This window comes from Sturnus vulgaris, chromosome 6, assembly GCF_052056855.1.
Source record: "Sturnus vulgaris isolate bStuVul1 chromosome 6, bStuVul1.hap1, whole genome shotgun sequence".
Classification (NCBI taxonomy): Eukaryota; Metazoa; Chordata; class Aves; order Passeriformes; family Sturnidae; genus Sturnus; species Sturnus vulgaris.
In genome coordinates this window covers 48,136,926-48,206,128 of record NC_142248.1, presented here as the reverse complement: position 1 = coordinate 48,206,128, position 69,203 = coordinate 48,136,926, and the positions used below count along the sequence as shown (strand labels likewise).

General features: G+C 54.6%; 1 protein-coding gene across 5 annotated transcripts; it reads left to right on the top strand.

Moving 5' to 3' along the window:
• Positions 1 to 18,100: 18,100 nt before the first annotated feature.
• LRFN5 (leucine rich repeat and fibronectin type III domain containing 5) lies at positions 18,101 to 61,256 on the top strand. 5 transcript variants are annotated; one of them, XR_015804307.1, is made up of 4 exons: positions 18,101 to 18,240; positions 49,563 to 50,970; positions 51,943 to 53,010; positions 60,835 to 61,256. XR_015804307.1 is itself a non-coding variant. In XM_014893013.2 (4 exons), the coding sequence occupies exons 2-4, from the start codon at positions 49,583 to 49,585 to the stop codon at positions 60,942 to 60,944; spliced, it is 2,202 nt and encodes a 733-aa protein (XP_014748499.1). In that variant the 5' UTR covers positions 18,101 to 18,240; positions 49,563 to 49,582; the 3' UTR covers positions 60,945 to 61,256. The 5 variants fall into 5 exon arrangements, 4 of the variants coding, with proteins under 4 accessions (XP_014748499.1, XP_014748497.1, XP_088022602.1 ...); XM_014893013.2 differs by having other exon boundaries at positions 51,943 to 52,646; XM_014893012.2 differs by lacking the exon at positions 18,101 to 18,240 and adding an exon at positions 18,523 to 18,597 and having other exon boundaries at positions 51,943 to 52,646.
• The last annotated feature ends 7,947 nt before the right edge of the window (positions 61,257 to 69,203 follow it).

The window sequence follows — 69,203 nt, the reverse complement described above, 5'->3', positions numbered from 1 at the left end:
CCCAAAATGTTCTCACAGAAATGTGCTGGGCTCCCTCAAAAGTGTTGGTGACAGTGGCTGACCATGCCCAGTACCAGTGGCACACACTGGGGACCCTTCCAGCAGCACTCAGCCAAACTGCAGGGACACAATCCAGGAACAAACGTTCTCTCCTTACCATCTGTTAATGATCACCGTGTCACTACTGTGCTCCAGGGCAAGATTTGATTTTGGGGATGAGCACAATATAGGGCAATAATTAATGCCAATATTATACAAACACTGAGACCCTGTTGGTGTCCACAGCTCCCTGACAGGAGGCTGCAGGCAGGGGAGGTGTGGCTCTGCTCCCAGGTAAGAGGAGAGGAAATGTCCCCCAGGGCTGCCACCTCTCCCTGTGCCACTGCAGGGATGGAGCAGACACACAGGGACAGCCCTGGGCAGCACTGACACCCCAGAACAGCAATGGGAGGGTGAGGAACACCAGGATGGACTGCCCTAGGCTGTCTCTGATTTCTTTGTTTCATAATCTGAGTTTGGGTGTGACCACAAAAGTTAGAAGCCAGAAATAACTGAATGTAGTGATAAATGAAAGGCTGTGATAGAAAATTTGCTTGAAAGTGAGGAAAATGCCCCTAATTCCTTGGACAAGGATGGAATCCAACATGCTCATGGTATTACTGATATTTTTTAAAGAATTAGGATAAAAATTTGGATGGATGAGGATAAAGGTAAAGAAAATTGTCTGGTGAAAAAGTTCAGTATTTCAAACTCATTTTGGCTTGGAATAGGAGGAAGAAATTGCTTTTCACATCCTTTTCCAACAGATCTAGTTTACTAAATTTCCATCATGAGTCTACCTCATCTTTGTTTTTGAATAATTCCAGTGGTGATGTGGAGAACTGCAAACCTGATCTCATATAAAACCTGCCGAGGTGATAAAACTTGGGCTGAAAATGGAAGTCATTGTGCAAATACAAGGCTTCTCTGAGCTTTGCTGAACATGTGGAGCTGGCTGCAAATGACAACCCCTACAGGTTACACAGAACAGCTTAGTTAGCTCACCAGTGGGAGTCTCAAATATTTTGTAAAATATCAGGCTTTTCCAAACATCACTGTAAATTTCCCACTTAATTTTATAACATCAAACCTGCCCTCATTTTCCCCTCCTCAGTCTTCCATTTGCTTATGAGATCATGGAGCCCCTGCTGAGAGCAAGCTGTGATAAATTAAGTTTATCACTTAAGAAAAAATATATTTGAGTTTTAAACATTAACTCCAGCTGAAATAATTCTATGGATTCTCCTGAATGCAAAGAAATTCAGTTAGGACATCAGAGCTCCATGACTATGTGATTTATATGTGTAAATATGAAAGGCATCAGTTAATTGGAGAATTGAAACTGTCAGGAGCTCTGGGTGAGGCTGTGTGGCAGCACCCAGCACTCCCTGTCCCGTGAGCGTGGGAAGGTGGGATCTGCCCTCGGGATGAGCAGCCCTGAGGAGCAGTGCACAGGGCAGGCTGCATTTCCCGACTGGCACAGTGGGGTCAGGACAGCCTTTCCCTTCGGTGTAGGTTGTTCCAGGAGGCTCTGATGGTGTTACAGAAATATCCTGGATTTGTTGGTGGCAAATTGCTCCATACAAGGTCGTGGCCAGGTGGCACAAAGCTTGGAGCAGCCTGGTCTGGTAGAAGGTGTCCCTGTCCATGGCAGGGGTGGGACAAGAGGAGTTCCAAGGTCCTTTCCAGAACAAACCACTGCTGATGCTGTGATCCATGGCTTCATGTTCCTCTTGGTGACGGCCCCTGATGCCAGTACACCCTGTGCCCCCCCGGGGCAGCCCCCAGTGTGGGGCTGGGAACTGCTGTCACCTGGAGCAAACCCCTGGCCCTGGGCTCAGAGCCCTCCTGCAAGCCTGAAGCGAGAAAAGAAAATCCTTGAGGCAGAAAAACCTGGAGTCACCAACCTGAGCTCTGTGTGGCTGTCACAGGTTTGGGATGACACATCCCTGGCGAGAGCAGCATGGCTCTTGCAGGAGCTCGAGAACCAGGTGCTGCTGCTGTTGATGCTAAAGGGTCACTTGAACCAAAACTGACTGAATAAATTTATCACAGAAAGAACAATCCTGGCTTTTCATTTTAAGCGAAACCATTTCAGCCACTAATCACTGGAAACTGGGAGAATATTGTAGGATTGCAGGCTTTGATCTCTTTCCAGTTAAGTGCTGTCAGCCAGCGTGCAAGTCTGTCATCTTTGCTTTTAGGTCTGTCTCATTCCTGCACAATGTATTTCACATTAATTTTGGCACATTTTCTGCCAGACTGCCAAATTTTCTGGCTACAGGATTTTATCTGCAAAGTCAGCCTGTGTTCTCCAGACCTGGTCTGTTATTCCCAGCATGAGGCTGCAGTTCATGCCATAGCAACTGATTTGCACAGAGCTGTAGGATCTGGGATTTGGAAGCACACTCCTTTCTGGCACGCTCGTTTGGACTTTTGGTTGGACCTAGTGGCTGTTTGTGTCTTCTGCTGTGTCTCTCACAGTGGGAAACAGGCTTATCTTTCATCCTGCAGAAATAATACACTTATAGTCCTTGATTATCTGTATATTTAAGGTAAAACGTGTAGATGGAGGGTTGTATTTTTAGTAGAACCTCTGGTATGGTAGGTGAAGTTTCAGATGTGAAGTGCTCTTGTTTTTGAATTATTGTGTGTTTTCCTCCAGCTGTATCAGGTGTTGAGGTGAAGACTCATTTTCTCTGCCATGAATCTCCCTTGCTCACCCCCTCAGTGCCTCGTGGCTGCAGCAGCCCCCCACCCTGTGTGAGATGAGTGACATTTCTGTCCTTTGAGGGAAAACACGGCAGGCTTGGAGTCCCCCCAGGCACTAGTTTTAAAAATAGCCTCACTAAGCTGCTTATGCAAAAGATAATTTGATAAAAAATCCCCTATAAAATGGAAACTTCCCTTAGATTTCCACAGCAAAGGATCAGGAAGGAGCTGCTTTCACTCCTGGTGCTGCACTGAGCTGTGGGTGATGCAGGTCAGCCAGACACATAGGAAGGATTATTCTGGCTACCTACGTGCTTCAAGCTGCTTTTAATTGCAAACAAGGATAAAACGATAAAACAGTAAAACATCATAAATATAAAATATAAATATAAAATATTTCAAGTATTTTTAAAACATTTGCTCCTCCATCTGCCTCTAGAGCAAGACTCCATTCCTGCTAGGAGACCTCAGTAGTCACAGGAATGGGAGTGCTGGGCACAGCCTCGCCTGCAGAGCTGCAGGGTTTGGGGTTCCTGGGTTCACACAGCCTGCAGAGCTGCAGGGTTTGGGGTTCCTGGGTTCACACAGCCTGCAGAGCTGCAGGGTTTGGGGTTCCTGGGTTCACACAGCCTGCAGAGCTGCAGGGTTTGCTGTTCCAACAGCCCAGCCTGGGTTCACACAGCCTGCCCTGGGGGCACCACAGCCACAGCTGGGCACGGGAACTGGGAGCAGCAGCAGCTGGAGCCTCTGGGGGTCTGCAGGGACAGGGGAGTTCCTGGGCCAGGCCACATCGCTGGGGCCATGAGCATCACTGGCAGAGAATGCTGGGCACAGATAATGGCTGGGACAGTGCCTGTGTCACATCCCCGTGTCACATCCCCGTGTCACATCCCCGTGTCACAGCCCCGTGTCACAGCCCCGTGTCACATTCCCGTGTCACATCCCCGTGTCACATCCCCGTGTCACATCCCTGTGTCACAGCCCCGTGTCACAGCCCCGTGTCACAGTCCCGTGTCACAGCCCCGTGTCACATCCCCGTGTCACAGCCCCGTGTCACAGCCCCGTGTCACATCCCCGTGTCACAGCCCCGTGTCACAGCCCCGTGGCACAGGCTGTCCCTGCCCTCCTCCTGGGCTGTGGGACAGGGCTGCCGGGCTCTGCAGTGGTGCCTGGCCAGGAATTCCTGGAGAGAAGGCTCAGAGTGGAGGAAAGCCTGTGGCACCAGTGGCACCTGTGCCAGCCCTGAGCCCTGGCAGGACCATTCTCCTGGCACTGCCCAGGTCCAGGTACTGCAGAAGGAAACCCCTTGCAGGCCTTGTGGGGCCCCTCACCTTCCAGAAACCACCCTTTGTCACTCACAAACACAATTTCAGTTTCTGACTAATGAGTGACATAATTAATGGCACACAGAGTGAACCATGTATCACATGCTGCCTCACACATCTGATACGTTGTCAGAGAAACCATTCCTCATTGCAAACCCATCCTCTGCATTTTTGAACCTCACAGCCTGGTTTACAAGCCCCAATTCTGTGGGGTTTGGCTTGTTCAGGTGTCTCCTTCAGGTTTAATTTTTCTCTTTCCTGGGTTTTATGCATTTATTCAGTCTGTGCTAAATAGTGGTCATTATTCAGCACTGGAGCACCTGGCAGAGAGCTCTGCCTGGAGTTTGGCTCTCTGGAGGTGCCTCATTTGTCTTGTGTTTGCCTTGAACATAAGTCATAAGCCACCAGGGCTGCTTGGAAATGCACCATTTTTCTGAAAGAAAAATCACTCTGCAAACCAAATACAAATAAAGTGTAAATTGTATGGGGTTTTCATGGCCAGGTTTTGGGACTGGGGGGACTTACAAGGCTGGTTCCTGTGAAAAGATGCCAGAAGTTTCCCCTTTTCTGATGGATCCAGTGCAGTGGCTCCGAGAGGGATTCACCTGCAGCTGACATCCACCCAGCTTCCTCACCCCATCCTGCTGCTCCCCTCCTGTCGGTGCTAATGGATGCATTCCCAAGCTCGTCACTGAACAGGGTAACAAGCAACTTTTAGGGAGGAAATTGCCATCTGATGTGTGAAACAATGAGGGCAGAAAGCAAACAGGAGAGACGGGAGAAGAGAGAGAGAGAGAGAAGTACAGCTTCAGGGCTGGATTTCTTTTCTTTGTTAGTACTAGGTTTTGGGAAAGTGGAATTGGAAAAAAATCCCTTAATTTAAATTTCATTCGATGTTAACCTTCTCGCCATCAAAGAACAGTAACAATACTGGTGGGCTGTTTAAACAAACCACAAAATGCCCACAAGCCTGCTCTGAGGAGCTAATAGGGAATCTGAGGGTTCCAAGGCATCACTTGAGAAAAATATAAAGCCAGACTGTAATGGTATTTGGAGTATTCTTCAGAAACGTTGCCTTATTTGCTTCCACAAGATTCTCTTAGATATGTTTCCATCCTCATCATCGCAGCCACGGGACTGAACTGAAATTTCCCCAGTCATGAGAAGGTGCCAGGCATTGAGTTTGACTTGGAGACTGAAATGCTGCCGCTGTTCAGCGCGAAGTCAGCGAGTGGCAGGCCAGTGCACAGATTGGTTTTTGTAATGCAAACGAGATCCTCGTAAACGCTCCAAATGGGAGCCCTCCAGTCTCCTTACACAAGTCTTAAATTCATTATTAACAGTGTAGCACTGCTAATTGTACAATTGTAATGGAGCATTTGATAATTGCTCCCTATACAAACACTGTGAAGGCCTTAGAGAATTCATCTAATTATGGGCTGTTGACACAGAGCAGGAGGGAAATCAGTCCAGGGCTGCTGAAGTGGGCGGCTCAGCCTCCTCATCCTCACTGAGCACTGGCAGATGGAGTTACCAGCCAAGTGGATCCACTCGACAGCAGCCACCAAAAAGGGAAACTTTCTTCATCCCCTCCTTCCACATCCTGCTTCCCCTTCTGGCTGCGCTGTCCAGCTTCTGTAGCAAAGGACTGAAAGGAGTGACAGGAGGAATCTGTTGGTGCAATTTTCTGGCCGTAGTGGGAGTGTTAACTTCAAAATTAATCCAAGAATGGACCTTGGCTTCTACTGATCCCATGGGAGCAGTGTTGAGCATTTTGAAGTGGCTGTATGTGAGTTACTTGTGCTGATTTCTTGCTGGGATAAAGTTGATTTTCTTCCAGCAGCTGGTCTGGGGTTCTTTGGGATCTGTGCTGGAACCAGTGTGCACCCCCTGGGATGGGTCAGACCCTGCTGGGCAGCACCTGTACAATGCCAGGGGCTGCTCTGTCCTCACCCACCCCAGGGGCTGGGGGCAGGGCTGGGACAGCTGATCCCGACTTTCCCAAGGGATGTCCCAGCCCACGGGACACTGTTCAGCACATGGAGCTGGGGGAGAGGGACGGGGGCACCTTTGGGGTGATGGGGTTTGCATTCCCAAGGCAGTGTCATGTGTGCTGGAGGCTGGCTGTCTCAGGGATGGCTGAGCACCTGGCTGCTATGGGAAGCAGGGAATGAATTCCTTGCTTTGCTGTGTTTGTATGCACTGCTTCTCCTTCACCTCTTTAACTGACCTTACCTCTACCCAGCAATTCTCCTGCTTTTGCTCTCCCGGTTCTCTGCCCACCCCACAGAGTGCAGCAGGGGCAGGGTGAGCTGAGCTGCTGCCTGGGCTGAGACCAGGGCACCTGAGGGGCCAGGGCTGCTGGAGCTGCTGTGGCTGCTCAGGGACCTGCTCCTGCCCCGAGCCCCAGCCCCTGCACCTGCCCCTGGCACAACCACGGCTGGCACAGCCCTGGGGGCCCTGTGCCCAGCAGAGCCCCTGTGCCCAACAGAGCCCCTGTGCCCAACAGAGCCCCTGTGCCAGCAGAGTCCCCTGTGCCCAAGGGTGTCCCCAGTGCCAGCAGCACAGCCCAGAGCCCTGGAGGTCAGAGAGGGGCTGGGGCTGCTGCCCCCACACAGGGCAGGGCACAGCTCTGCCTGGCCAGCAGTGTAGTTTCACACATCTTTCATTGAACCCCTGTCAAACACGGGGAAAACTGCAAAAATGAGCCTTGGTATTTAATGTGTGAGCTCTTTCATACATTTTGATGTTTCTCATGTTTGGAGATAAAAAAAGGAACGAAAAAGCTCTCTTCTGCCTTTCTGCTGGAAATGTATTGAGGTTTTCTGAACTGATAGGATAAATTTGCTTTAAAAAACTAGTCTAAAATCAGATGAAATGAACAGAATCTCTAGAAATGCTTTTCCAGTCAGATGGACAAGGCAAAAGGTTATTTCTTTTTACTTCTGTTTTTTGAGAAAAAAAGTTAATTCACTGTTGTTGTTTCAGAACCAGAGCTCTCCTTGCAGTGCTGCTCTCAGATGTGACCAGCAATGCAATCCTACCCCGAACTGTGCCAGGGGCTCCATGACCTGTCTCAGATGTGACAAGTGGTCATACATGAAGCAGATTTTTGGGTTTACTGAGAATGTCTTATCCATGAGTATCTGTAGTTTTCCAGAAGGCAAAAAGCTTTTCTGGAAGCAGCTCCTTATGCTGTGCAGTTGAAAACCAGAGAAGGGAATGATGAGAGAAAAAGCTAAATGGATACAACAGCGCTTATCTCTTCATTGTGTATGAGGTCTTTCCATTGGAATGAACAAAGATAAAAATCTACTTCAATATAAAAAAAGCCTCTCTGAAACAGAGCTGTGCCCAGCTTTATTTAAGATTCCTCTGCACAGAAACCAGGTCCTTATCCCAAGGTGCTGTTGTGACAGACCAGAAGCTGAGATTTTAATGACTGCCAAATTGGGAATGGTGTCATGGGTGGGGAAAAGAGGTATGTTTGTTCCTCTAGTTTAAGTAAAGGTTGAAATGAGACAGGAAAACAGGAATGTTGAGGTTAGTCCTCAGCTGTATGCAAAGTCACAGGAAAAACTGGGATGAAATCAGCTGGAGACAAGTGGATGTGGGTAACTTAGGAGTCAAACACGTCAGGTTTCAAGGAGGCAAATTGCAGCCAAGTTCCTCAGGCAGAAATCTTTTCCTATTGCCAGACTCCCAGGCAGGATTACCATGGACTGCCCACCCAGGCTGTGTGAGGCTGGCCAGGCTGGGCTGCACAGAAATTCCTGCACTGAGTGCTCGTGTTCCTGCCCCAGCATCCTGAGCCAGCCAGAGAGCAGGAGAGCAGATCCCAGGCAGAGCCCAAACAGATCCCAGGCAGATCCCAGGCAGATCCCAAATAGATCCCAGGCAGATCTCAGAGAGATCCCAAACAGATCCCACAGAGATCCCAGGCAGATCTCAGACAGATCCCACAGCAGCTCCTGTGGGCTCAGCAGCAGGACGAGTGTGGCTGGGAGCTGCAGTGGCAGGAGGTGCTGACAGTGACACACGTGCCATGGTGGCACAGGGATGTCACTGGAATGTGGCAGGAGGTGCTGACAGTGACACACGTGCCATGGTGGCACAGGGATGTCACTGGACTGTGGCAGGAGGTGCTGACAGTGACACACGTGCCATGGTGGCACAGGGATGTCACTGGAATGTGGGGCTCAGCAAGTGCAGAGCCTGAGGTAGGGACCCCACAGCAGTGGGGGCAGTGGCAGTGGCATTTCTGAGGGGTGCTGTCCCCAGTGCAGAGGGGAACATTCCCAGAACTACCTCTGGCTTGGTGCCCAGGGACAACCTCTGCTCCACACAGCTCCCTGAAGTGCTTGGTCATTGCCATGCAAAAGATATTTTCTGGACATACAGTTCCCATTTCTTGGATGTTTTCATGTGTCTATGCACACTGAATTCCCATTCCATATTCATAACTCTGTGACCTCCCATGGGCACTGCCTCTTTGCAATCTCACCTCCTGAGGCTGTAAAATAGCTATGGTGAAGGTTTTGGGTGGTTTTTTTAGAAGTCAGAGGATCAGATTAACTGTTTGATATTCACACACCTCCTGGAGAGTAGGGCTGGACAGGCAGGGTAGGACTGGGAGCAGAGGAAGGTGATGCTCAGACAGGAGGGTGGTGGCAGCTCCAGAGCTCTGTGGGAGCTGGGCTTGGGCTGATGTGGGCACGCAGCCATGGAGACCAGGCTGTGAGCAGGGGGGACAGAGCTGACCACCCTCCTGAGGTGCAGCAGGTGCATGGCTCTTGGGCTCTGTGCCAGCACAGGAGCCCCACACTTTCCTGGGCAGCTCTGACACAAGGGCAAAAGCACCTTCAGCATTTCTCAACCTGTTCCAATGACCAAACCCTTTTTGCAGCCACATTTTTTCAAGCCCGTGTGGCAGCACCAGTCCTCATCCTTCATGTCCTCTGTGAGCTCCCAGGACTGGCAGACACGTGTCCTGCCAGGACAGCAGCTTGAGGATGGGAAGAGAGAGGTTGGGTCTGGGGGTGGCAGCACGGTTCTCAGTAGTCCCTAATCCCCTCCTGTTAACCCACAGCCAATACCAGCACATTAGGAAATGTTACCCAGGGCCTGAGAAACATAGGAAAAGCAGGAAAACATTCCTCTTTAGGGACTGGGCTTAAAAAAAACAAAAAACACAAACAAACAAACAAACAACCAAACAAAAAAAAAACCTCCATGTGTTTGGAAGCTACAGTGGGAAACTGAAGATGAGAAGTAAAACACGCATTTTTGTCCAGGACAGCAGGACATTGGAGCAGCTTCCCCGAGGGTCCAGTCGAGTTTTGCCTGCTGAAGTTGCTTTTCTTTAGCCCATCCTGGATTAGTTTTCAGAAGAGATTCAAACAGCAGCAAAACCCCCGAGCCTGTGGCTCCCTGTGCCCTGTGCCAGGCCAGGCTGGCACGATGCAGCCAGCGCTGCTCCTTAGGGATGGAGCCCTGCAGGAGCGAGGATGCTGTCCCCGAGAGGTGGCAGTGGCAGGAGCTCCGCAGCTCCTGCAGGAGGGAGGGGGATCGGCACTGACAGCTCCTGACCTCACTGAGTCCTGTAAAGGAAGTGATTAATCAAACACTGCGCCTTCCCGGCAAACAATTACCGCTAATTACCGTCGAGTTATGGCATCCCGAGGGTTTGAACCCAGTGTGGAAGTCCTGTGTGGTTACAGACCGCCAGGCGACTGTCAGAGGAGTTTCCATGAGGCATACTCCTGACAGGACAGCTCACGCCAAACAGGCGGTTTATGTTTCATCTGCACATAATTTTATTAAAATAAAGCAGGCTGGCAGACTGAGACACAGCAGACGGCCCATATCCTCCTCTTGCACCTCTCAAAAACGAGAATCAAAGGTGATACCTGGAACCTTGTAAGCGTTCCTGTGACTCCTGATCAAATTTTTGGCTAACACAGCCCAAAGCCCTCTAGCCTGGTGGGTGCTGGGAGCAGCATCACCGGGTCAGAGCAGGAGCCCCATGGTGGCAGGAGGTGGCCAGAAGGAGCTAAAGGTCTGTGGTGCAGCCACTCCTCCCCATCCCTGCAGCCAGCATGTCCACGTATCACCGGCCGGGAAGCTCAGTCGGAGTCTGCTGACTCTTGGGAACAGACCAAGCTGGGAGTGTAAAAGTCAGCTCACCCCAAAAGCCTTTGCAGAGGTTCCTACAGCAGCGGGACTGCTGAGGTCCCCCTGCCTCCTTTTGTGCGGGAGGGGACTCTGACTCCACGATGTGAACCCTCACCCCTGGACTGGGATCTTCCTTGCTCATAGGTGTGTGATTCAATTATGGCTTATCCATTATGGAATCTCATATGGCTGGAGTGGTGAATAAGTGAATTCATGTGAATTCCTTGGGCAAAGGGCATTGAACCCTGATTTGCTGTGCTTGGTTGTTGTGTGTCCTAATGAACTCGTTAAAAAAGCCTAATTTACAAAGCACTTTGTCCTGTGCATTTGAGAGGTCCAAATGACCATGACACCCCTCCTTTGGCTCTTCCTGCAGCTGCCACCTGTGAGGACGTGTCTGTGGCCAGGCAGGACACGGGGCAGGCCAGAGCAGTGTGCCCTCCTGAGAGCAGGGGATGGGGGAGCAGGGGATGGGGGAGCAGGGGATGGGGGAGCAGGGGGGAGCAGGGGAGCAGGGGATGGGGGGAGCAGGGGATGGGGGAACAGGGGATGGGGGAACAGGGGGAGCAGGGGATGGGGGAGCAGGGGGGAGCAGGGGAGCAGGGGATGGGGGAACAGGGGATGGGGGAACAGGGGGAGCAGGGGATGGGAGAGCAGGGGATGGGGGGAGCAGGGGATGGGGGAGCAGGGGATGGGGGGAGCAGGGGATGGGGGAGCAGGGGATGGGGGAGCAGGGGCTGGCTGTCTGTGCTCTGCTGAGGAGCCTCTTGGGACACTGGAGAAAGTTTCCACCTGCTCAGAGAGGTGTACCAGCAACGCTGAGCTTGCAAAAACGAAAGGAGGGTGGGCACCAGGAGCAATGAAGTGATTTTTACCATCTCTATATCTCTAGAAAGGGTTAAATCCAAGCCTGACTCAGGACCCTGAACCTGGTTTGTGTTATGAACATAAACAAGACCCTGGTAGAGAATGCCCAGACCAGAGACAAGAGCAGATCCTGGGCTGGAAACGTTAAAAGTGTCGTGGTTCAGCTGAGGAATTCAGCACTTGGAAATTGCTGAGCCTCTGCCTTATTAGATTATCTTGCTGCTCTTTCTTCCTCCTCTGTAGGGTTCTTTATTCAGAATTTTCTCAAATATTTTCCTTCAGTAGATTTAATATCTCAAAGTGCAAATATCCAAACCCTGTATCATTTTGTAATTTCATACTCTGTGGTTCTTTCATATGCATATCAATCATTTGCCATCCTTTTGAAGGATGCAGCTTGAGTAATGGTAGTGAAAGAAAACCCATTCAGTGTTGATTTTAATTGAACAAGCTCAGAAGCAGTGGGGATCCATGCCAGACACCAGTTCGCTCTTTTTTGAAGAGTTATTACTAGAATTCTTTTGGTTCTGTGTCTAATTTTTTTTTTTCCAATTAGCAACTTCTCAAAAATATTAGTTATCTTATTATTTTCCCGGTTCTGCTTGTTTGGAATGCTTACGCATAATAATCACTAAATTCACTTTCTCCTCCTGTTTGAATGGAATGTTGTATTCCTTGTCTCTGCTGGAGCAAAACTCCAGCCTGCATTCCAGAGAAAAATTTGCAGTGAAAATTAACTCATTTTTGGTGCAACATTTTCATTGTGGTTATGGTAGTAGTTAGTTCCTGTATGCCCTAAACTGCAACTGTACAGACTGTAAACATTATAAATTGAAGACTGCATAGACCGTAAATAAAATTTATTCTTTCTTCTGTGTACAAATGAGGTGTTGGGTAGCTCTTCATTCTCCCACCATGATGAGTTGAACATTAGACCTCAGCTAATGTTGCTTGGATATAAGAGAGGAGACAGAATATCCAGAAGAGTAATAGTTTGAATGGCTGGACACTCTTTTCCATGCAAAACTTGGCTTAAGGAAAAGACTTAAATCAGCAATTGGAAGAACAACAAATTTCTGTCAGTTGTGGGAACGAGCTCTGCACATGGCTCTGGCAGTGCTGAGGGAATTGGGGCAGGCTGGGGATGCAGACTTTGCTGTTTTCTACTGAGAAGTCATCTCAGCAAAGAAGGAATAAATTGTGTAAGAAAGAAATGTAAATAAGGAAGAATTTTAAAATACTGAGACCCAAAACTCCAATACGAAGAGAGTGCAAGTGTTAAGAGAGTACATTATTAAAACTCCAGAAGCAAGGAGGAGGAGACAGTTAATGAAGCACTGAAGGCAATGAAGTCTTTTGTTTAACCAGGCAGGGGCAGGGGTGCTGAGCCCTGGTGGCACAGGATTAGGTGCCTGTGCTGCTTGTCAGATGATGCCCATCCCATCTGCACGACACCCAACACTTGTGACTGCTGAAATCACGGAATCACAGCATCATTTATATTGGCAAAACCCTCTGAGAGCATTGAGTCCAACCATTCTCCCAGTACTTTCAAGCTGTTCAACGATTGGAAACTGCACTCAGGGATGGGCAATCATTGTTGTCCAATCCAGCAGGCTAAACGTCACCTTCAGAAAGAAACATGGAGCTGTTTTCCCCTAAACCAGCTCATCAGAGCACAGCACTGCACAGCAGCCCTGGGCCTTTCCCTGGGGTACAGGTTGGCACCTCAAAACACAAGAATGTCTGTTCTCAGAGATGGAAAATGGGGCTGCCCATGGTGCCAGCAGCCCTCTCCTCGTGTAAGATCTGCCCCAGCTCCATCCCACAAATCAGCAAGCCCCTGGCAGTCCCTGCCTGCTCTGGCCTCTGCCTGCCTTGGGAACACCAGTCCCAGTGCCTGGAGGTGACAATGACACCTGTCAGAAGAAAACAGCCTTTTGCAGGTGACAGGGTTTTTTTTGGACAGGCTGTTTTTCTAAATTATGACTGGGCTTAGTCTCTATTTTCTATTCACAGCCCTGCAATGTATCTGTTTCTTCCCATAATATTCCCTCCTGCCCCTATTTCCAAATTAAACAAGCCATCCTCCGGGGGAGCTCGTGTCCCCAGGCCCCCATGGGGGTGAGAAAACCCATTGTGTGGGGCACAAAGCTGCCTGAAGAGAGCCCTGAGCTCGTGTGCTGGCTCCAGGGCAGGCAGAGCCTGTCCATGAGGTTTGGGCTGAGGTGGACAAGGCTCCTTATCAGCACAGCAAACTTTTCCCAATTGTGTCTCTGCACTTTCCCAGACACAACTGTGCTTGTGCGATGCAGAATCGTGACAGGACACTCAGTGCTCCCCCGTGTTCATCCGCCAGATGGTGCCTGAGAATCAAAGCACTTCTGAAATAAGCCAGAAAACAAAGGATCTTAAATAAGCCAACAGATAGAAGTCTTCATATAATCATTCAAGAAATTAAAAAAAAAAAATAAAATAAATCAGCACATTATCTTATTTCTCAAAGAACAAATCTATTAAGAGATTAAGGAGACACTACAATAATTTTACTCATTACTTTAAATCTAAGTTGTTTTTTGACTAAAATTGCAAAAAAAAATGGGTGCACTCCAGCTGTTTAGTATCTTGGTTGGGCTTCATCAGATGCAGTGAGCCTGTTTGAGGATAAGCCTGCCACCAGCCCCCCACGCCGTGGTGGTTTTGGGTGTGAGGTCTCATTCTCTGGCAGGGTCAGGCAGTGTGGGGCTGGCACACGAAGGCCAGGGCACCAATACCTGCAGCCACCAATGCACCCCAGGGAGAAATGTCACACCAGATCACCTTAAATAAAATCCGGAGTAGCGCTGACTGGGTCAGCTTTAGCACCGCTTGCCCCGAGCCTGGGAGCTGGGGCCACCAGGACAGCTGGGGAGCGTTCTCACCTCTCCCTGAGAACAGGAGACAGAGGGCTCGGGGAGGAGCAGGATCGCTCCCCGCCGATTTTTTCCAATGCAACAGCTCCCCCATCTTACAGACTAAAGAACTGAAAATGGAAAAGCATCCCCAGGAAACGATGGCTGGGTTAACTCCACATGCTTCCCCGGTTCTTCTGGAAGGAGAGGCTGCTGTGCACTCGGACGTGAGGCGCTCTTGTCTCCAAGGTGCTCCAGGGAGGAGAAATCTACTTCACGCAGTGTGACATTTGACATTTCAGTGATTAGGGCAGTGAATTTCTCCTTGTAAGGATGAGTAAGCGCTGCCGGTTCCAGACACTTTTTGATGAGGTAGCACGGTCTCTCCATAGGAGTACCATGTGCTGCCCCTTGCCCTTTGTGCCGGGCTGTCAGAAGCTGCAGAGCCCAGCGCCGCTGCCCTGCGCTGCTGCTGCTCTCCTTTAGGGAGCACACACAGCACGCGGTACCAGCTCAGTGCAGTGACGTTATCCCTGAGCAGCTCCTGCTCCAGCCCATGGCACGGAGCACCCGCCCCTCCTGTGCCCCTCCTGTGCCCCTCCTGTGCTCCTCCTGTGCCCCTCCTGTGCCCCTCCTGTGCCCCTCCTGTGCTCCTCCTGTGCCCCTCCTGTGCCCCTCCTGTGCCCCTCCTGTGCCCCTCCTGTGCCCCTCCTGTGCCCCAGAGCTCCCAAGGATGCTGCTGGCTCCGGCCACAGCTCAAAGCACTGCTGGGCACTGTAGGCTGGGAGGGCTGAAGGGATGAGGCACGGGCAGCCCGCTCTGGCACCGAGGGTGTGGGTGTTGTGGGCAGCAGGCTGGGTGAGCATGGCACCCTGTGGCCAGCAGCTGTGCCCAGGCTCCAGGTCTCTCCTTCCGGAGGTGACTAACGGTTAGAAAGTGTATAAAAGATCTCTCTGTGTTATTTAAACAAAGGACTTTCCTCACGGTCTCATTATTTCAGAAAAAAAAAGAAAAAAAAAAAAAAGAAAAAAAAAGAAATAATTTTAAAATTATACCTGTGAGGGGAAAAAGATTTCAGGTTAAGGAGTTGCCAGCTCTGTGGAAATGGAAAAAACCATTTTTAACACTAGTTGGCAAGAACAAGACAAAACCCCCAGCAAGGGCTTGTTCAGCGTAATAGGGGAGGTGACTGAGCCCCAGCAGGGGAAGGGTCCCCAAGGCACGGTGAATCCCGGCCAGAGCTAGGTGGGAGCTCACCTGAGTTATCCTGAGCATCCCTGGTGCCAGGGCCATGCAGGACAGTGCTGTCCATGAGGAACACTGCCAGGCACTGGGAATAACGATGCCAGGACACAGACCTTCCCCTTCCCAGGGCACTGAGGTTTGTCCCAAAACAGCCTGTCCCTGAGCATTGAAGGCACAGACACGCCCCACAGAGTCACCGGGGGCAGCCAGGAACACCCGAGGAGAGACCCCGGCAGGGGCCCCAGTGGAGGGGGGAGCAAGAGCGAGTGGAACAGTTCCAGGGTAAGACCTGCACGGCACAGCAGCCACACATTGTCACTCGGGTCTGGGTCCAGGATCTGACAAGCGAACCTCCCCAGCAACGGTTCCCACACTCCCCGATGCCCCAGGGGGGAGCAGTTTTCCCACTGGGTACATTAACTAGGCGGTGCTGTCATCGCAGTCTCATGTCCAGGAGGGATTTCAGGCTGACAAGGAAGATGCAGCAGCCCTTGCTCGAACACCTGAGGCCAGAGAGCACAGGACATTGCTTGGAGCTTGGACATTGGACATCCACAGGACATTGCAGCTCTTGGGCTGTGTACTGGTACCAGTTCAGAGCGGTCCTGAACCAGCCCTCACAGTGTGTTTGTGCTGGATGGTGCAAACCCGTGCACCCCCCAGTACACACCAGGCTCTGAGCACAAGCTTCCACTGAGTTTCCACCGAGCTTCTCCATGTTCCTATGGCCAGGGATGCCTTACCCTGACTTTTGCCTCCTCTTCCAACACCAGTCACACTGCTGGCACCCCTTGCTTCTGGGGCAGCAGAGAACTGACAGAGCAGCAAATGCTTGAACCTGAAGCCCAAGACACTGGTTGATGCCAGCCAAGACCATGGATGTCTTACCAAGAAGCATCTTATTGTCTCTCTTGTCTCCACAGGGGAGCACACTGTCAATGCCAAATCAGGGCTGAGCACGATACTGCTCCCAGCTCCAAAGGACACCAGTGCTAGGACTGAGTGTGGGGCAGAGACCACCCCAGCAAAACCAGCTGACATGAGTTTTCCTTTGAGGGAGAGAAGATTTAGACTCATTTCCTCCTGCCAGCCTCTCTCCCCCTGTAACAGCTCGAGCTAGCTCTGTGAACCAGCAGCTGGTACTTGGAGATAAACACTAACTCAGGCCCAGCCTGGCAGCCCAGCCCTGGACAGCTTCAGGGGCTGTCAGAAGGACAGAGGGTGATGCGGCTCTGGCAGCTGTGTTCCAGGGTCAAGGGCTGCTGTGGAGACCACTTCAAAGTCCTCAGGTCACACGGTCAGCCCTGAGCCCAAGAATACTGATGTGTTCCCTCATCTCACGCTTACCGATGCCAGACGCTGCATCCCAAGGCACAAAAAAACTTTGGCATGGTATCAGCAGAGAGGCATGAGGACTGCCACTGCATTTCCCCGTTTCTGGAATGGGGCTCCTACCACGTGCATCCCCAGCGAGAAGATGCCAGTGTTATCCAGCAGCATTGCTCCCACTGCCTCCCAGCGTGCCGAGCAGTCGATGGGTTTTTCCCTCAGCCACGCAGGCTGGTCCGGCTGCAGAGAGTCCCGGGGCAGCCCCGGAGGAGCCGGCAACTGCCTCCCATCGCAGGGGGAGGGTGTCGGGGGAGACGGGGCCACTGGCCAGTGGTGGCAGGGCACGTGCCCGCACATCCCTCCAGGTGCGGGGTCACTGGCCGTTGACGAGGTTCGTTAATTAACCCCTCTTCCAGGCTCTTCAGACAGTGCTCCTCTTCTTCGAGTCCTGCAACATTCCCAGCGTTTTCCCACAAAAGAGCACTAGAAAAGGGTGTCAGTGTTCCATAGCACGAAATGCACTCTCCTCCCTTGTTAGACATCCAGAAGACAGGTAACGATGCCGCAATCCCCAAAAGCGCTTCAATTTACTGCCTCCACAGATGACCCAGCCGTTCCTTCTCCTGCCAGGATCATCCCTCCTAGAAGTGCAGTGTTGCAGTCCCTGTCCTCGGACCGGCAGGATGCGGGCAGCTGCGTGTCCCGAGGGTGGACAGGAGCCCTGGCCATGCCGGGTAGCGCGGAGCGGAGCGGAGCTGCCGCCGCGCTCCCACCGCGCGCTGCCGCTCCGCGCCGCGGGACGGCTCCGCCGGTGCATCTGTGGCCAGGTCAAACTCCGCGCACCGCCCGCCGACCGCTCTGGCGCCGGGGCCCGGGGAGGTGCCCGGGGGAGGGCTGTGGGGTGCCCCGAGAGCCGCGGCCGCTCTCGGTGCCCGTCGCCGCAGCCCGGCCCCGGCGTGGCGGGACAGGCGGAGGCGTGTCCGTGTCCGTGTCCGTGTCCGTGTCCGTGTCCGTGTCCGTGTCCGTGCCCGCGCCTGGTCCCGCCCGGCGGCGCGCAGCCCCGAGCCCGGCGCAGCCCCGAGCCCGGCGCAGCCCCGAGCCCGGCGCGGCGGGGGGCGGCCCGGCCGCACGTCTGCGCGGCGGCGGTCGGGCGGCTGCGGCTCAGCCGTGCGTGCGGCGGGGCGGGGAGGGCCCGGCTGCTCCAGCCCGCCCCGGCGCGGCGCGGCGCGGGGGAGGCGGCGGCTGCTCCATGCGGCAGCGAGCGGCGCGGCTGCCCGCGGCCGGGGCCGGGGCCGGGGCCGGGCGGAGGCCGGCGGCGCGGAGGATGGGCGCAGCTGCCGCCGCCGCGGAGGGCCGAGCCGCGGGCGCCGCGCTCCCCGCTCTGCCCCGCCGCAGCGCCCGCCGCCGCGGCTGCTCCGCCTGAGCGCGCCCGGCGCCGAGCGGCGCGGAGCCGCATGGCCCTGCCGCCGGCCGCCCCGCGCTAGCGGCACCCGCACCCGGGAGGCGCCGGCCCGGCGGCGGGGCTGCCCGCGCCTCGGCCACGTCCGTCTGTCCATCCGTCCGTCCGTCCGTCCGTCCGTCCAGCTCAGCGCCCGGCGCGCAGGATCCCGCAGCGGGGTGCGGAGCGGCAGCGTTTGGCGAGGATTAACCTGGCGCAGGTACACGGCAAGGTCAGCGCCGGCGGGAGCAGAACGGGGCGGGCTGCCCGGTGCGGGGCGATGCGGGCGGGCTGATGCGGGCGGGTTGTCCCGCGCCTCCCGCCCCCGCCGCGCGTGTGTGCGTGTGCCGCCGCCCGCCCGAGCCGCCGCGTGGGGCCGTCCCCGGGCCGCCCTGCCCGCCCCGGCCGCGGGCAGCTCCGCCGCGGACCCGCGGTAGGATGCGGGTGGTGAGCGCCGGCTCGGGGCGGAGCGGCGGGCAGCCCGCCTGCCGCCAGCGCCCGCAGCCCGCCGGGGCCCGGCCGCGGCCGCACCCGCAGGGGACGCGCTCCGGCCGCCGCCCGTCCCCGGAGGCACCAGGTAACGCCGGGGGAGTCGCGCCCGGCACATCTGCATTGCACCGCGGTACTGGCCCAGGGGACGGGGCGGGAGGGTGAAGGGCGGCCCGGCCGGTGCCGAACGTCCCGGTCAGGACGACTCCACGGCGCGGCGGGGGCGCCGGGACGACGCCCTTCCCGGGAGGGCGGCGGCCGCGGGGAGCGCGGAGCGGTGGGGCGGGTGCCCGGCCGGGCCGGGCCGGGCCGGGCCGAGCCGAGCCGAGCCGAGCCGAGCCGAGCCGCGCCGCGCTGCCGCCGCTGCCCGCGGGACGGCGCCGGCGGCCGCCCGCGCTGCCTGGGCTGGGCTGGGCTGGGCTGGGGATGCTGCGGGGCCGGAGATTCTGCCAGGCTGCGATGCTGCGGGGCCGCCCGTGCCGCGGCCGCCGCCCCCTCCGCGCCGCGGTGCCGCCGCCGCCGCCGCCCGGTTACCCGGCACCGCTGGCGCTGCGGCGCTGCCCGAGCGGGCGGAGGCGCCGCCGTGCGCGGAGCCATCCCGGGGCACTCTCAGGGTGGCTCGGGGTGCTCGGGGGGTGCGGCGCTCTGCCAGAGGGCGCAGGAACCTCTCGGCTCCCCCGCCCCATCTTCCCGCCCCGTCCCCGCGCCCCCGGCCGCCGCACACACGCCGCTCTCCCCCCGGCTCTCTCCCTTGGGCCGCCGTGGTCCCCCGCGTCCCGGGATGTGGCTGCGCCCCCTTCTCCTCCGTCCCCTCCGCCCCTCCGTGGCGAACACCGCTGTATGCGGGAGAAGAAATGTAGGACAGAATGGACCTTCCCCGCCAGCAGGTTCCCGTTGGGGAGACGGCAGAGCAGCGGCGGAGGAGCCGGCGGAGCCTCGCAGCCATGTTGGTGTCGGAGCATCAGCCCTCCCGGCTCCGGGAGCCCAGCTGCGGCCGGCAGCGGCTGTGAGACCAGGCACGGCTGGGCCAGGTGTGCTGGGGAAGCCTCTTCCCGGGCTGGTCCTTCCCAGCATAGACTGGGGAGCACTGGCTCTCCGGTTCCTCTGTATCCTGGGACACCAGCTCTTCCCTTCCTGCACTTTTGCCTCCTCCCTCCCGGTCTGTTGCATCTCCGGGGCACTCATTATGTTGTGTGTGTGGAGCAGAGAGATGTGTTGGTCCCAGCTGCGGTCATGAACCCGGCCTCACCAGTCCTGGAGACCAGGGGTGGGACAGCAGGTGCCCCCAGCCAAGCCCAGCCCTGTGGCCTTTGGCTGAGTGAACTGGACAGGCTGGGAGTCCCTGCCCTTGGCCATTGCGCTGTCGTGCTCGTGATCCTCCCTACCCACGCTTCCATTTTGCATGTTCCTGTGTGACACGTGGTGTCAGCTTGTTCCTTCTGAGCATCCTCGGGCGAGCGCTGCGTGGCCAGGGCTGCTCAGGCCAGCGCAGCCAGACAGCACACACTGGCGAGGCCAAGTGAATCCATCCTGGAATTGAAGCCTCTTTGGTTCCAGCTGCGCATCTGCAGATGGAGAGGTCTGGGCTGGTTCTGGCAGCAGCGATCCTGGCCGTGGCTGTGTCCAGGAGCATGGGGCAGTGCTGCCCAAATGGACTGCATGTGCTGGGACCAGTCTGTCCTGGTGTGGCAGGACTGCATCCCAGCCTGGACACCTGGATACCACAAAGACTCAGAGTGGGCACCTGGTCCTGGGTACAAGCCAAACCTTGGAGCTGGCCCATGGACTCTGTGGTATTGCCAGTCGGTCCTGGCAGATAGAGATGTGCCAGGCCTGGCAATTCCACTGCTGGTCTGGGAGTCAGGTTTGATTTTGCACAAGCAGCTGTATCAGAGGCTGAGTGTTCTCAGTGCCCAACACCTTCCCAATCCACGTTGCTAAATATATACTGTACTCAAGGGATTATGCATTTGTTTAAATGCATAATAAATGTGTTTAAATGCGTAAGACTGGATCATAATGCACACCAGAGCTTGCCAGTTTGGCCTCCAGTTACAAGCCTTTCTAAGATACATCTCCTGGCATATTACTTCATCTTTCTGCTTTCGGAAAGAGCAGTTCCTGGTTTTATCATGGCAGGGCAGTCAGTGGAAGCAAATCCTGGACATCTCAGGTACCCAGTGCAAGTTAAAGCTGAACTAGCTTGGCTGTTCACCAAACACTTCCAGCTACAGAGGGGGACTTGAGATTGACCCATTCCACCAAACACATGCAGCTGTAGAAGTGGGCTCCAGATTGTCCCATCCCAGTGAGAGCCGGTGGGCTGAGCGCTCGTGTCGTCCTTACAACCAAGACAAGCCGTGCTCGCCTGCAGCACTGCTCAGGACGGTGTCTCAGGGGCTTGGTGTGAATTTTTCATGCGGGTCTGTTGTCTGGAGAGGCTCCTGTTGGCTATTGAAGGTGTGAATGGGGCTAAGGGGAGGAGGCTGAGAGGTAGCTGCCCAGCCCAGGATCTGGGCTGGCTGGGAATGTGGGGAACCCAAGAAGAGATGTGGCTGAGCAGCATGGCAAGAATTTTTTTTGGTGAAAGATTAGAGGGGACACGGAAGCAAGTGCATCAAGAAGGATGGCCTGGACACACAGGGTGCCTGTCTTGGGGAGGTGGAGCATCCCGAGGTGCCTGGAGGGCTTGTCCCTCCACTGGGGCACGTGGAGATAGTTCAGAGGCTGGAGAGCTAATGGCTTTCCATTGCTGATCGATCCTGCCTGTGCTTTCAGATGTGGTAACGGGCTGGGTTTTATAGAGCAATCTCTGCATATTCCCTGCACAAGCAGCTGGGCCCGAGCGCCACTCTAATGGCCTGGCTATTAGCGGGCTCAGAACCTGAGCCAGCCTGAAAAGGCTGTGTAAGTGCTGCTCAAGCGTTTTGGGCCAGGCATATTCCATGCATTAGGGAAGATTTGTACTCCTTGGACCAGACATCACTGAGTGTTATCTATTTATACACATCTAAATATATCCTCTGCAGTCTTCAGACTTTTCTAGCTAGTAGTAAAATTACTTTTCAATATCATGCTATTGAAACATGCTTGCTGACACTATCCGATGAAGTTTGTGCTAGGAGAGGCTTATGTGTGTGTGTTTGTTTTAAATAAAAACTGTTCTTGAGGTACATACCTAAAATGCTTTGGAAACAAAAGCCTGTTGTCTTTGTGGCTGGGTAGCAGGGAGAAATGTGGTCAAACAGAAGCAGCACTGGAGATGTGCTCAAGCCTGGAAAACCAAATCCAAACGTCATCCAAAGTATAAGGTTTTGTTGCTGAAGTGAACCATTCTTTCTAGAAATTTTTATCAAATAATCATGCACTTTGCAGCAAAATAGAAACATTTGCTTCAAATTAGTCAGATACACCTTCTGGTACTCTGGAGTTTGAGATGCCATTCTGAAAACAAAATGACAAATCTTGAAGTAACGTCAGTTATGGAATTCCACTGCAGTGCACAGATCCAGGCTGTCAAGGGTGTTCCCACAGAGCCCTGCTGCAGGGGTGGCTCTGTGTCCCTGTGTGAGTTCTCTGCAGCTGCTGTCGGTCTTAGTGGGGCTCCCAAGGAGGGGTGGAGGCCTCGGCTCCATGCCCAAGTAGCCCATGGGCTTGCTGGCTCGGTGGTGGTCACAGTGATGGTTGGCTGAGTGCCTGCAGCCCGACCTGGAATAATGAGGGCCATTGTTTTGATTTCTGTAGCAGCTCTTGCTGTTGGTTCCTGGAGAACTAAGAGGCTGCAGAGGAAGGGGAAGGGTTTGATGTTCACAGGGGAGCAGGTGAGATGAGGAGAGGAGAGGACAGGGCTCTTGGAGAAGGCCCTGGCCCAGAGCCCCTCGAGCCAAAGACAGGTGTTGATCCCCCTGGCCACCCCAGATCCCTTGGCTGGGGCTCTGGGCTCCATGAGCCAGAGGTCCATAGTGTGGTGACATGGTATGGTGCCAGGAGTCCTGCCCATGGCCGTGGGCACAGTTTACCTGGCAGCAATTAGGTGCCTAATTGACGCAGTACTTAAGTGGTGTGAGGGTGACTGTGGTGTCCGAGGGCTCCTGCCCCTGTGCCCCATCCCGCCTGGCTCGCTGGGCACTGAGGCTGGGCACGCCATGCCTGCTCCTGAGCTGGGCAGCAGCTTTGTGTTTCCATGGAAGAAATGGCTCTACAAGTCATACTTGTTTTGAGCAGGCTGGATCATGAAGAGGTGGTTTGTGAAATGGCTGAGGTGGTAATGGGAGCCTTGGTGAGTGCCTCTGATTGTGTGGCCTGTGGCCGGTGGGACCTCAGAGTATCTGAGCCAGTTCCCAATGCTGCAGAGCTCGTGTCCAGTGCTGTGGTTTTGAGTTTGCTCTTGTAGATGAAGCATCTCCCAGGAACTGTCTCATGGCAAAACATTTCCATGAAAACATGTGATTAGGTAGCTTTGCTTTAAAGTGGAATATCTTTTTTCCCTTGAAGTTTTTATTTAGGCTTCTCTGTCAAGATCATGCTGGAATTCTTTTGGATTGGAGACAGATAAAACTCTTCAGTTTTCGTTGCCTCAGCATTGTTTCATTGCCAGACAGCTGATATTCCCTGCGTATTTATTTCCACTTATTTATACCTCCTGGTCTCTGTAGTTGGCCATGGGGAATGGAGAAGCAGGAGCCCACCACAGTGAGCTGTGACAGCTCTGGGACTCCTGCAGCAGGACTCACCAGCTGTGGGACAGCAGGTGTACAAGGAAAACCCACACTAAGAGGGAAAGGCACGGTGGAGAAAGTCAAGAAAGTCACACTGAGAGAAATCCCCAGGGGGTGTTTCTTAGTCCCCTGGTGCTGCTGGTCCTGGGCTTGGGATGGGATTGCTTTAGCGCCACTGAGGAGTCACGCAGAGACGTTCTGCTGCACATGAGGCGCTAGTTCTCCATGCTCAAACCAGAGTTTAGAGTTTGCTTGGGATCTGAAGTGTCTGCCCTGGCACAGGAAGGCAGGTGCCATGGACACAGGGCACAGGAAGGCAGGTGCCATGGACACAGGGCACAGGAAGGCAGGTGCCGTGGGCAAAGGAAGGCAGGTGCCATGGACACAGGATGCCGGGTGCCCTCAGGAGCGCTGCCGCTCTGGAGCTGCGTTGCTCTTGTTTTCTCCGAGCAGTGTGCAAGCCTGGCAGTGACGCTCCGTGCAGGGCTCGTGGGAGCGGGTCTGAGTAAGGCGAGCGGGATTTGTCGCCCTGTCACTGTGAGTCAGTGCTGCTGCCGGGTACGCCGTGTGTGCAGGAGCCTTGTGCTGCCGCCTGTGCTGCGTGCCGAGCGCTGCTGCTGCTGCTGCTGCTGCTGCTGCTGCATGCTGTGGGCAGGTCCGGTGTCACTGCTGTGGGCAGGTCCGGTGTCACTCTGCTGTGTGTGCTATGGGCAGGTTCGGTGTCACTGTGCCGTGTGTGCTATGGGCAGGTTCGGTGTCACTGTGCCGTGTGTGCTGTGGACAGGTTCAGTGTCACTGCTGTGGGCAGGTTCGGTGTCACTGTGCCGTGTGTGCTGTGGACAGGTTCGGTGTCACTGCTGTGGGCAGGTTCGGTGTCACTGTGCCGTGGGCAGGTTCGGTGTCACTGTTCCGTGGGCAGGTCCGGTGTCACTGTGCCGTGCGTGCTGTGGGCAGGTTCGGTGTCACTGCTGTGGGCAGGTTCGGTGTCACTGTTCCGTGGGCAGGTTCTCTGTGCTCGTGGCTCCCCCTGACACGTCAGCCTTGTGTCTCATCTCTGCCGGCGCCCAGCTGCAGTGACGCTGCTCTTGGGGACCAGGCTCCAAACTGCACTTCCTGAGAAGTGACTGCTGCTTTCCTGCCTCTGCACCTCAGCTGTGGCCGTGGCTGCCTTTGGGGACAGTCTGCTGCGTCACAGGTTTGCAGGGAGGGCTCTGCACACCAACAATACCTTGCTCAGGAGAGCACCATGGCCATGAATGCCACGACTGAGCCCGGGCAGGCTGACACAGACAACTGAGCATCCTTCAGCTACGGTGTGAAGAACCAGGATAAGAGCACAAGCCCCAGTCTAGGCTGCAGTGGTGTCTGCCAGTGCCCAGCAGCGGGGTGTCCCAGCAGGAACAGCTGCAAGTGCCTCCAGGTGACGACCTGTTCCCAAAATGGGGGTCTGGTAACATTCAGGCCCCGTATGCTGAGGACCGGGGATGGGGATGAACATGGAGACAGTCAGCCACCCTGGTGACATGTGGCCTCAGAGGCTCAGCCAGCAGAGCACCTGCATGGGCACTCCTCTGTGGGCTAGTGGTCACTTGCTGCCCTGGTGTGTTGGGCCACTGCAAACAGATGCCAAGTACATGGCAAGGATTGCATTTAGTGACTGGAGGGTGCAGCCTTCTTTCTAGTCCTGTGTTTCTTGCACAGAGCCCCCTGCTCATCTGCAGCAGGATCCTGCAGGTGTCCCACACACACCTGCCCTCTCTGCATTCCTGCTTTGTGAGCAGCGAGGATCCCTCCAGCGGGGCTGCTGTTCTGGGGTGGTTGAAATGAGAGGCTGCCTCCCCAAGGGCTGGCATTCCTGTTGTGTTCATTACTGCTCACTCCTGCCCTGCGCTGGACACACCTAACCTGTGTTACTTAAGAAGCATTCTGCGAACATGCAACTTCTGTGGATTGAAGCAATCCCCTGTCCTTCCCTGTTCTAGAAAGAAAACATGATAAACACCATGGGAAAAGCCACGGTCAGGATGGATGGTTGCAGCTGCTGCTAATGCCAGATGAGGACTGTGTTAATTTCTAAGGGAACAGATGAGGACAGTAGTTTGTAAACGAGCATTGTGCTGTGCATCCAAATGGGTACTAGGTGAACTGCCCAGGTGAGTGCCTTGTGATTGTGGCACCACAGCCCCTCCGTGCTCGCACTGCCTCTGCCAGGGCCTCTGTGATGTCCCCAACAGGCACTAAAGGCGGGGCTGAATAAGCTTCATTTCTTCTTAGAGGCATTAAAGAAGCCAATCAATGTATAGAGCATGTGACTGCACTTAAATTCCATCTGGAAAGTTATAATAACTGTAAATAAAGAACAATAACGAGGAGTGAAATTGTGTGGCCAGCAGGATGCGAGACTTGGAATGCTGGGGAGAGGCTGGACTTGCTCATTGCCGTCTGGAATTTAGGTGTAGGTGTTAATAAGGTATCCAAATGGCTCCCCAATGGTCAGCAGTGCTTCCCTGGTTTGTACCGGGGATGTGAGGAGAGGTGAAGGCCAAAGGAGGGGAGTGGAGGACAGTAGTACTACAGCTACCACACACAGATCAGAGGAATCACTCGTACTCCAGGGGCACAGCATGGTGTTCCTGTGATGCCAGGCACAGAAAATCTAGCCCAAGCCTCTGGGGAGCAGCACACAGGTCTCTGGTGATGTGGGTGTCCCTGCGTGGCAGGGACAGCACGGAGCATGCGGGTCCCAGCCCTCCTGTCCCCGTGCTCTGTTCCCTCTGTGCTGTTGGTGTGGCAGCGGTGCTGTGTGCTCTGTGCCCTCCAGGGTGGCCAGCGTGTGTCTGTGCCCCGTTCTGGCCTTGCCCTCAGCGTGGCCAGCGGTGCAAGCTGGAGCTGCAGTGCTGGTGGTCCAGACGCTGGAGCGGATTTTGTGCAGCAGAGCAGATCCGGAGCTGATGTGTGCCATGGAGCAGGGCACCTGCCTCCTGCAGAGCGTGGCTTCCCTCTGCCAAGGCTTTGGAAGCGTGCTGAGTTTCACTGATATGGTTTTGGTTAACATCTACAGTAGCAAGTTGTGTGAGGCAGCAGAAGGGGATTTGTGGGGTGAGATGATGGATCAGGAGGACCCGTGTCCCCTCCCCATCTGTCTGGGGAGTCAGGTGGGACTGTGTTGGCAAGGACTGGTGAATCGAGTGTGGCCGTGGGGCTGGAGGCACTGGTGGGGGCTGCAGTGCTCACCTGCCCACGGTGTTGGATCTGGAAGGGCACTGGGTCCCCATGGGGCAGCCTGGGGGTCACCCACACCCTAAACACCAGGGTGGGCAGCAGCCTGGGAGCAGGGACACAGGGGGCACAGGGGACACAGGGGATACAGGGGGCACAGGGGACACAGGGGACACAGGGGGCACAGGGGACACAGGGGACACAGGGGATACAGGGGGCACAGGGGATACAGGGGGCACAGGGGGAACAGGGGACACAGGGGATACAGGGCATAGAGGGGATACAGGGACACAGGGGATACAGGGGGCACAGGGGACACAGGGGACACAGGGGGCACAGGGGGCACAGGGGACACAGGGGACACAGGGGACACAGGGGGCACAGGGGACACAGGGGACACAGGGCATAGAGGGGATACAGGGCTGGGGGGACTGGAAGGGCAGGGTCTGACTGCCAGCTCCTGCTGGTGGTGGCAGGTCCACAGCCCTGGGGAGCAGTGCTGGGATTGCTGGGGGTGTGGAGCAGAGCAGAGTGCTGGGATTGCTGGGGGTGTGGAGCAGAGCAGAGTGCTGGCTCTGCTCCCTTTCCAGCTCAGCCCAGAGCCGGCTGCTGCCATATGACACTCGTTATCTCTCCAGCTCAGAAACGCAGTGCTCAGGGCATCCTGATGGATTTGTGACACCTCCCATGGGACTCTGTGCTCATAAACCAATTAAAGGATTACATCCTTGTAATGTGGAGAGTATTCTTTGTTTATTAAGTAATGCAGGTATAATTCAATTAGTGACAGGCTGACCTGCTGATGTCAAATGTGAATGCCAGTCATGTTGGTCTCAAGCTCTGCCCTCCCCCAGATCAGGGCAGCAGGAGCTGAGGGGAGCAGCTGCCCCTCCTGTAGCTCCCCGTGCCTGACATGGAACTGTGAGGGTTTTTTATGGCTTTTACAGACACGTTTCCTTTACAGAGTCACAGAATCCCAGAATCAGTTGGGTTGGAAAGGACCTTACCACTCATTCCACCTCCTGCCATGGTGGTGGAAGGACCTTCCCAGGCTGCTCCAAGCCTAGTCCAGCCTGGCCTTGGACACTTCCAGGGATGGAGCAGCCACCACTTCACTGGGCACCCTGTGCCAGGGCCTCCCCACTCTCACAGGGAAGAAGTTGTCCTATAGGAACGAAGTGGTTTATTGTTATGAGATGTTTCAGGCTGGGCTGTGTTTGCTGTTTGTCGTGGCTCAGAAAGCCCTGTGTGACCAAACGGTGTCCAAAGCACAGCCTGTGGCCCCTGTGCCTCTGTGGGTGGCTGTGGGCAGCTGCAGTCCCTCCTGTCCCCAGCTCAGGCTGTGCCATGTGCTGCCCCATGTTCCTGTCCCACGGTGTTCTGGCTGTGCCAGGGTGTGCAGGGGGCGAAGCCTCTGCTCCCTTCCCTGAGGTGCTCAGTGCTGTCCACTGGGAAATCCCTCTGCTCTGGGCCTTGTGACAGCCTGGGGGAGGCAGAGGGCTGCAGCCCCTCTGGAAAGGGGAGTTCAGGGGCCCGTGGGTCACTCATGGTGCCTTGGCACCAGAGCAAAGCACTGGCTGGGCACCTGTCTGCCAGGAAAGATGGGGAGAAGCAGAAGTGTAAAATACCCTGTGCATCAGTGAGGCTGTGCAGGAGTGGCTCTGGAGTAGAACAGGACTGATTCAGCAGATTTGAAGAATAAATTAAAGTTCAAATCTCAGTAAGGAGTGGTTTGTTACTAGGTGAGAGACAGTGCAGCTCGGACAGCACATCACCAGAGTGTGGCTGGGAACAAGTGCAGGCAAAAGGTGTTTCCAGACTGCCAGACCTTTCCAGAAAGACCAGGATGTTTCAATGTCCTGAATAATAAATGCTGGTCAGAAGCCTGCTCTAGTTTTCCATGCAATCTCATGATGGAATTGTGCTTAATTTGCAGCACAGATCAAGCCAAACTTTGTGTTGAATGCAAATACAGTGTGGAAAAGGAAGATCTGCACATGTGTGGGCTAACAGAGGCACAAAAGCAGCTCATGTAACCTGGTACTGCTGGAGGAACATAAGCACCTGACAGGAGAATTATCTCTGAGGACCACAGACTGACTTGTAAACTGTGGAATAAATTGCTCTTATTTTGTGGCATTTACTTGCTCAGCTGCACTTCACAGGGATTTGCTTGTCTGGCAGTTCCTGTTTGTCAGGAAGCCCTGGACTGCTGGGGGCTGGCAGTTAGTGAGCTCTGAGCAGGGCAGAGGGCACAGCCCTGGCAGTGAACTCTTTCCCTGACAAAAAAGTAACAGGTAGAGGGGCCAGGAGGGTGATCCTGGCAATGGGGCCAGGAGGCTGCAGCCCCCTCTGCCCTCTCCCAGAGCAGGGCAGTGGAAGCCCCAGCCCTGAGCAGACCTTACCTGCCCTGATGGGCAGTGGCACAGGCAGCATGGGCTGCCTAAAGCACGGTGCCTACTGCAGCAGCCTTGTGCTCCTGGGCTGCTGCCCCTGCCTGTCTGTGACACTGAAACCTCTCAGGTGCTGCTGCTGTCAGTGGAGCTTGAGCAGCTACTTCGAGTCCTTCCAAAATTATAAGCTTTGAATTGCTTCTCTTGGCAGACAGAAGTGTAAGCTGAGCTCTCCATGCTCAGTCGCAGGCTGAGCTCTGCTCTCACACTCATGCTGACAGTGACCCTCTCTCTGGACGTGTTCCTGTCCTGCAGTGCCTGCCTGGCTGCTCACCTGTGCCGTGCTGCTGCCCCCAGGTCATGGCATTCCAGCCCTTGGTGGGGTTTGTGCACTCACACGGTTGAGTCATGTGGCTGTGGGATGCAGTTTTGGTCCTTGGGAACGTCAGTTGGTGTTGATGCACAAACGCTGTTTCCCAAGAATTAATTGCAGGTAGAGCACTTGTGGGCAGGCAGGAACAGCAGTCACTGCCCTGCTCCCTGCTCCTCAGATCAAGATACCAGAGTGTGAAGGAGTTCATGGTAGGTGGAGAGGCTGGAGCTGGAAGGAAACTGATTACTGCTGAGAAGGGGAAAGAGACAACAGAGGGATGTCCACTCCCAGTGCATGAAGAAGTAATGGAAACAGCAACCTGCCCACATCTCTGGTGACTTAAAGTGATGCAAATCCTTGCAAATGTCTGTTTCCTCTCTGCACGGTTTGTGCTCCTGGAGGGCAGGACCCCTGTGTTCCTGGAGCTGTGGCAGGACAGGACTGAGTGGCAGGTTCAGGATGATCTGAGCATGGTGGATGGTGCAGGCTCCCAGCAAAAGTGGGGCTGGGTGCCTGCCGAGCACGTGGGCTGAGCAGGAGGGCTGTGCTGAGAGTGCCCAGTGGGCACAGTGCTGTTGGACAATGTGCTCCTGTGTCCCTGTCCTGCCCGTGCCCACCATGGAGTGAATCCTACAGGAAACTCTTGTTTGTCAGACTGATAGAGGATGATTTTTTGCCTTTTCTTTTATATACCTTTTATCTATCCTCAACATTCTTAGCATGCAGACTTGAAATTCCTGAAGTCTGATATCTTACCATAGTCCTAGTATTCTGTTAGGCCAGGAGACCCAACATCCTACAGGCCTTGTGGTAGGAGGCTGGAAAACCCTAGGCTATCTTGGGAAACTAGGGTCCTCTCTGGAACATAGCCTGTAACAGGAGATTTGGCCCATTCAGAGGGGAATTCATGGATGGGGGAATATCACACCATTCATCCAGACCTCCCATTGGGGCATCCTTGTCAGATATGCTAATTTGAAAGGTCTATAAATGGTACACAGGATCTGTCGTGTGTGTGCATTGCAGTGCATTCTGCCTTGGTGAAGTGGTGCACCAAAAAGGATCTTTATTAAATACCGAGGTAAAATCCCCTTATCCCTTAACCGTGTCTGGCTCTCGGTTTTTTAAGACCAGGGAAAGGCATCAGGGCCATGGTATCCCATTGCTGCTGCAGAAGTGCCAATGCCTCTGTCACACCCAGGGCCCGTTTGTCACAGGTACCAGTGTATTCCTGAGTGTTATCACAGGGTACAGAGCTGATGGCTGGAGCTTCTGCTGTGGGTGTGGGTTGGGTTGTGTCTGTCAGCCTTGGTTATGGGGGCACCAGGCTTCCAAACAGGACCACTTTGCTTTGCAAAAAGTCTGTTTCAGTGTAATTCCAGCTGTGCCCTGGTGGGTGCCTGTGTGGAGTGCCCATGTGGGGGAAGGGAATTGGATGTAAAAGTGGCTCTGGCACTGGGAGGATGCAGTGAGGACAGCTGCATCCCATTTGGATGATGTGGAGGAAAGGCTGCCTGGGAGTGAGGAGACCCTGCTCTGGGAGACCCTGCTCTGGGACACCCTGCCCTGGGACACCCTGCCCTGGGACACCCTGCTCTGGGACACCCTGCTCAGGGACACCCTGCTCTGGGACACCCTGCTCTGGGACACCCTGCCCTGGGACACCCTGCTCTGGGACACTCTGCTCTGGGAGATCCTGCTCTGGGACACCGTGCTCTGGGACACTCTGCTCTGGGACACTCTGCTCTGGGACACCCTGCCCTGGGACACCCTGCTCTGGGACACCCTGCCCTGGGACACCCTGCTCTGGGACACCGTGCTCTGGGACACTCTGCTCTGGGACACTCTGCTCTGGGAGATCTGTTTGTTTTCTTCTGTGTGAGTTTAACTGATGGCACACGGCAAAGCAGCACATCCCCTAATGGACGTGGCTGAAGCACAGTGAGACTTTGCTGTACCCGCTCCTGTGCTGGGGACAGTGTGTGCACGGAGCTGCTGCACAGGAACCCGCTGTCCCCGTGCCATCCCTCAGTGCCAGAGCCAGCAGTGGGGCTGTTCTTGTGCCTGGGACACTCCCGGTCCCCTGGAGCAGGGAGTGGAAGGTGTTGCCTTCCCTCCTCTCCCCCAGTTCAGAGCAGCATTTCCTGTCTTAGGGATCTCTTTCCCGAGACCAGGGGCTGCATTTCCCGGGGCATTGCTCCCGGCAGCTCTGCTGTGCTGTCTCTGGCACAGCCTCTTGGTGGCTGTGTTCCTCCCAGCAGCTCCTGGGTGGTCTTGGTGGGCTTTTGGCAGCCGTGGACCTGATGGTGATGTTTCCAGGGGCTTCCTCTGCTCACAGCCATTCTGGGAGAGGAAGCATCATGCCAGGATGTTTCACTTTTGGCAAATTTACTCTTGCCCCGAGCAGCCTGGTCTAGTGGAAGGTGTCTCAGCCCATGTCAGGGGATGGAACCGGGTGGTCTTCAAGGTCCCTCCCAGCTCAAACCAGTCTGGGATTCTATGGTCCTTCAAAAGATCCTCAAGTCCTGTTCACTGGAGCTGTGTAAGGTCACTGGGCCCACAGCATCAGTGGTGCTGGAGCTGCTGCCTGATGAAAGGACTTGGAAACGAGTCAGTCCTGTGAGCAGGATTGCAAGTGCTGCCCAGGGCATCGTTCTGCTCTGCTCTGTCCCCTTGCTGGGACACTGAGGTAATTCAGTGTTCTCCAGCTCCCCCACCTCATTCTTAATTACAAAAGTGAACAAGAAGACCAGACAGCAAAAGAGATGGGCAAGGGAGAGCTTAGATAGCAAAGCTGAGAATTAAAAAAAAGTTATACATTCCTTAAAGTAAGATTTTTTTTTCCAATGAAAGACTTTCTTATTAAAAGAGATTCAATTGTCATTGGATCTTTGCAGCAGAAATTAAGTGAATGCAAAAAAATTGTGTATCTCAAGGATCTCCAGTACAGCAGAAGGGTATTATGCCTTTGCTTTCCTGTTGCTTTCTTTAATATAAGAAAGCTTGAATTTAAAAAGACAGTGAAAAACTTTAAAAAACCAAAATGCAACAGCACAGCTGTTGAAATGTTGGTAAAAGGCTGTGGTACTTGTCTGGCGCTGGGATTTGCTACAATGTCCCCTCACACTGTACCAGGACCTGCCGCCTGTCCCCTCTGCTGCACTGGAACCTGTCACCTGTCCTCGTCCCTGGGGCCCCTGCAGCCGGATTTTAGCTGGGCTCCAGCTGCTTCTGTGTCAGCAAAGAAGCAGAAAGATGTCAAGGGAAGCCTCTCCACTAAAACATGCCATTTTTGGAATACAAGGTGCTCTTCTCAGAGTGTTTCCCGTTTGATGCCTTTTCCTGATATGTAGGTTTTGGTGTGGCCTGCCTGGGGTGGGGGCTCTGTGGGTCCCTGGGGCTCTGTGGTGCTGAGCCAGGCACCCCGAGCCTGCAGGGATGGCTGCATGCTTCCCTTGTGCACTCACTGCAGACACCCCTGGCAGCTTGGCGTGTTTGAGCTCTCCAGAAATTATTTTGAAGAAAAAGATGGATTCTTGATCCATTCAGAGTGAAACAAAAGTTAAAAAAACTCCCAGTGATGTCCCCTGCCACCATCCCTGTGTGTGTCTCTCGCTTTCTCCCATGTCCTTGTGTAAATCCAAGGAGTAGCTGAGTAGCAGGACTGGCTGTGGGACTGGCTGGGAATGGTGTTTGTGTCTTGCTCCCGTGCTGGTGGCACCTGGGACCCTGTTCTGCCTTTTGAAGCTTGGAGCTCTCCCCACTGTCCCCTCTTCCTCCTGTTCAGTCCCTTCGTGCCAGACCTGCTGGGGTCAGTGGGTGGGATGTGACACGTTCCTGTGCCGTGCAGATGAGACATGAGGAGCAGTGATGTGTTTTTAAAGAGGACATTGTGTGGAGGGCAAAGTTCCTCTCTCTCTCTCTGCTTTCATTTCTGGGCATAATTTGAAGATAACTCATTGAGCTGCAGTGAAGTCACACTGATTTACTTGAGGCAAGAGTTGGAGGTTCCTTGTTTTGTTTCTACAAGCATTTCCCTGCACAATGCTGCTCTGCCTCCTCTTGTGAGAGGAAAACAGTGCAATTTTCCTGGTACTAATTAAGATAAGAGAGAATTATACCAGAATGTATTAAATGGGAAATAAAAAAGTTCAAAAGATGCCCGAACTCCAGATCACAGTCCCTGGCCTGGCTGCTGGCACAGCACTGGCACCCCAGCAGGGTCTCTGTGGGGAGCAGGTGTGGGGGTCCTGCGGTGCCACCTGGGATCCCCCTGGACTTCATCTGCCTTGAAAACCGTGGTGAGCTCACACAGGGAGGGCATGCAAGAGAGTGGCTGTGGCCACCATGAGCTGAGATATGTCTGTGCTGGGGCTGCTGCTGTGCTGCTGTGCTGGCCCAGGGGCTGCACATCTGGGGAGCCCTGCACATCCGGGGAGCTCTGCACATCTGGGGAGCTCTGCACATCTGGGGAGCCCTGCACAGCTGGGGAGCCCTGCACAGCTGGGAAGCTCTGCACATCTGGGGAGCCCTGCACAGCTGGGGAGCCCTGCACAGCTGGGGAGCCCTGCACAGCTGGGAAGCCCTGCACAGCTGGGAAGCCCTGCACAGCTGGGGAGCTCTGCACAGCTGGGAAGCCCTGCACAGCTGGGGAGCTCTGCACAGCCCCTCTCTGGCCCAGGGGCCCCTCTCTGGCCCACTCCCAGGGTGTCCCTGTGCAAGTCACTGGCTCTCCAGGTGCTCATGGCCTCAGCTGACAGAGCCCTGTGCATGTCCAGGTGTGGCACCACAGGTGCACAGAGCCCTGTGTGTGTCCAGGTGTGGCCATCTCCACATGGTCCACATGTATCCATCTCCTCGTGGCTGGGAACTCTGGCTGTGGGGAGGAGCTGTGTACCTGTGCAGTGTGCCAGAGCTGTGTGCTGATCCTGTGCTGATCCTGTGCTGATCCTGTGCTGTTCCTGTGCTGATCCTGAGTGCTGATCCTGTGCTGATCCTGTGCTGTTCCTGTGCTGATCCTGAGTGCTGATCCTGTGCTGATCCTGTGCTGATCTTGTGCTGATCCTGTGCTGTTCCTGTGCTGTTCCTGTGCTGTTCCTGTGCTGATCCTGTGCTGATCCTGTGCTGATCCTGTGCTGATCCTGTCCTGATCCTGTGCAGATCCTGAGTGCTGATCCTGTGCTGATCCTGAGTGCCAGATCCGTGTGCCAGAGCTGCCACTCCTGCTCCAGGGCAGGGCTTCTCCTGCTGCCTCGCCGTGGTGGTGCCAGGCAGGGAAGCACAAGGGCAAGGGCTGGAGGTGCTGGCTCTGCAAGCTCCATTGTAGAGCTGGAAGGGCTCAAAGAGTTGAGTGTGTTGGCACTGGCAGTGCCCAAGGATGAGCCCCACATGCTGAATTCCCTTTTGCTCAGGAGTGAAGGGTTCTGTTGTTCTGAGCTGCAGGTTGCTGTGCAGTCCCACCAGTTCTGCTTGTACCTGATGGGACTCAGGAGCTGCCTCCTAAATTGGTTCAAAGCCCAGCACTGCTCCTGCGAGCCATGGTGGGCTGGTTTGGGTGTGTCGTGGGAAAAGCTCGTCAGGATCTGCCAAGATCTCTGTCTTCTCCAGGCCATGGCTGGAATGCAGGACACAGACTCCTCCTGCAGGGCTGCAGGCATGTAGCACAATGGGCAGAGCCTGGCATGGTCCTCAGCAGCTCCTGCACAGCTGGCCCACAGCTGGCCCACAGCTGGAGTGTGGTGTGGACAGAGTGGCTGCAGGAGTGCAGCCCCTGTGAGGCATTGCTGCAGCCTTGGGGCAGGATCAGCCCCAGTTGTACAGCTGGATTTGGGGTATGGGTGGCCTTCTGTTGGCATCCATTTCTTGAGTTCTGTGGAAATCTTGCCATAGCAGCACGGTTGATCAAATTTTGAAGAGCAATTAAAATCTAAATTTCTTTGCCAAAGCCTTAAGTATGTCTCTTATCTGAAATGCTCAGACTCTTTGCTGAGTGAAGAACATTAGGACCAAGAGACCCATTAAATTTTCTGGCACAGACAAAGGAGATAAATCCTGCAAACTGATGGGATCGCATGTGGCAGATCTGATGGTATCTTCTTCATGCACTGAGATGTAGAGGAGGAAAATGACCTTTCAGAATACTTTCTCTGGGCTAGATGTTTCGGAAGTGGCTGTGTTTTCTTTTTCCAGAAATCTGTATAAAGTAGTTTTGATCTTGTCCAGCTGAAGGGAAACCCATTTTATTTGCTTATATTGCTTCTTCTGTCCAAAGAGATGTTGGATCCATCTTTTGGAAGCAGAGGAAATGACACAGTGCCACTGTGTCAGCCTTTGCCTGAGCAGTTCACACCATCTCTGGTCATCATGTTCACAGACTTTTCAGAACTGTCATTCTGATGTAGGTGAGGTCACAGTCCTGGTTCAGCCTCTCCTGCTGTCAGGAATGCTGTCCTCCACTAATCCATGGTCTGCAATCCATGGTCTGCAAGCTCGGGAGCTGTGGTTCATTAATGAGAGCAACTCCACTCAGCTCTGAGCTGTGCTTTCTAGCCAAAGCTTCCATCCTAACAACCAGCAAACACCAGTGTTGGCACTACCCCAGTGGCCCTGACAGCAGGGCTTGTTAATGTGAGGTGCCAGGGGATCGAGAAGTGGCTAATTAACAGGTGAAATAATGAGGCACTTGCTTGATGGCAGCTTGCTTAGAGCTGTAGGTCTGAAGCACCTGCCAGGGAGCCAGCAGCTCTGGGCTGGAGGTGCTGGAGGGGCTGGAGGGGCTGCAGTTTCTGCTGCAGCTGCCCATCTCACCCTCTCACAGCCCACATTTCTGCCAGACCACTGAACTACAGAGCCATCAGGGCTGCAAGAGCTTTCCAAGAGCCTCAAGTCCCAGCTGTGCCCAATGCCCACGTTGTCCCCAGCCCAGAACTCTGAGTGCCACCTCCAGGAATTCCTTGTACACCTCCAGGCATGGGGACCCCAAACCTCCCTAGGCAGCCCATCTCAGTGACTGACAACCTTTTCCATGAAGAAATTCTTCCTGTGTCCAAGGGGTTTAATTCTTTAATTCTCCACTGCCCAAAAATGTGTCTGCACACTGAGGGTCTTTTTTTGTGCCTAAATACCTGTCTTCTGAGATTGGTGGAAGTTTTCTAATTAAAATGTTCAGTACCCTTGGGTCAGGTACCAGGTGCAGGAGGAGGGTTACATGTGAGATACAAAGATAAGCCTGTTACAGGGCTGGACCTCGCAAGGCAGAGCAGGAAATACATCGGGGTGATAAAGAAGTTTTCTGTGATTTTTTCTGTTTGCCATTTGCAAAGGAGCAGCAAAATGCAAACTCATGGCAGCTGTTGTCTACTGCTACAGGAGCTAAGAAAAAGGTTAGAAAGTGGTAGTTTAAGTAAGGCAGTTTCAAAGTGGCAGAGCTGGATAACTGGTACCCAGGAGTATTAAAATAATTGGCCAAGGAGCTCCCTGAGACAGTAATGGTTTATTTTTAACAAATCCTGAAATGCTGAAGATGAACCAGAGGCATGGGAAAAGGCTAATGAAAATTGATAGAAAAATTAAATATGATTTGGTCTAGGGGGAATTGTGCCATCCTTCTCTCCTGGACTGGATCCCTCTCTCACTGCTCTGCTCTCCTCCCACTTGCATCCCTCATCACTTCCAGCACAGGCTGTTCCTGCACCCCTGGACATAGGAAGCAGAGATCTCTTGATCTTCCTGCTGCTGTTGGAGGTGTTGCTGGGACAGCACGGCCGTGCTCAGCCTCTCTGCTGCCCTGTTTGCTGGCTGAGCAGTGGTTTGGCTGATGCCATCAGAGGCTGTGTGACACATGCTGATCCTGGACATTGGTTCCAGAGCCGTCCCACAGCCCACGGCCTCTGCCACCTGAACCAGCCCCTGGTGTCCCCAGCCTGGGAGGTGCCAGGTGGACACTGGGATGTGCCCTGTGATGGTGTGGTGATGGGTGCTGACCCAGCAGATGAGCAGTGCCAGTCCCTGGGGATGGGCACACCGCAGGCCAGGTCTGTGTTCCTGATCTCTGCTCCCCACCCCTCATTCCAGAGCCAGGCTGTGCATTCCACTGGCTTCTGAGGTTCTCCTGTCTCCATCCGCCCAACACAGCTCTCCTCACACATAGAGGAAATGTTTTCTTGGACACAGAGGCCTCATGTCCTCTCTAAATCAGATCTTTAAGCCTTTTGGCATGATTACTGTGCCTCTCAGCAGTCACAGTTATGGACAGAGCCGAGGTGAGCACAGGCTCGTGTAATTTCTAATTGCACCACAGAGATCAGCTCAATGACTTTCTGCTGTGTTGTCTTGTACTTTGCAAATGTGTTTTTCCCTCTTTCTGAGAGGGTCAACTCCATGAATGTGGAGCCCAGGGGAGATGCAGTGAGTTATGCTGTCCCTCAGCACACACATCTGAGCACATCCCTGTGTGAGCACATCCCTGTGTGCACATCCTGTGTGTGTGAGCACATCCCTGTGTGAGCACATCCCTGTGTGTGAGCACATCCCTGTGTGTGTGAGCACATCCCTGTGTGTGTGAGCACATCCCTGTGTGTGAGCACATCCCTGTGTGTGTGTGCACATCCCTGTGTGTGTGAGCACATCCCTGTGTGAACACATCCCTGTGTGTGAGCACATCCCTGTGTGTGAGCACATCCTGTGTGTGTGCACATCCCTGTGTGTGAGCACATCCTGTGTGTGTGCACATCCCTGTGTGAGCACATCCCTGTGTGTGAGCACATCCTGTGTGTGTGCACATCCCTGTGTGAACACATCCCTGTGTGTGTGAGCACATCCCTGTGTGTGTGAGCACATCCCTGTGTGTGAGCACATCCCTGTGTGTGAGCACATCCTGTGTGTGTGCACATCCCTGTGTGAGCACATCCCTGTGTGTGAGCACATCCTGTGTGTGTGAGCACATCCCTGTGTGTGTGAGCACATCCCTGTGTGTGAACACATCCCTGTGTGTGCACATCCCTGTGTGTGAGCACATCCCTGTATGTGTGAGCACATCCCTGTGTGTGTGTGCACATCCCTGTGTGTGTGAGCACATCCCTGTGTATGAGCACATCCCTGTGTGTATGAGCACATCCCTGTGTGTGTGAGCACATCCCTGTGTGTGTGAACACATCCCTGTGAGTGTGAGCACATCCCTGTGTGTGAGCCTGTCCTGTCCTTGGCCAGGATCCCTGGGGCAGTGCCTGGGCTTCACTGCCACCCTCTTTCACTCCTGTCCTCCCTCGACTCCCAGTTTGCTGTCTGTCCTGCTGCCAGAGCTCTGTAACATTTCCTGCAGCTTATCATTACTTTCTTCTGTTCTTATTCCCTATATCAGGAAACCATAAATATGTATTTTAGAGCCGTCAGTTTTTTCGAGCGTGTGGAGTGCTGCCTCCTGAAAAATCCCAGCAGCAGATTTTGAGCCAAAGGGAAGATTGCAAAAATAGTTTCTCCCTTATGGCACATTGAAAGTTTCCCTTTTAGGCGAAATTGCCCAACCCTGACAGATGTATCTGAAGTTTTAAAAAATATGAGTCCCAGTATTTCACTTAAACTGTCATTCTTGGTAAAGGAAAATATTCCTTTTGGTATGCCCATTGATTTCCTTTGGATGTAAATATGGACCGAGGTCTATGGGGTTCCTGCTGGAGCTGTGTGGTCAGTGAGCTCTGTGTATGTGTTGAGCAGCTGCTCCAGGCCGGCTCTGCTCAGGCTCTGCCCTGAGTTCCTGTAGCAGCTGCAGGGACTGCCCAGAGCCCTGGCCCCTGGCCCCTGGCCCCTGTTCTCTGGCCCCTGGCCCCTGGCCTGGGCACTGGCTGCCTGTGCTGGGGTCTGAGTCCCTTCAGCACAAAGAGAGTGAGGGGTTCTGCTCCGAGCGAGGCACCTACTGCTCCTGCCTCCCCCTGTGTCCCCCGAGTGCCCCTGAGCAGGGGCTGGCACAGGACGTGCACTGCTGCTCCTGCCTGGGCTGCATGGCCAGCGCCAGGAGCCAGGCTGGGGCTGGGCTGGCACTGCCCTGGCCCTGCACCAGGAGCCAGGCTGGGGCTGGGCTGGCACTGCCCTGGCCCTGCACCAGGAGCCAGGCTGGGGCTGGGCTGGCACTGCCCTGGCCCTGCACTTCCCCTCCTCCTGGGGCTGTTGGTGCTGGGCACAAGCTGTGTGTGGTGATGGAAGTGCTGGCAGTTTACTGGGGTTACATGAGAGCCTCTGCCAGGGCTCAGCTGCTGGGGCAGTGCCACCCGAGGTCACCCCTTGGGGAGCTCCCTGCTGGGGCACCTGCTGCTCTGGCTGGGCACTGGGGCTGGAGCAGCAGCCTGGGGTGCCCGGTCCCAGGGCAGAGGGTTCTGCTGGGGCTCCCTCTCTGGACTGGGCTCAGCTTTGGCCTGGTCTCCTTTCACAGTGTGCCAGAGCTGTGCCAGAGTGTGCCAGGGCTGTTCCAGAGCTGTGCCAGAGTGTGCCAGGGGCTGTGCCAGAGCTGTGCCAGAGTGTGCCAGAGCTGTGCCAGAGCTGTGCCAGGGCTGTGCCAGGGCTGTGCCAGGGCTGTGCCAGAGCTGTGCCAGGGCTGTGCCAGGGGTTGTGCCAGGGCTGTGCCAGGGCTGTGCCAGGGGCTGTACCAGGGGCTGTGCCAGAGTGTGCCAGAGCTGTGCCAGGGCTGTGCCAGGGCTGTGCCAGGGGCTGTGCCAGGGCTGTTCCAGAGCTGTGCCAGGGCTGTGCCAGGGCTGTGCCAGGGGCTGTGCCAGGGCTGTGCCAGGGCTGTTCCAGAGCTGTGCCAGGGCTGTGCCAGGGGCTGTGCCAGGGCTGTGCCAGGGGCTGTGCCAGGGGCTGTGCCAGGGCTGTGCCAGAGCTGTGCCAGAGCTGTGTCAGGGGCTGTGCCAGGGGCTGTGCCAGGGCTGTGGCAGTGGCCATGCCATCAGTGCCAGTCCTGCCAGGCAGGATTGCCTGGGTTTCCAGACGAGATAGCACAGTGGATTAATTAGAAAGTGAAGTGCTAATAGCGGTTGAAAAGAGATGTGCTTGCTGTGTGCCCCAAGTTTGGATTTATTACTACTACTTTCTGTATGGCCTATTAATTTTTGATGACTTTAGATAAATTGCATTCAGCCTGAAATAAATTAAAATAAGTGCATATAAATCATGTTCTATTCTTGGATTCTGCAAAACAAATTTCCATTTCATCTCTTGTTGTCCTTCCTTTATTACATGTATCCTGCCGGCGCGTGTCACCCGTTATTGTGATGGAAATGTTTTATCTCCTTGAGATTCCCTGCGTTTGCCTTTGAAGTGTCAGGGCTGCTGTAGACATGGCACATCTTAGATCATCTCACTAGCTAATTTGGCCACATCTGTTTGATTTACCAGTTAACAAGCCAGACCTAAATACTAAATAGTTGTTCTTCCACAAGAGCAATCTGCCGTTTGTAGCCAGTACTCCTTGACATTAAATTAAACTGTAGAAGTCAGAATCCAGCTTGGTTTATGACTCGCATCCTCAAGTGATGTTCAGGAAAGTGTAGAGACAATCCTAATAAATGCCTGGTTTTAGATTATTTAATTTACTATATGTTTATGTAAGAGTACAGTGACTAAGATAAGAATTGGCCTCAGTTAATGCTGTGACGATTGCAAGATATTGTTATGCAGATAATAAATGTCCATGTGCAGTAAATCATTGTTAGTTTATTTTTAATTTAATTTGGTGGGCTATGCAGAAGCAGGGCCATGGAAGAAATAAGTTTTTTTTGCAGTGCTCGATAAAACCTGTGAACTGTTGAGGCTTGGAAATCTGTTTATGGCTAATCCCCCGTTTTGCTCTGGTGTATGGTGCTGACAATGCCACCCTTCACAGTGCATTTCCCCCAGTTAAACTGTGTGTGTTGGGTGGCCACATTGGCTCTGGCCACAGTGCCCTAGCCAGTTCCTGGCTCCCCCTTCACCCTCATCCCTCTCCCAGAGCCTGCTGGGGAATTAGAGTGTTGGTGCATTAAAAATGGTGGCATTTGTTGGCAAAGGAAACCTTAAGAATAATTTTATTCACAGACTCATAGAATCCCAGGATGGTTTGGTTGGGAAAAGGCCTTTAAAGTTCATCTTGTGCCATGCCCCTGGTGTAGGCAAGGACACTTTCCACTAGACCAGGTTGCTCCAAGTCCTGCCCAATCTTGTCTTGAACATTTCTGGGGATGAGGCATCAATTACCTCATTTTTCCATTATTCCATATTTATCACAGCAATAAGTTAGCAATGGCCAATGCTGGGTATCCTGTACTGCTGTGGGTGGTGTCAGGATGGAGAGCTCAGGGAGTTTGGGGTGAGTGGGAGGTTGTTTATCCACCTGTGTGTCCTGGGGCCTGTCTGCTTACCATTTCTGGAGTCACTGTCCTTGCTCCCCTGGGCACCTCTGGCAATCTCACACAGCTGTGTGCTGTGGCCAACACCTGGAGGGAGGGGATGGCATCCCAAGGGGCTTGAACAGGCTGGAGGGGTGGGGTGGGTGAAGCTCAGCACCACGCAGCCTCACGGTGAGCCCCGAGCCCTGGGCACTGCTGTGTGAGGATGTAAGGCCACAGCCAGGATGTGAGCAGGGAATGGTTTGGCTGTGCTGGACCCTGGAGCAGCCACTGTGCTGCCCTTCCCATCCCCCTGGGGGTGCCTGACATGGGCAGCCTGGCAGCTGGCACTCGCCTGGCATTAGACAATGAGGTGAAAATCCCAGATTTCCTCATTGTGTGACCTGCCAGCATGTCACAGTGCTCAGGCAGGAGGAACTGCAGGGAGAGCCCGTGCCAGGACAGCAGAGGGTGAGTGGCTGGCATGACCGGCACAGCTGGCACAGCTGGCACTGCTGGTGTCCTGTAGAGGTCATCCAGCAGCTCAGGTGTGCACCCTGAACTTGGCTGGTGCCCTGCCACCCTGTGCCCTGGGTGCCTCTGCCTGGGCAGCCTGCATGCCAGGGGCTGCACCACGGTGGTGGTGGAGACCCTGAGGAGCCTCTTGCCCACCACTCGTCCCTCTGAGCCAGAGCTGGAGGGTTTGGGGCAGGCTGTGCAGGGCCACCATGGCTACCTCACCTTCAGTATCACCTGGGAATGCATGGCTGTGGAACAGAGGGATAGAGGAGTGGTAGAGAAAATCCCTTCACACCCTTCCATTGTGTTGTGTTTTGATGTTGCAAAACCAGTTTTTAAAATGCGACAATACCCCAATTCAATAAAAATGATTTGGTAAGTTAAAAGCGGCCTTGTTTAAACCATTATTCACTTAGGCCTGCTCCTGTTTGGAAGCTGCATGGCTGATGCCGATGTTGGTGTCAGTGTTTAGCATATCTGTGTTCAGGAACTCCTCAGGACCTGGAAAGCTGCGTATAGAATCACAGAATGGTTTGGGCTGGAGGAACCTTAAATGTCTTGGTGTTATGACCTTAAAATGCAATGTGTGTGTACCAGTATACCTGAGATGATTTTCTGTGACATCCCCCTGTGTGGAGCTCTGGCCCTGACTGCTGCTCTGCACGGGGCTGTGGGTGCAGGGTTCATGGGTTCAGGGGGATGAGGTTTCCTCCATCCCCCAGGAATCATGCCTGCAGTGGTATGCAACACAGGGAAAGCAGCACAGTCCCACTGCCTGCACTCAAGAGCTCCCAGCCCCTCCCAAACCCCACCCCAGGAGCTGTGGCATCACCAGGCACAGCGATTAATTAATTAATTGATACCTCACAACTCGTGCTCTGCACTGCCGCCTTCACTCATCCCGGGGATCACTCTGGGCTCTTGAAGTGTGCAGGCAGAGTGCAGGAGGCACACGGGGAGCGTGCTGGAAGTGTGCTCCCACCTTGTCTGCCCCTGTGGGTGCATGGCAGGCGGCAGTGATGGCAGTTCAGGCAGTGCTGGGTGTGCTGGTTGTGCTGGCAATACAGGCAGTACAGGCAGTGCTGGGTGTGCAGGCAGTGCTGGCAGTGCTGGGTGTGCTGGCAATACAGGCAGTGCAGGCAGTGCTGGTTGTGCTGGCAGTGCTGGGTGTGCTGGCAGTGCTGGGTGTGCTGGTTGTGCTGGCAGTTCAGGCAGTGCTGGGTGTGCTGGCAGGGCAGGCAGTGCTGGGTGTGCTGGCAGTTCAGGCAGTACAGGCAGTGCTGGGTGTGCTGGCAGTGCTGGATGTGCTGGTTGTGCAGGCAGTACAGGCAGTGCTGGGTGTGCTGGCAGGGCAGGCAGTGCTGGGTGTGCTGACAGGGCAGGCAGTACAGACAGTGCTGGGTGTGCTGGCAGGGCAGGCAGTGCTGGTCCCCTGTGCTCACAGCAGCTCATGGACACGTGTGTGATGGAGAGAACGTGGGGCGTGGCAGGGAGCAGAATGAGAAGGGAAGGAAATGAATCCCTGGAAGTGCCACGAGCCTGGGCTGTGCTGACCCCAGGTCACTGTCCCAGGGGAGCTGCCAGAGCCAGCAGGGCCAGGCTGGTGAGCGCTGGGCATTCCCCCAAGTGCAGGCACCCTGACCCTGCCCATGCCCCCTGGAAGGCTCCAGCATTCTTGTGAAAGTGCAGGACACAGGGTGCAGTGTCAGCAGAAGCGAAGGGACAATGCCTGGCGTGTGCCCATGTCCCTGCTTCTGCTGGAAACACTCCAGCTGTGACATGCACTGCTCCAGGCACCCCAAGGGCTTTTTACTTTCCGAGCACTTGGCATTGTTGAGTGTTGTCTGCTCCAGACAATGTGAAGCAATTCTAAAATAAAGTGCTTTTAAAAAAGGATATTCTATTTTTCTCCTCGATTTCTGAACTTTATGGGCATGTTTTTAAGCTGTGCGTTGCAAGGGCAAGTGCTGAAGCTGTTTGTTGTATAGAAGACAGGGGAAACCCAGCAAAAGTCCAGAAATAGAGCTTTTGAGGAAGGAACATACATTATGTCAGGAGAGGCATCATCTCTGTATGAGCTGGCAGCACTGCCCCTGGCCTTCACTTTGGCCCCTTGCTCCTGCTTCTAAGATTCCCAGAGGCCTGAGGGGTTCATGGCTGTTGGAAGCCCTTTAGGACCAGGGTACAAGATTTCCCAGGCTCATGGGTCCCCATGGGGATTCACCTGTCCACTCCTATAGCAAGTGTCAAGCATGGTGGCCTTGTGGTGCTGGCTGGTGCTCCTGGGTGCTGATCCTGGCCAGCTCAGCGTTGGGTGGCTGGCACAGCCCCCCAGAGCAAACCTCTGGATGAGTTCCATGGATTCAAATAGTTTTTTCCTCAGGTACTTTGTTTCCAATTCAGCAAAACCCTCCAACCTGTTTACAAACCACTGACCTTTGTGAAACTAAAACTCCTTGTTCTCCACTTCCCTGGTCCCAGCAGAACTCCACAGATCCCAGAATCTCCTTTTACATAGGGCATTCTGGCATGGCCACGGGGTGCCTGTGGTGCTGCTGCTGTGATTTCCCTTCCTCCATCCCCAGCAAATGAACACCAGCAGCTTCCAGAGTATTCTTCCCCCATCATCAAACTGCATTTGCAAGACCCTGAGGATCCTGACTCGTGGTCGGGTGGGAAGGGCAGTCAGTGGCTGCTATGAGCTCTGTGATGACAGATGATGTCTGAGCCAGGCCTGAGTTGGCAGCTGGCTCCAGCAGCTCCCGGTGGGCACCCTGGGCATCCCTGGCATGTTGACCATGTGTGACACCGACCATCCACACAGGAATTGGATGTAGTGGAAGTTGTTTGCTAATTAATGGCCGTTTATGGATTCTGCTGCTCCCATGTATTGTGTGATGCACAATATGTAAATGACCCTTTGGAACACTGGGCACACTGGCAGATGCTGCACTTCACATCCCAAAAAGGGGGAGGCAAAACCCCCAGCATGCAGTGTGCTGGGCACAAGGAGCCATCACAGTATGTGGCATTTCAGCCCTGAGTTCCTTGGCTCCATTTCAGGCAGGAATTTCAAATTCATTAGCACTTCTCCTGACCTCTGTCTGCTGCTAGAACAGGGGGTGGACATTGCCATGGCCTCTGCTGACTGGGTGCCAGGCTGTGCCTGCACGGCTGTGCCCCACAGGGGCTGGGGTTACTCTGGCCATTCCCCAGAACCTGTCAGACCCTGCAGAGGTTTGAGGTGGGAGTCTGCCCTTAGCAAGTGCTGGCCAGAGGGTCTGTGTGTGCCCCAGGATGCACCAGGGGCTGTTGGGGCTGTCACCCCCTGACAGGAGCGGGTGGCTCCTCTGAAGCAGTGCAAATCCTCATGGGTCTCACAGAACCACGTGTGGTGCTGGAGCTGGAGTGTGTCCCAGCTGTCCCTGCACCCTGCCCGTGTGTAGGATTGGTGCCAGGGGAGCCCAGGGTTCCCTCTCTGTGCAGGGATGGTGCCAGGGGAGCTCAGGGCTGCCCCTCTGTGCAGGGATGGTGCCAGGGGAGCCCAGGGCTGCCCCTCTGTGCAGGGATGGTGCCAGGGGAGCTCAGGGTTCCCTCTCTGTGCAGGGATGGTGCCAGGGGAGCTCAGGGTTCCCTCTCTGTGCAGGGATGGTGCCAGGGGAGCCCAGGGCTGCCCCTCTGTGCAGGGATGGTGCCAGGGGAGCCCAGGGCTGCCCCTCTGTGCAGGGATGCTCTGAGGGATGGTTGTTCTGCAGCTTCCAGGGCTGGGCTGAGGGGAGCTGGTGCTGGCGTGGAATGGAGCTCCGTGTTCCAGGCATGGGCTGGGGGTGGTGTGAAGGCCAGAAGACCTGTGGGAAGGACCCTGGGAGTGTCATCCATTGTGTGGGCATGTCCCACTCGAGAGTGGCCAGGGGAAGGGGGGTTACAGTGCTGGAGGGGTCCCTGCCTCCATAAGTCCTGGCCCTGCCCGACCACTGTCACACCTGCTGGATACCTCAGGAATGGGGATAGGAAAAGACTTCCTGTGCTCAGAGACAGGAGCAGCAGTCTGGGGACTCCAGTCGGTCCCCTCCAGCCGATGGGGAGCAGTGGAGGGCTCCCAGTCCCTGGCAGTGTGCTGGGGCTCTCTCTGGGGCTCTCTCTGGGGCTCCCAGTCCCTGGCAGTGTGCTGGGGCTCTCTCTGGGGCTCTCTCTGGGGCTCTCCCTGGGGCTCTCTCTGGGGCTCCCAGTCCCTGGCAGTGTGCTGGGGCTCTCCCTGGGGCTCTCTCTGGGGCTCCCAGTCCCTGGCAGTGTGCTGGGGCTCTCTCTGGGGCTCTCTCTGGGGCTCCCAGTCCCTGGCAGTGTGCTGGGGCTCTCTCTGGGGCTCTCTCTGGGGCTCTCTCTGGGGCTCACAGGCTCCTGGCTCTTTGGAGACACTGATCCCACTCGCTGTGACCATAAGCTATGCAGCCCACAGCAACTCGAACTTGGGTTTTATAGACAGATGAATAACTCAAAATGATCAAATGTAGCAACAGAATGATGTAAAGAGTAGTATATGTGAGAGGCTTTTTTTGTGAATCACAAATGTCACATGAAGAGCTTGACTACCCTTGTCCTGTTGCAGGCAGTGAGCAGTACATGAGCAGTGCTCACCTTCCCAGGAAGCTGGCATTTGTTTTATGTATGAATGCAGTTTACTTTCTGTTTTTTTTATCATTTTAAGCAAGTAATGAGAACCACATATTGCTTTCATTAGTCAAAAAAGTATTTTCTGCAATGAGCTCTAAGCCATGTCAGGGCTGCTATCTCTACAGATTATCTGTGTGGGGGATGAGGTATGCTGGGAGAGGAGGGGACACATGTCCAGGCTGACTTGCAGCAGTTGAGTTTTGTGATGGCTATCCTCCTAAGCCACCAGGTCCTGCAGTTGGGATTGTTTTGTGGAATTTCTCAGTGCTGAGGCACAGCCACAAGACTGCTGCACCGAGCACTCTGGGAGGAAAAGCTCTGTGTTTTTTCAGCAAGGAGGTGAAGAGTTTGTGCTACCCCTGCAGCAAGGGATGATGCCCAGGCTGGGGAGGATGGGCTGTCCCCATCTTCTTCATGTAGATCCAGGTGTGGCTTTGCTGCATCAGCTGAGGCATCCAGGTGCCAAATCCTCCCTGGTCTTTGTTGCACTCAGGGCTGGTGGGTGCTCAGCACTCTGATCCACCAGGACCTCTCCACAGGCACCCCATGCTCCCAAGGGCTCAGTCCCTCCTCCTAATGCAGTGTCATGGGCAGATGTGTGTGGGCTGCACTCACCTCCCTGCCCAGGTCATGGGAGAGGACTGTCCCTAAACCCCAGCCATGGGGGACAGTGCTGGCCATGGCCACTGGCTGGTCTTGGCCTATTTACTGCAGCCCTTTGACCTGATGGTCACTGATGGTGTTGCATCCAGCTCTGGCCACATGCTGGGATATGGCCAGAGGATATTGGCAGAGGCAATGTCCAAAACTCTCTTAGCATCCAAAAGCCACCTCTGCTGGTAGGTAACTTTGTGGTAATCTTGTCATCTCAGCCTTGTTTAAGTAGTTTCATCTTGTAATTATATTTCCAGTCTCATGAACTGATTTGAGTTCAAGCTTTTGTTAGTCCTGGGTAGCTCTAGCAAAGGACTTGGCTGAGTCCAGGCACATGACTTTAATCACAGCCATGATTAAATTGGCAGCATTAAGTTAGCAAATTTAAATGGGTGTGGTGTCCCCAGCCAAGGCTGTTCAGGGACCCCAGGGTCTGTGCTGCAGATGCCCTGAGCTGCTGAGCCCTTTCCAGTCTGGTGCTTACCAGATGCACATCAAAAGAACAAAGTCCCACCTGGAAAGGACAGGTGACAGTCCCCGGCCATGAAGTGCAGCTGCTGGGTTGGGAGGTGGCCAGTGGGTGACACAGTGGGGTCTGGGGGCTGCAGCACGCAGTTTCCTCCACTGCTTGGCATTGCTATTCTCCTGCAGGTCCTTGTCACTTGAAGGGCCACCCTGATTTGCAGTGCTGTCATGAAAGTGAGTCCACAGAACATACCTGAATACTGCCATGGCACTTTGCTTTCTGCCACAAGTCATGGCAGCAAGAATGGTGATGGTTGTACTGGTTATGGGAGAGGTTCCCAGCACTGCCCACAGCAGCAGACTCCACTCTGGACTGCAGCAGCAGTCTTATATTTTTGCAGTGGGAACTCAAAAGTTGGAGTAGTCCTGAATACTTGCAGTCCCCAGAAATATCAGGAAAAAGTGCATTGATTGTGCTGAAAAGTAGGGTTTAGGGCTGGTATTGTCACTAATCTTTTTGTTGCCTCTGCTTGCATAGCACCACGGATTTGATTTGGGTTATGGACAGACTGGACAACAGGAGCAATAATTGTTGTTCTAACATTAAATGTCTTTAAATATCAATGATGATTCAAAACTTCTGGTTCTGGCTAACTGTGAAACTAAATTTTAGCTGACCTTCATTAATGCATCTCTGGGATGGTAACGGGTCCGAGTAATGTGATCTGAACATGTGCAATTGTGCCAATCCCAAAGGGAGCTGAGTGCTTCAGTGGCAGCGTGGAGCCCCTCTGAGCACTTCTGCTCACAGAGGCACCAGTTCCTCTCAGACACGGGGGTGCTTCTCCACGGGTCCATGCTCCCACCTGCTCCACGGAGGAGCATCCCCCAGCCCTCCCTCTGCCCGTGCCTGAAGCCTTTGGCACAGTCACTGCTGGGTGATCTCACTGAGCTGGCGTGGGCACTGCTGCCATCGGCCCTGCTCCCACTTGCCCAGGAGCTGGGCCTGGCAGTGTAAGCAATAAAGCTGATTGAGCTTCTGGGCTTTGCAGGGGGAGCCGGAAAGCTGTGATCAGCTAAAATTAGCCCAAGATCCATTTTTAGTTAGATCTCTGTTGCGAGGGCTTTCTTTGTTTTGTTTTGTTTTGTTTTGTTTTGTTTTGTTTTGTTTTGTTTTGTTTTGTTTGCATTTTTGGGGTTTGAATGACATAAAATTAGCTCCTTCTGAGTTTATTCCGAAAGTGGCATTAAGAGCTTAAATGTTCAGCGGAGATGTCTGTAAACCCATTGAGCTGCTGTGATTTCAAGGCTGAGAGTTTCAGCTTAGCAAGTGAAGCACACATGAACCACTCCTCATTTCCTATGCCTGGACACTTGGCAGGGGCTCTGCTGGGATGTGGAGATGTGCTGGGCAGCAGGATGGGCTCCAGCAGGGAGGGCTTCCCAATCGCTTTGTCATTTGCACGTGAGTGTGGGGTGTGCATACAGACATCCCTGACTCTCAGCTGTGCTCCTGGCAGGCACTCTTGTGTCAGCATGGGCAATGAAGAAGAACCAGGTAACACAGTGAGGGTGACTCGCTGCCACCTGAACTTCAGTTCCATGGCTTAACCACAGATTATCTATCTTGGCTTTTTTATTATGTCCATCTTAGCTCACATAGACTAACTGCTGTTTGCTCTCCCTTGCAGGCTCTTGAATCTGTTCTACAATGGAAAAACTGCTTTTGTTTCTGCTGTTCATTGGCGTAGCGGTGCGAGCTCAGATCTGCCCCAAGCGCTGCGTCTGTCAGATCTTGTCTCCGAACCTCGCCACCCTCTGTGCCAAGAAAGGGCTCTTGTTTGTTCCTCCCAACATTGACAGGAGGACCGTGGAGCTGCGGCTGGCAGACAACTTTGTTACAAACATTAAAAGGAAAGACTTTGCCAACATGACCAGCCTGGTGGACCTGACGCTGTCCCGGAATACAATCAGTTTTATCACACCTCACGCGTTTGCCGACCTGCGCAATTTGCGGGCTCTGCATTTGAACAGCAACCGATTGACTAAGATCACTAATGACATGTTCAGTGGGCTCTCCAATCTCCACCACTTGATACTGAACAATAATCAGCTGACTTTAATTTCTTCCACAGCTTTCGATGATGTTCTAGCTCTCGAGGAATTGGATTTGTCTTACAACAATCTGGAAACCATCCCTTGGGATGCGGTGGAGAAAATGGTCAGTTTGCACACTCTCAGTCTTGACCACAACATGATTGACCATATTCCTAAGGGGACCTTCTCCCACCTCCACAAGATGACCAGGCTGGACGTCACATCCAACAAACTGCAGAAGCTTCCGCCTGATCCGCTCTTCCAGCGCGCTCAGGTGCTGGCAACCTCAGGAATTATCAGCCCCTCAACGTTTGCGCTGAGCTTTGGTGGGAACCCCTTGCATTGCAACTGTGAGCTTTTGTGGCTGAGGCGCCTTTCCAGGGAGGACGACCTGGAGACCTGTGCCTCCCCCACGCTGCTGTCTGGCCGGTACTTCTGGTCCATCCCAGAGGAGGAGTTCCTCTGCGAGCCCCCGCTCATCACGCGGCACACGCACGAGCTGCGCGTGCTGGAGGGGCAGCGAGCAGCCCTGCGCTGCAAGGCCCGGGGGGACCCCGAGCCAGCAATCCATTGGATTTCACCCGAGGGCAAACTGATTTCCAACGCCACCAGGTCCACGGTGTACGACAACGGGACGCTCGACATCCTTATCACGACGGTGAAGGACACGGGCTCCTTCACCTGCATTGCTTCCAACCCAGCAGGGGAGGCCACGCAGACGGTGGACCTGCACATCATCAAACTCCCCCACTTGCTGAACAGCACAAACCACATCCACGAGCCTGACCCAGGCTCCTCGGATATCTCCACGTCCACCAAGTCGGGCTCCAATGCGAGCAGTAGCAACGGGGATACTAAAGTCAGCCAGGATAAGAAGGTGGTCGTTGCAGAAGCGACGTCCTCCACGGCTCTGCTGAAATTCAATTTTCAGAGGAATATACCTGGGATACGTATGTTTCAAATCCAGTACAATGGTACTTATGATGACTCCCTTGTTTACAGGTAAGGCAGCCCCAGCCTGCCCATGTGGGACCGTGCTGGGTGCTCGGTGCTGGCGTGTGGTCCCTGGCCTGGGCAGCCCCTCTGCTGGAGTTCCTGGGCCATGCTGTGCCAACTGAGTGGAGCCCAGCCCTGGCAGCTCCTTGTGGGAGCCTCAGGAAGGACTCGTGCCATTTCTACTCACAAGTGGGAAAATCACTTAGAACAGTGTTATTTTTAGATAATCCAAATGGACCTCTAATCCTCTGAACTGATCTGAGAAAGGTTGTGAAGGTAGATGGATTAAATGGATCCTAATGTGCTCGGCTTTATGGAGGCACAGGGAGGACAGTGTCTGTGACCGTGTTCCTCGCAGAGCTTTCTGCTGGTGCCCGTGCTGGGGAGTGCAGGGGGCCTCTGTGCTGCCTGGTGTAGCTGTTGCATCCTTCAGCATTGGCTTTGCTTGGTCATTTCTTCTGCAAATTTCTTTATCCATTACTAGGACAAGGGATGTTTGCTTTAAACTGAAAGAGGGTAAATGTAGATCAGATAACTGAAAAAAATTCTTCCCTGTGAGGAGAGTGAGACCTTGGCACAAGTTCCTCAGAGAAGTTGTGGCTGCCCTATCCATGGGAGTGTCCAAGGCCAGGCTGGACAGGGATTGGGGCAGCCTTGTCTAGTGGAAGGTGTTCCTGCCCGTGGCAGCAGGGTGAACTGGATGGTCTTTAAATGTCGCTTCCAACCCAAGCCATCCTGTGATTCCATGTTTTTGGTGTGGTTGTTCTGATAAGGGGCTCTGCCATGCTGAGCCATGCCAGGGGGCTGGGCAGTGACTGCTGCTACATCAGAGGCCAGGCAGGAGCTGCTGGGGGGATGGAGATCAGCCCCACGGACAGAGGCTGGGGTGGTGCCCAGCATGGCCTGGGCTGCCCCACAGCGTGGGAAGGTGCCGGTGTGTCCTCCAGGTTCATTCACACTGGTCTCCTTCTCCCCCAGAATGATACCTCCCACGAGCAAAACCTTTCTGGTCAACAACCTGGCTGCGGGGACGATGTACGACCTGTGCGTCCTGGCCATCTACGATGACGGGATCACCTCGCTGACGGCCACCAGAGTGGTGGGCTGCACACAGTTCACCACCGAGCAGGATTACGTGCGCTGCCACTTCATGCAGTCCCAGTTCCTGGGTGGGACCATGATTATCATCATCGGTGGGATCATTGTGGCGTCCGTGCTCGTGTTCATCATCATCCTCATGATCCGCTACAAGGTGTGTAACAACAACGGGCAGCAGAAGGCCACCAAGGTCAGCAACGTGTACTCGCAGACGAACGGGGCTCAGATCCAGGGCTGCAGCGGGGTGCTGTCGCAGTCCATGTCCAAGCAGGCTCTCGGGCACGAGGAGGGCGTCCAGTGCTGCAAGGCTGCCAGCGATGGTGTCACGCAGTCGCCGGACGCCGGCTCCAGCCAGGACTCAGCCACCACTACCTCCGCTTTGCCTCCCGCCTGGACTTCCAGCACGTCCCTGGCGCAGAAGCAGAAGCGAAAGTCGGGGCCAAAGCCGGGCAGCGAGGCGCAGGGCGAGGCCGGCGGCAGCGCCGAGCCCCAGAACTCGAACAGAAATAACTCCACGGCCCTGCAGCTGGCCAGCCGCCCCCCTGAGGCGGCCCACTCGTACAAAAGAGCACAATCCAAGCCAAGTAAGTTCCTGACGCTGCCGGCCGACGCGTCGCGGGCCAAGCGCCGGCGGTCGCTGGGCGGCGAGCTGCTGGAGCCCCGCGGCGCCCCCGGCCTGCGCTCCAAGCGGAGCCTGTCCATGAACGGGATGCTAGTCCAGGCTGACTGCGCCGATAGCGGAAAAGCAACTTTCTCCAGTTCTGAGTGGATATTGGAAAGCACTGTGTGACCTGCTTTTTTTTTTTCTTTTTTCTTTTTTTTTTTTTTTTTTAAATTTTTATTTTAACTAAAAACAAAACACCAAACGTTGTGTGAAACTCCCTTTCCCAGGGAATTGGATTTGGATGTCCACTGCTGTCTCGCTGATTAATGGCTTGTTCATGCGGGGTCTGTATAAGCCACCCAGTGCACACCGGGGGTTATTTAGTTTTTGTTTGGTTTTATTTAATATCAAAACCGAAGGCAACATTCAGAGATTAAAAAAAAAAAAAAAAAAAAAAAAAAAAGGAAAAAAAGATTAAGGGGTGAAAAAAAGCATGAAACAGCACCAGTGCCTTCCCTGCTCTAGGACTGGCTTCCTGGTTCTGCAGTAGCAGAAAACAAAAGAGAGAGTTTTCACAGAAAAAGCCTTTTATAAAGGAAATACAATTTCCTCCAAGCTAACGAATAACCACTTCTGGATCAATCAGTAAAATGATATTTTTTAAACCGGTCAGACTGTATATTTCTTTTCCGTGACAATGGTGTTGCCTTTGTTTTTAGGCAGATGCTGTACAGGAGCAACAACGCTGTGTTGTTATGTTGTGTAAAATAAAATATTCACTCGGTACTCCAGCCAGCCTCGCGGTGACTGCCCTGCCGGAGCAGCGGGGCCTTGGTGCTCCACAGCTCCCACCGTGGGGCTGGGAGGAGGAGGAGGAGGAGGCCCCAGGGTGTGGGGTCCATCCCTTGTGCCCCATGGCCGGGCTGGGCACGGGGAAGCAGAGGGATCCCACACGGCTCTCCCTGGAAAGGTGCCTGACCCACGGTGCGGGCAGAGCCTGTCCTGCAGCCTGCGGGAGGGAGCGGGGCTGGGCCACCTCGGGGTGCAGGGCAGAGCTGAGCAGGACCATGAGTGGCCAGGTGGGCAGGAGGCCAGGTGACCAGGTGGGCATGTTATCAGGTGGGCAGAGGGCCAGGTGGCCAGGTGAGCAGGGGGCCAAGTAGGCAGGTGACCAGGTGGGCAGGTGACCAGGTGGGCAGGGGACCAGGTGACCAGGTGATCAGGTGGCCAGCAGGGCTGCAGCAGCAGGGACACGGCCATTCGGCACCTGGGCACTGGCTGGGTGGGCAGTGATGGTCATATCCTGCTGGCCTGGGCTTTTGGGGCGTATTTCCCATGAACTTTATGGTTTGATCCAGTTCTTTTCAGTCCCTGAGTGCTTTGAAGGGCTGGAGGATGATGGTCTCACCTTTGAGCTGCTCTTGATTGTGGTGCCTGTGGACACAGTGATTTCGGGCCCCTCTGGAGGGACAGAACCCCACAGCAGCAGGGGACAGCAGGTGCAGATTTCGTTGTGTGGATGGCAGCTGCTCTGCTCTCTCTAAAGGGAAACCTGCAATTAATATTAATTAAACTCATATGGTCATCATATTCAAATTAGAGACAGCTTAACGCTGAGTATTTGGGCACTGTGCATTCTCAGATGCCAAATAATAAGATGGGCTCTGTGGCCATGAAAGTGAGAGAATAGTTAAATTTTATGCCCTGTCTGCTTGTTCTGGGGACACTAGCTGAGGCAGGAGCCTGAGGCCAGCCTGGCTCCAAGCAGGGCACTTGTGGGGGAATCTCACGGTGGGGAGCAGCCCCTGCACCCCCACACCAGCACGGGGCTGATGCTCTTGGCCAGTGTGGGTGGCTCTGGGTGATTTTATTGCCTGTCATGGAAGAATAAAGTCAGTGAGGGTGGTGTAAAGGATCTAAAAGGAAGAGGCTGATTCTTTTTTAGAAACCCTTTTTGCTTCCCTCAGGAAATGCAGAGACCAAATAGGAAACAAAGCCTCAAAATGAGAAAACCCGCTTCCTGCTGGAAAAGTTTAAAAAAATGCAATAAATCCCTCCTTGGATTGCTCTGGCAAGCCATGAGCACTGCAGGAACAGAAGGGAGCTATTAAATAACGTGCTGTCAAGGACAGGGGTGGTGTGTGCAGGGTCTGGCAGTCTGTTGACAAGGGTTTTGCCCAGGGTGAGTAAATGTGAAGGTCTGAGCCCCAGGGAGGGACTGTGCTGGCAGAGGCACCTTCCCCCCCACGCTGGGGTACAGGGAGAGTGTCAGAGGTTTGCTGTGGTTTGATTGAATCATGCATTTTAAAAACATCAAATGAAAATGCTTTTATATGTTGTCTAAAACTGGACCTAAATCTGTGTGATGTTTTGTGAAAGTGCTAAAATACTAATGGTGTCTTGTGGTTTAAGGAAGTTTATTTTTATATTTGTAATTTTTCACTCAAAGGAATAATTTTCTAAGCACTGCAGCTGATGCTCTGTCCATGGTGCCTGTGTGTCAAGCAGCGTTCCGGTTTGATTCTCTGCTGAGAGTTCAGGACAGGGGATCTGGGCAGCCGGGGGTTCCTCTCATTCCAGCTTCTCTCCCTGGCTGAGAGGATCATCCCTTGGGAATGCCCTGGGCATGGAATCATCTGTTCCCACTGGAGTAACTGCAGTGGGACATTTTGTTTTATTCAGGCTTGATTCAAAGTGTGGGAAGCCTCATGGAGGAGGAAATTCTCTGTCCTTTCTGTTCTGCAGAAACCATAGGTTACCAACTGTGTGAGATAGAAAATGTGCTGAGATGCTCCTGGATCAGAATAACATCAGGCTATTTCCCCCAGACTGGAATAACTCCTCAGTGTAGGAGGTGATGGAACGGGGGGGTGATGTGCTGTGGCCCCAGATACAGGGGGGTCTGCAGGGACATGAGCCCAAGGTGCCTCCCTGCCCCTCAGGCACTGCCTGCCTGCAGCTGGGCTCTGTGCTCCTGCTCAGCCATCGATTATGGGAGATTTCAGCCGTCAGAGGGTCTCTGTGGTGGAGGAGAAACTCCCTCAGAAAGTTCTGAGCTCCTAGTGCACTGGCTGGAGCACAGGCCCTGGCTGGAGATGGGGCTGTGTTAGGGGCTGGAGGAGCTGGTGCTGTGTCTGTGTCTGTGTGTGTGTCTGTGTGTGTGTCTGTGTCTGTGTCTGTGTCTGTGTCTGTGTGTGTGTGTCTGTGTCTGTGTCTGTGTGTGTGTCTGTCTGTGTGTGTGTCTGTGTGTGTGTCTGTGTGTGTGTCTGTGTGTGTGTGTCTGTGTGTGTGTCTGTGTGTGTGTCTGTGTCTGTGTCTGTGTGTGTGTCTGTCTGTGTGTGTGTCTGTGTGTGTGTCTGTGTGTGTGTGTCTGTGTCTGTGTCTGTGTCTGTGTGTGTGTCTGTCTGTGTGTGTGTCTGTGTGTGTGTGTGTGTGTGTGTGTCTGTGTGTGTGTCTGTGTCTGTGTGTGTGTCTGTCTGTGTGTGTGTCTGTGTCTGTGTGTGTGTGTGTGTGTGTCTGTGTGTGTGTGTGTGTCTGTGTGTGTGTCTGTCTGTGTGTCTGTGTGTGTGTCTGTGTGTCTGTGTGTGTGTCTGTGTGTGTGTCTGTGTCTGTGTGTGTGTGTGTGTGTCTGTCTGTGTGTGTGTGTCTGTGTCTGTGTGTGTGTCTGTGTGTGTGTCTGTGTGTGTGTGTCTGTGTGTGTGTGTGTGTCTGTGTGTGTGTCTGTGTCTGTGTGTGTGTCTGTGTCTGTGTCTGTGTGTGTGTGTGTGTGTCTGTGTGTGTGTGTGTGTGTGTGTGTGTGTGTGTGTGTCTGTGTGTGTCTGTGTGTGTGTGTCTGTGTCTGTGTGTGTGTGTGTGTGTGTGTCTGTGTGTGTGTCTGTGTGTGTGTCTGTGTCTGTGTGTGTGTCTGTGTCTGTGTGTGTGTGTGTGTCTGTGTCTGTGTGTGTGTGTGTGTGTGTGTCTGTGTGTGTGTCTGTGTGTGTGTCTGTGTCTGTGTGTGTGTCTGTGTCTGTGTGTGTGTGTGTGTGTGTGTCTGTGTGTGTGTGTGTGTCTGTGTGTGTGTGTCTGTGTGTGTGTGTGTCTGTGTCTGTGTGTGTGTGTCTGTGTCTGTGTGTGTGTGTCTGTGTGTGTCTGTGTGTGTGTCTGTGTCTGTGTCTGTGTGTGTGTCTGTGTGTGTGTCTGTGTCTGTGTCTGTGTGTGTGTCTGTGTCTGTGTCTGTGTCTGTGTGTGTGTCTGTGTCTGTGTGTGTGTCTGTGTGTGTCTGTGTGTGTGTCTGTGTGTGTGTCTGTGTCTGTGTGTGTGTCTGTGTGTCTGTGTCTGTGTGTGTCTCTGTGTCTGTGTCTGTGTGTGTGTGTCTGTGTGTGTCTGTGTGTGTGTCTGTGTCTGTGTCTGTGTGTGTGTCTGTGTGTGTGTCTGTGTCTGTGTCTGTGTGTGTGTCTGTGTGTGTGTCTGTGTCTGTGTGTGTGTCTGTGTCTGTGTGTGTGTCTGTCTGTGTGTGTGTCTGTGTGTGTGTGTGTGTGTGTGTGTCTGTGTGTGTGTCTGTGTCTGTGTGTGTGTCTGTCTGTGTGTGTGTCTGTGTCTGTGTGTGTGTGTGTGTGTGTCTGTGTGTGTGTGTGTGTCTGTGTGTGTGTCTGTCTGTGTGTCTGTGTGTGTGTCTGTGTGTCTGTGTGTGTGTCTGTGTGTGTGTCTGTGTCTGTGTGTGTGTCTGTGTCTGTGTGTGTGTCTGTGTCTGTGTCTGTGTGTGTGTGTGTGTGTGTCTGTGTCTGTGTGTGTGTCTGTGTCTGTGTCTGTGTCTGTGTCTGTGTGTGTGTCTGTGTCTGTGTGTGTGTCTGTGTGTCTGTGTGTGTGTGTGTCTGTGTCTGTGTCTGTGTCTGTGTCTGTGTGTGTGTCTGTGTGTGTGTGTGTCTGTGTCTGTGTGTGTGTCTGTGTGTCTGTGTGTGTGTCTGTGTCTGTGTGTGTCTGTGTCTGTGTGTGTGTCTGTGTCTGTGTCTGTGTCTGTGTCTGTGTCTGTGTCTGTGTCTGTGTGTCTGTGTGTGTCTGTGTCTGTGTCTGTGTCTGTGTCTGTGTGTGTGTGTGTGTCTGTGTGTGTGTCTGTGTCTGTGTGTGTGTCTGTGTCTGTGTCTGTGTCTGTGTCTGTGTCTGTGTGTCTGTGTCTGTGTGTGTGTCTGTGTGTGTGTGTGTGTGTGTGTCTGTGTGTGTGTGTGTGTGTGTGTGTGTCTGTGTCTGTGTCTGTGTCTGTGTCTGTGTCTGTGTCTGTGTCTGTGTCTGTGCTGCCTTCCTGCTGTGCCCAGGCGTGTCCTTACCCCGAGGACAGGGTGTGGCACCGGCACCAGCTGAGGCTTGGTGCCAGCAGCACAGGGATGCTCCTGCCTCCCAGGGACCATGGCAGCCCTGCATTGCTCCCCAGAGCAGCCGAGTGTGCAGTGGCACGGAGCTGTGGTGGGTGGGCAGTGCTGTGTGGCTGTCTGACCCTCTGGAAGGGCAGTAGGGCCCTCTGTGTGCCATGGGCCGCTGTGCCTGCAGCCAGGGTGGGCACCAGCTCAGGGAGGGGCACGCTGCTTCCTTGGCAATGGCTGCAGCTGCTGCCAGGGTCACTTCTCTTCCCTCAGGCAAGGGGAGGCAGAGCCTCAGTGACCCTGGAGCTCTGGTGGTACTGAGCCTGAGAGTGCCCCTTGCAGAGGGGTCACATCTGTCAGCACTGATGGCTCAGGAACATCCACCTCCCTGTGCCAAGGTGCTGCTGCCCCTCAGGGTGCACCACCACTGCCCAAAAGCTGCACTAGCAGCAGCCACCTATTGCACGGTGCCTTCTCCTGGCAGTAATTTTAATGCTGGTTAGAGTTCTGGTTTAAAAGCAGCAAACTGTGGCTAGTCCACAGGGTCCTGCTTACAAATGCCGTGGTTCTCCCTTTTCCCCAAAGGCTGCTGCTGGAGAGAAAAGGAAGCTTGGCTTGGAAGGAAGGAAACTTGAAAGGGAAAGAGCAAATGTGGCACGTGGCTGGCTGCAGACTCCACATCAGGGACTGTGTTTGTGTTAAAATGAACAGAATAAGCTCCAGGTTTTGTGGTGCTGTGTCACCTCAGGTCATCTCAAGAACTGTACTTTAGAAGCATCTGGGTCAGGAGTCTGAAAGGTGAGCCCAGGCTGGTGTGCCTGGCTTGGTGTGAGCTGGTTTTCCTCCTGCACTGCCAGGTTCTGCTCTGGAGGCACCCACAGTGCTGTGTGCAAGCTGTACCATCTCCTCTTCCCACTGGGAGAGGGAATGAGGAAAACCGGTCGGGATTGGAGCCCAGCCCCTCGGTGGGCACACAGGGACCCCCACCTGGCCTAAGCCTGGGCTCCTTGTGGCCAGTCTGGGGGCTGTAACCCACAGCAGCCAAAGATGAGTTTAAAGCAATGCCTGGTTGGATTTTGCACATGGCAGCAGCACATTGCACTCCCCGGGGTAAGTGGGGCTGTGCTGGGTGGAGCAGCTGCCCCAAGGGCTGTCCCTGTGCCTGCCGTGGGGCACGACAGGGGCACATGGCACCTCCCCATTGCAAACCCCAGGGAGGTGGGCTCTGTGTCTGTGCCCACCTGCTGCTCTGCTCTGGAGTGCCCAGCTCTGTGGGAGCCCCTGGCAGGGTGTGGAACTGGAGTCCCTGCTGTGGGCAAAGGCTTGGCCTGTGCAAGGGCAGCAGCAAATCGAGAAAATGGAGAAGTCTCTGGTTCTGGAGCAATGAGCTTTGCTGGTTCTTGGGGGTTCTGGAGGTTGTCTTGGTAGTTGGATTTTCCCTGAAGCAGCAGCGGCAGCCTTAGTGCTGTGCCTGCACTCCCTGATGGTGGCAAGAATTGTGGCAGAGGTGTGGGTGGGGACATTGGCTACTGTTAGCCCTGTTTCCCATTAGCCCAGTCTCCTCTCAGCCCAGTCTCCCTTTAGCCCAGTCTCCCTTTAGCCCTGTCTCCTGCTAGCCCAGTCTCCTGTTAGCCCAGTCTCCTGCTAGCCCAGTCTCCCGTTAGCCCAGTCTCCTGTTGGCCCAGTCTCCTGTTAGCCCAGTCTCCCGTTAGCCCAGTCTCCCTTTAGCCCAGTCTCCCGTTAGCCCACTCTCCCTTTAGCGCAGTCTCCCTTTAGCCCAGTCTCCCGTTAGCCCTGTCTCCTGTTGGCCCAGTCTCCCGTTAGCCCTGTCTCCTGTTAGCCCAGTCTCCTGTTAGCCCAGTCTCCTGTTGGCCCAGTCTCCTGTTAGCCCAGTCTCCCATTAGCCCAGTCTCCCTTTAGCCCAGTCTCCCTTTAGCCCAGTCTCCCGTTAGCCCAGTCTCCCTTTAGCCCAGTCTCCCTTTAGCCCAGTCTCCCGTTAGCCCAGTCTCCCGTTAGCCCAGTCTCCCTTTAGCCCAGTCTCCCTTTAGCCCAGTCTCCCGTTAGCCCACTCTCCCTTTAGCGCAGTCTCCCTTTAGCCCAGTCTCCCGTTAGCCCTGTCTCCTGTTGGCCCAGTCTCCCGTTAGCCCTGTCTCCTGTTAGCCCAGTCTCCTGTTAGCCCAGTCTCCTGTTGGCCCAGTCTCCTGTTAGCCCAGTCTCCCGTTAGCCCAGTCTCCCTTTAGCCCAGTCTCCCTTTAGCCCAGTCTCCCGTTAGCCCAGTCTCCCGTTAGCCCAGTCTCCCTTTAGCCCAGTCTCCCTTTAGCCCAGTCTCCCGTTAGCCCAGTCTCCCGTTAGCCCAGTCTCCTGTTGGCCCAGTCTCCCGTTAGCCCAGTCTCCCTTTAGCCCAGTCTCCCGTTAGCCCAGTCTCCCTTTAGCCCAGTCTCCCGTTAGCCCAGTCTCCCGTTAGCTGCCGTGCTCTGCTGCCCCAGCCCGTGCAGTGCACAAGGCACCGAGACAGTGCCAGGGCCGAGGGCAGCTCTGCTGCTGCTGCCTGGGCTGGGCTGGGCTGGGCTGGGACCCTTGGTGCAGTGCCCAGGCTGTGCACAGTTCTGGGACCATCAGTGGGTGCTGTGCCCAGGCTGGCCCCGTGGCAGCTCCTGGGGCTGTTGCTGGGTGCTGTGCCCAGGCTGGCAGCTCCTGGGGCTGTTGCTGGGTGCTGTGCCCAGGCTGGCAGCTCCTGGGGCTGTTGCTGGTCCCACACCAGCGAGGCTTTGGCCATGGGAAAGGCTGATGCTGCTCCTCGTCCCCTCACTGTGTCTGTTCTGTCTCTTTGTGCAGAAGCCGGGGCCTCTCTGCAGGACACCAGCCCTTCTGCACTCCCCGAAAACGCTGCCACCGATGTTGTTGCTCGGCAGAAAACAATCCGGTTCCAGGTCTGCGAGGACTGACGTGTGGCTCCGCACTCACCCCACGAAACCTTTACTTGAAGCTGCAGCCGAGGCCCCGTGGCCGTCAAGGTCGGCTGCCTCGATAAACTGTCTTCCCCCTCACAGGTTTCCCATCTCCCATCTACCACTTAAAGTCTACAATACCTGTTTTTTCTGGTGTCCAAGGTTTTTATAACTAAAAACTATGAAGAAAAATCTGGTGGCAACAGCTGCAGTCCCAGGTCATGTTCCATGTCGCCAGTGGTGAGGTCACGAGCTGTAAACATGGTAGCTTCAATCACCTGAACAAATAAATGTTTTACTACAATGGCATGGGCATGTTGGTTGATCCAGAGGGTTGTGTCTGGCAGATTGGTTGATCCAGAGAGTCCCTGTGCTGCCCGGGGTCTGTGCCCATGGACTGACCCCACACTGCCCAGGGTCTGTGCCCATGGACTGACCCCACACTGCCCGGGTCTGTGCCCATGGAGTGACCCCACACTGCCCGGGGTCTGTGCCCTCACAGTGACCCCACACTGCCCGGGGTCTGTTCCCTCACAGTGACCCCACACTGCCCGGGGTCTGTGCCCTCACAGTGACCCCACACTGCCCGGGGTCTGTTCCCTCACAGTGACCCCACACTGCCCGGGGTCTGTGCCCATGGAGTGACCCCACACTGCCCGGGGTCTGTGCCCTCACAGGGACCCCACACTGCCCGGGGTCTGTGCCCATGGAGTGACCCCACACTGCCCGGGGTCTGTTCCCTCACAGTGACCCCACACTGCCCGGGGTCTGTGCCCAGCCAAGCTGTGTGAGGTCGGGTGGGCACTGCAGCCAGCAGTGGTGGGAGGTTCCTGTGTCTCTGAGTGGGAGCACTGAGCTGTGTCCCAGCCCGTTGGTGCCACTGGCCCGGGGTGACCAGCTGGGTCAGGCAGCTGTGCCACCAGGGAGCTGCCTGGCTTTGCCCCTTGGTGCTGGGCAGGGACAGGATTTGGGCAGAGGGAGCCCCGTGTGCCCTTGCTGCCCCACGGAGCCCCCTTCCCTGTGCCAGGAGGGCAGCCTGGGCTGTGGTGGGTGACAGCACTGCAGGCTGCTCCAGCACCGTGTGCCAGGAGCTCTGGGCCAGTGTCAGCCCTACCAGGATGGCCTAGGGTGGGGGGACAGCTGGGGACTGGCCTGGCACTCTCTCATGCTGCCCCAGTACCCCGGTTCAAGCAGCCTTGCCTTGCTCCTCTAAGAAGACCAAAGGGGATTTTTGGATTTTTTTTTTTTCTCCCTTGTCAGCATTCCATCTGGCTCACAGATATAATTAGAGCTTCCTCAGAAGCACAGTGAATCAGCCAGCCTTAACATAACTCCAGGAGAGCAGCTCTCAGCTCTGGTAAGTGTGTCTTGTCACCAGGACTGGGGCTGCCCACGTGGGGCTCTCCTGGGCCCACTGCTGTGCTGATGATGGACCTCAGCTGGGCCAACTGGATAAGTGACTTGCCCGTGGCTCGTCTGTACCAGCAGAGACATCAACATGTCCCAGGACACAACAGTCCAATGGAGGAGAGGCTGAGCTGAGCCAAGAGCCTCACCCATCAGGTCCCCTCCTGAGCTTCCTCTTCTGATGCTGCAGAGACAGGATTGACATTGGCAAGGAGACCCCAAGCTTGGCACCCAAGGCTTGTGCCTGTGTAAAAAGTTCAGTCCTGGTCTGGCCCCACAGGCCCTGGGGTAGATGCTCCATGGTCCATCCAGTGCCCAGCATTCCATGCCCAGGGGTGCTGCAGGGACAAAGCCAAGGCTTTGATCAGCACTTGGATCATGGCTCTTTTCCTCACACAGCCTGAGCAGTGATGCTTCTGGTGCTGCACACAGCCTGGATTTCCTGTGGATTACAGTAACAGCAGGTATTGCTCTTCCTTTCCTTGCTGTGCAGTGCAAATGGGGTTTCAATTCTGGAGGAGACTGAGTCCCAGATAAACTCTTCAATAAAATGTTCAGTGGAAGTTGAGTCCACAGACCCATCCCCTCTCTGCAGACTGGAGTGACTCCAGTGAAGTTCATGACCACTGACCTCCCTGGGGGCAGGCAGGTGGCCCTGAGCTCTGCAAAGCAGCTGGGCAGAGCGAATTCATGGGCCAGGAGTGTGAGGTACAGGAGTGGCAGAGGCTGCTGCTGCCTGCTGGCACCCTGTGTGCAGCCCTGCAGCTGCTGGAACCCTTGTTACACCAACGTGCTCCCAGTTCCAGCTGCACCCACCACATCCATGCTCAGGATTTCATTCCACATTACTATCTTGCTGTTCCCTTCACCCAGTGGCTCAAATTTCAGGCTGCCATGCACAGAGCAGAGCTACTTTCCCCTTGCTGATTCCTTTCGGTATCCTTTTAATTAATTGTCAAGGTAAGTTCCACGTGCCTGTTTGATGTTAACTGGAAATGCAGCTTTCATGGGGCAGAATTCACTGCAGTTGTGAGTCAGGTTTGGGAAAAAAACCCTGGAAGTCTGTGGAGTAGAGTGTGCTTGCTTGTATGGTGCTGTGAGTGATCCTCTTGTTGGGCAGGAAGTAGGGGCAGCTCTGCCCAGGATGGCATTTCATCCATAAAGGGTTTAGAAGAACATCAGCAAACAAAAGTCACCTATTACGAGATCCACTGCTGTCTGCCGAAGCCACAGCAGTCCCTTTTCCCAGTTGGACTGGAAATAGCAGGATGATTTCAGGATGCAATATGCACCACCACGTCTGTGCCCGTGCTGCTGAGGGGCAGTAATTACACTACTCACAAACACTCCTTCACTCCAAGTGGCCTAATATTCTTCTTCATTATTTAGGAGTGTTCATCCCTAAAAACTGTTCTGACCCTTGAAGTCCTAAAATCCTACTGAAATTTGAAATAGATGGAATCTAATCTGTACCTGGTCCTCCTGTCGCCATCTCAGAAGACAATGTGGGTAATTCGCTGTTGGGCTGGAACCTTCCCTGAACATGAGGGAGATGAAAACAGTTTTTTGTGCCTGGGCATTCTGTGCCAGGGCTGCTGAAGAGGCAGGACAGCAGCAGGACTCTGCTCCTGCTGCCTCTGCAGCTGCTGGCCAAGGGGCTCGGGCTGGGTTTGGGAGCAGCCTCCCCCCAGGCAGCGGAGCAGGGACAGGGTGTGGCGCCTCTGTCCATGGAGCTTTGGGAGAGACAAGGGGCAAAGCCCTGAGTCACCAGGGCTGAGAGGGGGAGGGACCAGGGCACAGACCCCTGGGGGTCCCACCCAGGCAGTTCCATGTTTCTAGGATTCAGCATGGAGCAAGGGCATGGGGGTTAACCCAAACCCCGACAAATCAGCCTCCAAGGGATGGCAGGGAATATCTTCCCTGCAAGCGTGGAGTTGTACAGTTTACTGAAAGCAGAGAAAATTTAAGGTGTATTTGCCTGGTGTTTTGGTCGAGTTGAAACCCTTTACAAGAGGTGAGAAGGTGGAAGGCAAACCCTTAGAAAACATTTATTTTGCAGTCACAATAAAAGCCATTCTTGAAAGAAAAAAATCAGCTGTAGCTTTCCCAGAAGATTGTAACCCATCCAAACCTGGGCTCAGGCTGACCTGGGGGTTCAGGAGCAGGAGCAGAGGGAACAGTGTGGCTCTTGGGGTGGTGACAGTCCCAGACGCTCCAGAGTGCTTGGCCAGCAGGTGGGGAGGATTCTGTACTCGTTACACAGGGACTGTGTCTGACACTGCAATAAGAGATGTCTGGTGAAAAATGGTGCTGCAGAAGTGAGTGCCATTTGAGAACATGCTGCATGGTTGCTTGTGCTGGATAAACCTCTGCCTGGAGCTCTGTGGAGTCTCAGTACTGCTTCTTAAACAGGGTTGAGCTCTGTTTGTATATTTTTGCAGATGTAGTGGATAAATGTGGTGCACAAGTGTCCTTTCTGCCCCCGTTACTTCCTCACATTGCCTGAACAAATAAGTGGTTGAGTTCGGCTGAGAGGCTGCTAGTTGTGCTTTGGAGTGATGCAGCAGGGTACAAATTGCAAAGAGCGTCTCGACAGGTTGCAATAAACTGAGCTTACAAAAAAAAAAATCCTCCGGAATAGGAGAGCTGGGATTGTGTTTCTCATTTGGACACAGAGGAAGGTTATTAATGGTGCACTGACATTGCCAGAGGCACAGGGTGTGTGTGATTTGAGGTGGTGGAAGTACCTGCCCTGTATCCAAACTGCCAGCGGTCAGGGTGTGCTGGCTCCGGGTACAGGAGTGCCGGGCAGGACAGGAGCTGTGGGCACGGTGGGTGCAGGAGTTCTGGGCACGGTGGGTGCAGGAGCGCTGGGCACGGTGGATGCAGGAGCTCTGGGCACGGTGAGTGCAGGAGCGCTGGGCACGGTGGGTGCAGGAGCTGTGGGCACGGTGGGTGCAGGAGTTCTGGGCACGGTGGGTGCAGGAGCGCTGGGCACGGTGGGTGCAGGAGCTGTGGGCACGGTGGGTGCAGGAGCTCTGGTGTCCCCGGCCGCAGAGCTGGGTCAGGCCCTTGGCCCCTGCCCCGCACATCCCGCGACAGACGGAACCCCCGCCCGGGCGAAGGCAGCGGGAGCAGCCCGGGGCCGTGTCCGTGTCCGTGTCCGTGTCCGTGTCCGTGTCCGTGTCCGTGTCCGTGTCCGTGTCCCTGTCCGTGTCCGTGTCCGTGTCCGGTCCGTGTCCGTGTCCGTGTCCGTGTCCGTGTCCGTGTCCGTGTCCGTGTCCCTGTCCGTGTCCGGTCCGTGTCCGTGTCCCTGTCCGGTCCGTGTCCGTGTCCGTGTCCGTGTCCGTGTCCGTGTCCGTGTCCGTGTCCGTGTCCGTGTCCGTGTCCGTGCCCGGTCCGTGTCCGTGTCCGTGTCCGTGTCTGTGTCCGTGTGGGTGCCCGTGTCCGTGTCCGGTCCGTGTCCCTGTCCGTGTCCGGTCCGTGTCCGTGTCCGTGCCCGGTCCGTGTCCGTGTCCGTGTCCGTGTCTGTGTCCGTGTGGGTGCCCGTGTCCGTGTCCGGTCCGTGTCCCTGTCCGTGTCCGGTCCGTGTCCGTGTCCGTGTCCGGTCCGTGTCCCTGTCCCTGTCCCTGTCCGTGTCCGTGTCCGTGTCCGTGTCCGTGTCCGTGTCCGTGTCCGGTCCGTGTCCGTGTCCGTGTCCGTGTCCGTGTCCGTGTCCGTGTCCGTGTCCGTGCCGGAGGAGCGATGGTTCGGCTCGGTTCCCGCACGGGATTTCCGTGCCGCAGTTTCCGTGTCCTGGAGCCCCCGCAGCTCGGCTGGCAGAGCGCCCCCGGCTCCGGGCACGGAGCTTGGTCCCCGCTCGGGGCCCGCGGGATGCTCGGCTCTGCGGGAATGGCCAGCGCTCCTGGGCAGGGCTGGAGAGCGACATTTCTGCTCCTGGCCCCAAAAACATGACCCCGCACCGGCCCTGAGCTGCTGTGGGCCCGAGTGGGCACAAAGCCCCCGGCCGAGAGCTGCACTGGCACTGCCTCGGCTCCGGCGTGGAGGATGGGCTGGAGCTGTGTGCTGTGCCAGCCAGCGCGTCTGATCGACAGACCCTCGGTAAAGAGAAGTGATTTAATATTTCCATGAAATACAAACCATAAACAGGATTTCAGGAGGGAATGGTATCAAATATGCTGATAGTCTTCAGATGTGTTTTGAAGAAAAAGGGTGTGCACGTGGGGTGTGACTGAAGAGGAAAGGAACCATCTCCCTGGTGAGTGTGATGGGTGGGGAAGCACACGGAGAGTTTGCAGGCCTGAAGGAGAGCCTGGAACTGCCGAGGTGGGGGCCAGGGGCTGCTCACTCCGGGCTCTGCTGTATGCTTAGGAGAATTCTCTCACGGCAGACTGCAGGGATTGGCACAGAACCTTTTTAGGTGAGGGACTCTAAGGACATTTCCTGTGATTCTGTGATAGAGAAAGAGCTTCGGTCTAAATAGAAGTCTCCTAATTTTGGAAGGAAAGCAAATGAGCTGGAGGTCGCACTCATATCCATAGCACGTGGCACTTGCCTTTGCTCCTTCCAAGCAGCCGTTCTGCCCAGCACACCGAAGGAGGAGGAAGTTGGCAGATGAAGCCTCTTGTCCTACTGTACCATCCTGCAAAGATCCCATGAGGGGATCCAGGGGAAAGGAGTCCTAAATCACACTAGCAAGCCCTTTTGTGGAACTGTGTGGCAGAGGGAAGCTCAGCTGCTCAAGGAATGGGAGTTTGCTCTGTGTAAGACAGATGTGCACAGACAGACCCTTATGGAACAGTAAAACAAGACCCCCTTGCCCAGGCATTCTCAGAGGTCTCCAACCCAAACCATTCCATGATTCTCTGTACCAGGCACACACTACTCTTTTTCCTTCACGTTTCATTCCTCCAGTTGCAATGTGTTACCTTGGGCTGATTGAGAAGATGATGACAGTGACTACAAGCACAAGGAAATCATCCCAGGAAACCCTTCAAGGGCTGCATGTGGGTCCTGGAGCTCTTTATAACACAATTAAACCTCAGTTACAATCGTGTGAGCCAGTGACATTCTACTGTTTGACTTGTCACCACCCTGCTGACTCCCATCTGGTGGACTCCTCCAGACCGATGGTTCCTGGGCTCTGGGGTTTGTCCCTCTGAATGGAGATGTTTTTTTCCAGACTGGCCGAATTGCACTGGACTGTGCTGGCGTGGTGCTCCACACAAACCTGGCCCAGGAAGCCACCTGTGCTGGCTGTGCTGGCTGTCCCTCGCGGCTGCCAGGCTGGGATGTGCCCTCGGCACTGGGGAGGGACTTCCCTGCCTCGGTGTCTCTTTGCACTCGGTTTGATGTCAGCAACAACTGCGGGGCCAATTTACTGTCCTTAACACGGTGCTGTGGGACTCTGCTCAAAAGGCATCTGCAGTTCTTCAGGCGCTTTCCTTCTGCTTCACATAAAGTGCATTTGTAGCATGGAACAAGGATTTGAGCAGGGATTTACGATTTAGGATTCAGGATTTAGGATTTAGGATACAATTCCCCGTTGCCATCCACAGCAGGATGGGTCCACAGGATGGTTTGTTTTCACTGCACAGACTTCACGGTGGGGCTGCCCAGGATTTCTCTTTCAACAATCTCCCTCCTCCTCTCCCCTTGGCCTGTGCCTTAAGAAGAATCTCAGCCTTGTGGCATGTCCAGCCTGTGGAAGTTCAGCCCAGCTCTGCCAGGACCTTGTGCAGGCAGGGGCCCCCCAGCCCCAGGACCGGGCCGGGCTTTCTGCTGCCCCTCCTCTCAGCTGGCTGCGGTGGAGGAAAACACAAACCCCCACAATTCCTTCAACTAAATCAAAACCCACAATGTCATTTAAGAAAGGAGTGGAACAGAGCCGAGCAGAGGTTTCTATGTTGTTTAATTTTCTTTTATTTAGAGGAACTAGGGATGCAGTAAGAAATGGCTTGGGGTTTTTTGTCTGTTTGTGGGTTTTTTGTTTGTTTTTTTGTTTGTTTGTTTGTTTGTTTTTTTATGTTGTTGTTGTTTTATTTTATTTTGTTTTGTTTTGTTTTTTATTTCTGTTGGATGTCATCTTTGCATGGTGAAATAATGAAACCCAGCCCTACTCTGGTCCAGGCAAGCATCTCCAGCTCCTAAGCGTGTACTGACGCTTTGAAGGAGGAAAGAAAGGGGAGGGGAAGGGAATACGCAACACATTTAACATGGTTTTACATTAAATCTTCATTATCTTTGCCCCACTGGGTGTATGTGATAGCACTTCATTTGCCAGCTGTGCACAGCTGGGCGCTCTGGAGCGCAGCAAAGCCCCGCGGAGCGCGGGATGGGCTGGCACTGTGGGATCTGTGGGGGTGCGGGTCCCTCCTGTGCCCAGCCCGAGCAGTGCGGGGGTCCCGGGGGGTGTGCGGGGGTCCCGGGGGGGTGTGCGGGGGTCCCGGGGGGTGTGCGGGGTCCCGGGGGGGTGTGCGGGGGTCCCGGGGGGGTGTGCGGGGCAGGACGAGGCTGGGTCACTGCCTCGGAGCACCCCTGGGGTGGCCGTGGGGTGGGGACAGCAGCCAGGCCCGGGGCACTGAGCTGCGGCCGCCCAGCTGTGGCCGCCCAGCTGTGGCCAGCTGTGGCCAGCTGTGGCCAGCTGTGGCCGGGGCAGAGCAGCCTCTCGCCGGCTCCCGCTCACCAGCAGCTGCACCCTCCTCACGGATCCGCTTCCCCTCTCCCCGGGCTGGGTCCGGAGCCGCACAAACTCCCAGAGTTAACGCAGTGACAGGGAGGGGCTGGCGCCTCCTTCTGCTTTCCCTAATGCGCTTTTGTATCGCTTACAGGAATGGAACTCATTGAAAT

Excerpts from the sequence above, each read along its gene's own strand:
- LRFN5 (XM_014893011.2), top strand. The coding sequence starts at position 49,583 with ATGGAAAAACTGCTTTTGTTTCTGCTGTTCATTGGCGTAGCGGTGCGA. Across the intron at positions 50,971-51,942 it reads GATGACTCCCTTGTTTACAG|AATGATACCTCCCACGAGCA; the intron begins GTAAGGCAGCCC and ends CTTCTCCCCCAG.